Source organism: Lolium perenne, chromosome 5 (assembly GCF_019359855.2).
Source record: "Lolium perenne isolate Kyuss_39 chromosome 5, Kyuss_2.0, whole genome shotgun sequence".
NCBI lineage: Eukaryota > Viridiplantae > Streptophyta > Magnoliopsida > Poales > Poaceae > Lolium > Lolium perenne.
In genome coordinates this window covers 259,380,503-259,452,591 of record NC_067248.2, presented here as the reverse complement: position 1 = coordinate 259,452,591, position 72,089 = coordinate 259,380,503, and the positions used below count along the sequence as shown (strand labels likewise).

Sequence of the window (72,089 nt, the reverse complement as noted above, 5' to 3'; positions counted from 1 at the left end):
ATTTATGCTCAGTGGCACACCCACAAGGCAATGGCCAAGTGGAAAGAATGAATGCTTTGGTACTTTCCGGTATCAAACCTAGACTCATTGATGCAGTGGAAAAGTCACCGGGATGTTGGCTCGACGAGCTACCATCGGTGCTGTGGAGTATAAGAACAACTCCAAACCGGTCTACCGGATACACTCCTTTCTTCATGGTTTATGGAGCAGAAGCGGTCATACCGACTGACATCATTCATGATTCACCAAGGGTACAGCTCTATACTGAGCAAGAGGTCAAAGAGGCCAGAGAAGATGACGTGGACTTGCTAGAAGAAGCAAGAGAGCTGGCTTTGGCAAGAACAGCCATTTACCAGCAAAACCTAAGACGCTATCATAACCGGAAGGTTAACCCGAGAGTTTTCCGGGAAGGAGATCTTGTGCTTCGCCTAGTGCAGCGCACTGAAGGCCGGCATAAGCTTTTGCCACCATGGGAAGGTCCCTTCATTGTAAGCAAGGTGCTTCACAATGATGCGTACTACTTGATCGATGCGCAGGAGTGGAAGAAAGGAAAGGCGGACAGGTCCGGAGAGGAGAGCAAGCGTCCATGGAACGTAGCTCTGTTGCGTCCTTTCTACTCTTGAAGTGGTGGTGTAAGAAGTTCCTTTTTGTACCTTATATGCTATGAATAAAAGATGCCGGAACATTGAATGAATCTCGGGGACTACCCCAATAAGGTTGCATGTAACTTGTTTATTTTTTCAGTTTATCGGTTGCTTATTGAATGTTTTTTCTTTCCGGTTTAGTAGTGTGCTAAATCCTACCGGAGTCTTCGACTCTGCTGCTGTCCGCAAACCGGCTTCATGGCAAGCAAGATAAACCGGTAGGAGATAAGCACATGGACTGCGAAGAGGGAGAGCAGGAAAGAACAATCCGGGAAATTTAACTAACCCCGGTTTAACCGGTTTTTTGCGAAATTTCAAAGTTATTTCTAAGTTCAAGAAAATGCTTGTTTGGTGAAAGAACCTTGTGCTCATACGCCAAAGAACGCCCAGAGAAGGCAGGCAGAGCCAAGGCAAAAGAACCAAGTATGCATCAAATTGGATGCGGAAACAATTGGGAAATCTTTGCAGTGCAGGATAAAAGCAGAACCAAAAGCAAATATGCTAAAGCAAACTTAAGATAATTAGCTACCGGTATAACTTACCGGCATAAAATGTTGTCGGATAAGCAAAAGCGGACTTAAGGTTTTACATCATACACCCCGACATACCGGGGTCAAATTTAACAAAGTCTGTTGTAAAGTAAACAGGAGCAGATAACTTGTTCAGGCCACGGGGGCATCAGGTGGAGCGGCACCGGCCTCAGCGTCTTCAGGGGGAGCAGCGCCGGCCTCGGGAGCTTCCGGTGGCACGTCCTCAGCTGCCTCATCTTCATCTCCCTCGTCTTCTTCTTCCTCATCGCTGAGGTAGTCCTTGACACCAGGAGGGGGAGGGATGAAGGTGCGGACCTCGGCATACTCAGCAAGCCGGTACGCCCGATCCTGCCGCTTCGCGGTGAGCGCCGGATCCGTGTCCGTGGGAGCATCTTCGCGTACGCCTTGAAGGGCATCCAGATTCAGATCAGGGTACCAGGAGCATGCGGAGCGCAGCGCCGTGTCAGCTCCGGCACGAGCCACGGAGCATTGCCACTCGCGAATCCGGTGCCCGGCATCCTTGAGCCGGTTGGCAGTAAGCGTGATGTTCTCCGGCAGCTCCTCCTCAGGCCACAGCACCTTGAAGATTTGGATGGCGGCGTCTGGTAGGTCGGCAAGGAGCCGGTCGACGGAGCGCATGTGTTGAACTCGCGCGGAGAGGGCGACAAGATAGTCGTACCCATCCCAGTGCGCGTCCAGATTGGGAAATTCCCGCGCCACCCGATCCTCCCTCACCTTCTTCACGGCGTAGACCTGGGATTCCGGGAAATGCTCTACAGGAAGAAGGAAAAAGCATAAACACAAGACACCGGAAAAAAGCATGTCGGAAGAACAAGGAACGAAGGTACATTTTCAGAAGGAGAAAGCTTATAAGCGAAAGAAGGGGCAAGGCAGGGACTTACGGAGAGCCAGCGCGTCAATCTTCATAACCAACCGATCGTATTCCCGGTGATCAGTGGTCATGGTGTCAATGAGGTGCTCCGCTGCTTTCCGCGATTTCCTCTCCTCCTCCAGCTCTGCCGTCAGTACGGTGTTGGAGTTCGTGGAATCCTCCACGACCTCCGCCAACCTGGCCTCGGCTGCAGCCCGGGCGTCCTTCAGAGCTTGATCGTGCTGGAGCGCGGCTTGCATAGCCTGTTCCTTCAGCTCCCTCAAGGCGGTCTTCTGGGCGTCCAGTGCCTCGTTGTGCTCCTTGAGAAGCTGCTCTTTCTCGCCTAAGTACCGGAAAGAAAGGTTTTAGCAAGCGACGATAGACGAAATGAAAAAAGGGAACGGGTTAGCCGAAAAAGAAAGGATGGTACCTTGAAGCTTGGTAACCTGGGCCTTCAGGGCCTCGATGGTAGCTTCCGGAACAACTGTTGAACAAAAGGATGCGTAAATATCAAAGAAAGAAACATTCCGGTGAAAAGATGTCGGAGGGAAAAGAAACAAAACAAACCTTGGCTGTGGCTGTGGGCCTCGGCGAGGTCCCGATGCTCCCACAGAAGCTCCTCAAAGAGTTGCTTCCGAGCGTCAGCAGTGCTCTGTTCAAAGGAAGATGGTTGTGAGAAAGAAAGAAACAAGAGATCTTAACCCGAAACTCGGGGACTGGCTATGCCGGTTTCGCGTGTTCCTAGTTGAAGTTTCGCGCTAAGAGCTACGCTCTCAACACGAAACTCGGGGACTGGGAGGATAGACAAGATCCGGAAAGAAAAGAAACCGGCATCAACAAAAATACAAGAGGTTTAGCAAAACTTACCACCACGTTGTTGGTAGCATCGTACCATGCACTGTCAAACTCTTTCACGGCGCGTTTAAGCCGCGTGAAGTGTTCTTCAGTGGATCGAGGCCCAGCAGGGTCTGGTGCCGGAAGGCGGTCCTTGCCCAGGCCGCGGGTAGATGCGGAGATGTCCGCTTCATTCCACTTCTGGGCGTAGGGGAGAAGGTGCCCCAGATCTTTGCCCGCGCGTTTCAGCTCAACGATCCGGCCTAGGAGGCCGGTAGGCTTGTCCTGGACAGCAGCAGCGGCAGGTCCGACGTGTAGCACCACGTCCCGCGAGCCGCCTGAGGCGTCGCCCTCCACAGCCTTGCCACGGGAAGCCCCGGGCTTGAGGAACTTGGTGATCTTGGGGGTCTCTGCCGGCGCCATTCGCTTGGCCACGGAAGGTCCTTGGCTGGGCGGCGGTGTCAGCGTGGCCCCAGGAGGAGAAGATACCGGCGCGGAAGTATCCGGCGCGGTAGGGGAAGAGCTTGACTGCTTCTTCTTTTTCTTCGGGGGAGGAGGAACCAGAGGTTCCGCCTGCCCGGCATCTGTCTGGCCGGCGCCGATGTTGCTGGCGCCGGTGTCTTGGGTTTCTGGAGGGGAGGTGAAGTCCTCCTCCGCGCGGTGATCAGGAGGTGTTGGGGCCGCGCACCCCGAACTTGTAGTGCCTCCCGAAGGGGAGGCAGAGCTGTTGCCGGCACCAGATGGTACCGGACTTGAGTGAGGAGGAGGAGTTGAGGTCCTTGCGGAGCCGGCAGAGCCCTCCGGCTTGGAGCCAAGCTCAAGCGCAGGACTGAAAGAGAGAAAAAGAGAGCGGATTGGAAAAAAGCAACCGGAGAAGGACTTGGTGAAGATGGGGAAAACACAAAAAAAAAGAAAAGAAGAACTTACCCGGAAGAAACCGGCATCCGTTTCTGCTTGTAGCGCTTGGTGCTAACCTGCTTCCCTCCAATGACCTCTTTCCGAGGGCGTTTGGCAGGGGGAGCATGGCTAGGGCCGGCGCCAGCAGCTGGAGGATCACTCTTCTGGCCTTCGGCCATGAGTTTGTCCAGAAACTCATCCCCAACCTCGGCCTGCAAGGGGGGCACATGCTCATGGACCTGTGGGTTGACGCTGGCTGAGGGAATGTCTACAGAATGGCAGTAACAAAAAGAATATAAGAAAACGAATAGAAAAGCTACCTCAAGCAAGGTCAAGTCATCAGACGAACCAGCTGGCTCCGGCGGAGACTTGCCGAGGCGTGAAGCTGGAGTCCGGCCCATCCTCAGATCCAGCCAATGAATGACAGGATCCGGATCGTACTTGTCCAGAGGCCTCTTCCGGCAAGGGCCTCGCCGGTCTGAGTCAATCCGGGGGAAGCGGGCCTTAGCCTGAAAACAAAGGAAAAAACGAGGATTAGTTGCGAGAATAAAAGTTACCGGTATCACGACCCGAGCCGCACAATTTCTTACTTCTTGGGATGGAGGATTTCTGGAGCTGAGAGGGCAAAGGCCCCACTCCCAGTCATCCAGCATGTCCGTTTGGCAGATTTGGCTAGCCTTTAGGACTACATCTTCCTTGCTCAAGGGCAGGCCGGTGATCTTGGTGGGATCACCGGGGCCGTACATCTCACTAATCTTGTAAGCGCGCTGCTGAAGGGGAATCACCCGGCGGCAGATGAAGGCACGGATGATATCGTCGGAGCAGATTTTGGTGTCCTTCATCAACTTCAACATGAAGCGTACCACCCGGTTCGTCTCGCTGTGATCCGTACCAGGGTTGTACCGCCGCTGGTCTTGGCGGGCGGCGCCGGGTTGAACGCCGGCAAGTTGATGAGGTCGGTGGCGCTCTTGTTCTTCACATAGAAGAACGTAGTCTGCCACAAGCGGCAAGACTCGAGGCTGTTAAACTTAAAAAAGGGGCTCCCTTGGCGGGAGCCGATGATACAAGACCCGCATTGAACGGGGGGTTTGGGCTTGGGAATGTCCTTGCCCTGGACCGAGTTGATCCGGAGAGAGAAAAAGCGGGCAAACGTCTCGCGAGCGGGACGGATGCCAATGTAGCCCTCCATGAAGGCCACAAAACAAGAAAGATAAAAAACGGCATTGCCGGGAAGGTGGTGAGGTTGGAGTCGATAGAAGTCAAGGAATTGGCGAAAGAAATCAGAGGCAGGAAGGCCGAAGCCGCGCTCAAAATGAGCAAGGAAAACAACGACCTCACCGGGTTCGAGCACCGGTTCAATCTCGTCACCTGGAAGCCGGCAGATGACTCCTTCCGGAATCCTCCTAGACTGGTAGAGCCAGTCGATCTCAAACTGAGTCACGTCGGAACCCCTCCAGGCTCCGCGTGTCTTATCCTTTCCGGAGGCCCGGCTAGATGTGCCGGCCTCTTGGTCTCGGCTAGATGCCAGATCCATCCGGGCCAGATCTTCGGTTAGCCCGTCGGAGGTGCTACTGCCTTGGTTACTAGAGGTAGCAGCGGGGAGAGACCCTTCACTGGACATATGGATCTAGGCGACACCGGGATCTACCAAAAACAGTTTTCCCCAAAGAGACCCTCGCGCGAAGATCTACGAGTAAGAGGAAAAGCAAAATAAAGAAGGGATAAATACTCTACCGCCCCCAAGATCTAAAATGCAAGAAGAAAAGGGGTAAAGGCGCATCGGGCCTAACCTGAGGCGGCGGAGTCACGGAGGAAGAGGTTCGCCGGAGAAACGGTGAGCCTGCGGCCGGCGACGAAGTCCGTCGACGGCGAGGTGAGGAAGAACTCGAGGAAGCACGAATGCAGCGGACGCGGTGAGGGCGCTGCAGAAGGTTCCCGCACAACAAAGTCCGGCGGAAGTACGGCGTGAGTTCGCCGGGCGACGGAGCTCGAGCGAGCGACGGCGGACGGAGAACGGCAAAGGCGCAGAGGCGAGGAGCACTGTGCGCGAGGAAGTGGAGAATGCGAGAAAAGGAAGAAGGAGCGGCGGTTGTCGTTATAAAGAAGAAGGGAGGTGGGCTGAAAACCGCTGGGCCGCGGTGGTTCGCCTCGCGGCCCGCGGCGGTTCGCATCATGGGCCGCCACGTGGCGGAGAGGTACACGCGAGATAATAGGAGGCCACACGGAGGCACACACGGGATCCAAAACGGCTAGTGGGATCCGCAGCGGTGCATTAAATGGGCGCGCGGGAGTCAAAGTGAAGTGACAACTGACACTGGCGCGTCAGTCACAGTGCGCATGTCTCTGTCGCACGCGGGGCCCAAGATATTCTTGACTTCGCCGAGGAGGCGTTAAATGACTAAGATGCCGGAAGAAAAGATACCGGAGAATGACTTGAAAAGAAAGATAATGAAAATCCGGGCATAGATGCCGGATCCAAGCCCTAAGCCGGATGGATTAAACCGGTATCCAAAGACATGAGAACCTGGCATGGTCTGTTGGATAGAATCCGCCAGGCTATACCAGCTTCGGGGACTAATGTTGGGGGGATGACCCCCGGTATGCCAAAGGCATGCCAAACCGGATGGTTTGAGCCATCAGGATACCGGTTAGATGTTCATGCCGGAGTCTAAGATAGGCGTTTGGCTGAACAGGCTAAGCCGGTATCCTCAGAGGAGGGATACCGGAACCGGATAGAAAAGGTACCGGACCACCGGAAGGAAGAGCTTGTCGGCAAGGCTGGTCAAAGATCCTCTCCAGAGCTAGAAGACAAAGATGAGCTAAGCAAAGTAGCTTTAAACAAAGGGCTGACGATAAAGAAGAGGATGACGAAGAAAGAAGCCGGAGGACGTCATCCTCCCTGATTAAAGAAGACCCCGGTGTCATCTATGATTAAAGTAGCTTTGTAAAGTAGCTTTGTAAAGTAGTTTGTCTAGTCAAAGATGCCATTAGGGTTTCTTGCACTGTAAGCCACCCTCTCCCCTATATAAGGAGAGGAGGCAGCCCTCCTTCACGGGCGCGGAACACAGAGGGAGAGACAAACCTGTAACTTGTGAGAATCAATGAACATGGTGATCTAGAGCGAGTTCTTCCTTGTGTCTTTCTTCTTCAACCTCTGGCCTTGGCCAAGTTCTTGAGGAAACCATCCGGAAGTTCATCCCACCTGATCACAAACCCTCCCCCGAATCCTCTAGCGTCCATTCGGCCCCAATCTAAGCCATCCTATGGCATCTGTCCGTTCACCACGACGACATTTCCCCATACAAAACTAATATCCTTGGTTCTTCTAAAGCACTCAGGGATATTTTTACTGTTGTCCAATGATCATCACATGAATTATTCTGGTATATGCTCCTAACTCTTTAGAGCACAGGACATCTGATTGTGTACATATTATTCGTAATCTAAAATCACTCATGTGTTTTTACTCATTGAGTGTCAGATACGCTCAAGTCTTGTTAAACCTTCACATGAAAAGAACACCTTCTTAATATTTTTATATTGAACTACTTCAATATTCATTCCATGTACTTTGACTTTAAACTTATTATGCGTTTCAAAATATCTTCATAGATCTTGACGCTAAATATGTTTCAGTCCATATCCTTTCATTGAAGTTAATTCTCAATGAAATCTTTTATTCACATCAAGTACATAATTACATCATTTATAATCAATGATATGTCATCCACATATAATATTATAACTATGTCTCAGCGCTCCCACTTAATTTCTTGCAAATGCAAGCATCTTCATCGTTACTGATGAAATCAAAAACTCTTTGACTATTTCATCCGGTGAAGATTCCAACTCCGTGATACTCACTTCATCCAGTGAAGTTTGTATACCTTTTTAGTATTCTACGGACTAGCAAAACTCTCAGTTGTATCTTGTATACACCTTTAATACACACTTCTGTTAAGTAATGTATTTTGCCATCCTACTAGCATATCTCATAAAAGAAATATGTAGCGATTACTAGAATAATCCACATAGACTATAAGCATCGCTACGGAAGATCTAATCTTATCGTAGTCAACTCTTTGAACTTTGTCGTAAACAACTTTTCGACAAGTCGAGCTTCTTCAAGGATATTCCATCCAAGTCCATTAATTTTATAGATCCATTTACTTTCAAAAAGTATTCACCTATCTTGGATTTCATGGTGCATAGCCATTTTAACGGAGTCAGGGCCCATCATAACTTCTTTGTATGTAGTTGATTTATCATTGTTCAAAATCAATCCTTTGTCCACAAATCATTTATTTGATCACAAAGTAAACCATACCTACAAGGTTCAATGGGTACTTTGATCTCCATGACTATAACTCTTTGTAGACATGGGAGCTATGATCTTCGTGGCCGCTTCCGGAACCATTTCCGATGCTGCGCTACTCTGATCATCATGCTCAGGTTCATAAACCTTATCAAGTTCCATTGTCCTCCCACTCAAAATACTTCGCTAGAAACAATTTCTTGGAAATAAGTAAGAAACATCGACAAACACTTTTGTCTTTGTCTCCATAGTGGAAGGAATTCCCAATCAATTCTCTGGGATAACCAACAAAGACATTCATCCAATTTTGGTTGTAAACTTATTTACTTATGCTATGCATACCAAAATTTAAGAAAGGACTATTAGGGTTTATACCCATGCCATAACTCGTATGGTGTCATTTCAACGGATTATGATGATGCTCTATTTAGTGTAAAAGTGGTAGTCTCTAAAGCATAATCCATAAAAATATAATGGCGTCATTTTATTTTATCTCATCATTAATCCAACAAGGTTTGGATACGTCTCTCGGATACTCCATCATCACTATGATATTCCAAGAAACGTGAGTTGTAGAACAATTTCATAACTCTCTTAGATGTTCGCTAAAACTCGTAATTCAAATATTTCCACCATGATCCCATCATAGATATTTGACTTTTCTATTACGATGATTTCCACTTCATGCTGAAATTTATTTGAATCTATTCAAATGTTTCAAACTTCTTCCTTATTGAATAAATATATCCTTATATATACACTCAATTCATTGTTGGAAGTTTTCATGAAGTAGAAGAATCTCCCACACACAACTATGCCCAGTGAACCACATACATCATCATGTATGTTTCCACTAAGTTAGTTGCCCGTTCAACTCTTGGCCTATGAACGGTATTTCAGTCATTTTCTTTAGAAGAGATTTGCAAGTGCCAAACGATTCAAAAATCAAATGACTCCAAAAATCCATTTGCATGGAGTTTCTTCATGCGTTCCTTTCTAACATGACCTAAATGGCGGTTTCACAAATAAGTGGAATTCAAGTCATTTGCCTTATGGCATTTTAGCGTCAGTGTTATGCATGTGTGTTTCACCATTAAGATTTATAATAACTTATCCATCGTACATGGAGTAAGGCCACAATCTTAACAACTCATTGTTTTCATTTGACCAGAGAAAAATAACAATTATTAAGTTCTTTATTACAAATCTGAAGGGCTAGGTAGAATGCCAACGACGAACATAATAACACTTTATTTGTTCCAGACGTGCATTATTACCACATTCCTTATCAGACACTTAGGCCATTGTATTCTTGTATTGCGTTGTGTTGTATGACATCTCATACCAACCAATATGGTATAAATACCCAAGAACTTCATTGTGTGACCAATCAAAGAATACATTCATAACATGTATATCATCTATATACACCTGAGCTAGACTTTCTAGTCTTTTCTTTCTTTCTGCCAAAAACTTTTGTAGTTTCTTTTTTTTGGCTTTCCTCATATTTCAGAAAACACTTCAACATCAATAACTTCTAGGTTTGTTGGTCAATTAACAATAACCTTGAGGTTCTTACTTTGAAGTTGATCATCACATGACAAGCGTTCCGGATTTCACTATTAGTAACCTTTTAATGTGATGAACAATTTCATTCATAATTTTTATCCATCAAATCATGAAAACTTTCCGAGACCATGTCTGTACATGCTAGGCTCGTCAAGTTTAACCTCAGTATTCACATGTGCAAATCTGGCTTGCACCCGTTGTATGCACACGTAGAATCTATAACACCCGATTATCACGTGATGCTTCGAAACGACAAGTCTTAGCAACGGTGCATACTAAGGACCACCACTTCATGGATATGCGAATATCGTTAGTGCCCAACTAGTTGGAGGATCGGGACGCCTAGCATCTTCAACCTTCATACATTCCCATAAAACTTATGAGTTTATGTAGTCTCACTAAATTATATTCTATCATCTTGTAATAAGGTCTTAGATATCACATATATCTCACACCTTGCTTATTTCTGAAAACAAACTTTTCAGCTCCTTACTTTTCAAACGGATTTGAACTTCAAGTTTCACGGAGACAAGATGATTTTAGGTACTAATTGAAACCATTGCTCTAATGTGAGTTTTACCAAAAGTTTGCAATAGGACTTAATCATTACTTGATTCTTTAACAATACGGTACCAGTCCGTAAAGTTACTTGTCAGATTTAACAGTATTTCTATCTCAATTATAAGACTAGCGCATGGTAGATAACGGATGTCAATTCTACAAATTTAATTCAAAATACTATTCAGACTATGTTCATGATAATTAGTTCATGTTTTAATCTAATTACTAATGAACTCCCACTTAATACAACATCCCTCATAGTTGTTTAGTGGCACACGATCCATATCCACTACACCAAAACCGATCATCACGTGAGATGATGTAGCTTCAATGGTGAACATCAACATGTTGATCATATCATTCATATGACTCGTGTTCAACCTTTCGGTTTCCTGTGTTCCGAGGCCATGTCTGTACATGCTAGGCTCGTCAAGCAAACCCAAGTATTTCCGCGTGTGCAACATGGCTTACACCCATTGTATGTGAATGTAGAATCTATCACATCCGATCATCACGAGATGCTTCAAAACGACGAACTGTAGCAATGGTGCATACGAGGGGAGAACACTTTATTATCTTGATATTAATGTGAGGGATCATCTTATAATGCTACCGTCGCGATCTAAGCAAGATAAGATGCATAAAGGATTAACATCACATGCAATTCATAATGTGATATGATATGGCCATTTAGTCTTTGCGCCTTTGATATTCATCTCCAAAGCACGGACATGATCTCCATCATCATCGGCGTAGCGTCAAGGTCCATGGCACCGTCATCATGGTTGTTCACCACATGTAGCAACTATTACAACTACTTTGAAAAAATACTACAACATGAAATATAAAGACAACCATAAGGCTCCTGCCGATTGCCACAATACAATCTCATACATATTCATCATCACATCATGGCCATATCACATCACCAAACCCTGCAAAAACAAGTTAGACGCCTCTAATTTGGTTTGCATATTTTACGTGGTTTAGGGTTTTCGAGTAAGATCCAATCTACCTACGAACATGAACCACAACGGTGATACAAGTGTTATCAATTGAAATTGTAAATTGAATCTTAACTATGGTGAGAGAGACAGACACCCGCAAAGCCACTTATGCAATACAAGTTGCATGTCGAGCGTGGAGCAAGTCTCATGAACGCGGTCATGTAAAGTTAGCCCGGGCCGCTTAATCCCACCATCCCGCAAGATGCAAAGTACACATAACAAGAGACAACAAAAGCATCAATGCCCACAAAACCATTGTGTTCTACTCGTGCAACCAATCTATGCATAGACACGGCTCTGATACCACTGAAGGGATTCGTAGCATAGAAAACAAAAAATTTCCTACCGCAAGAATGAATAACAAGCCAAGATCCAATCAAGAAGATGGTAGCAACGAGAAGATCATGAGACTAACCCTCGAAGATTCCAAAGCCTACGAGATTAGATCTCGTTGTTGGTGTAGTCGATCACTTGCCGCTTTCAAAAGCGCGTAGAAGATCTTGACGGTGCCACAGTCGGGCAGCACCTCCGTACTCGGTCACACGTACGGTGTTGATGACGATGTCCTTCTCCCCGTTCCAGCGGGCAGCGGATGTATTAGATCTCCGTGGAATCCAGCAGCACAACGGCGTGGTGGTTGTGGAGGAGAAATTTCTGCAGGGCTTCGCCAAGCCGGCGCAGATTGAGGAGGGAGGAGAGGGGCGGCTAGGGCTTGGGCGCAGGGTGGTGCTGCGACTTGGGGAGCTAGGGCTGCGACTTGAGGTGCCCTTTGGGTGCCCCTTGGTCCCTTTAAATAGGTGGCCAAGCCCCTTGGGTCGTCCATAAACCTTCCCCCAAGTTTGACTGAGTTCCGATAGGTTTCCTGTTCCGAAAACCTAGTCCTACTCGGACTCTTTTGCCAATTCCGAAATTGCATTAAGGAAAGACTCCTTTTCCCTTAAGGCAACATGGTTGCACCTATTATGGAACCCTCCGGACTTCCTTAGACATCCCGGGTCATCCCGGACACTTCCGGAACCTTCCATAATATTCCGGACTATTCCGGTCCTTCCAAAACCTTCTAGAAGCTCCGGTCAAAACACCGGACTTTTTCCGAACCCCGGAAAATGACTTCCCATATATGAATCTTATTCTCCGGACCATTCCGAACCTCCTCGTGATGTCTCGGATCCCATTCGAGACTCCGAACAACATTAGAGCTCCATTCCATATTCCATATCTACTTAAAACGACATCAAACCTTAAGTGTGTCACCCTACGGTTCGTGAACTATGCGGACATGATCGAGACCCCTCTCCGATCAATAACTAATAGCGGGACTGATACGTCCAATTTGCATCACTATTTTATATCATAATTTGCTGTTATTCATTGATATATTTCATATTGGGACACATTACTTATGTTATTTCATCTATTTTGCATGTTTCATCGTTATTGGAGGATCAAACACCGGAGCCAGGATTCTGCTGGAAAAAGCACCGTCAGAACGCAATATTTCGGAAGATCAACTCTGGAAGGAAATTATACCAAAAATCCTATTTTTCAAGATGACGAAGGAAGCCAGAAGGAGGAGCCAGGAGCAGCCAGGGTGGGCCCACACCCTAGGGCGGCGCGGCCCAGGCCCTGGCCGCGCCGGCCTGTGGTGTGGAGGGCCCACGACCCCTTTCGCCTCCTTTTCTTCGCCAAACCCTTCGTCCCGAAGACCTAAGCCACAGAGGGTACCTCGCGAAGAGTTACAGCCGCCTCTGCGGGGCGGAGAACACCAGAGAGAAAAGAGCTCTCCGGCGGGCAGGAATCCGCCGGGGAAATTCCCTCCGGGAGGGGGAAATCGACGCCATCGTCACCGTCATCGAGCTGGACATCATCGCCATCACCATCATCATCATCTCCACCATCATCACCGCCGTCATCACCGCTGGACACCATCACCGCCATAGCAATTTGGGTTTGATCTTGATTGTTTGATAGGGGAAACTCTCCCGGTATCGATTTCTACTTGTTGTTGATGCTATTGAGTGAAACCATTGAACCAAGTTTATGTTCAGATTGTTATTCATCATCATATCACCTCTGATCATGTTCCGTATGATGTCTCGTGAGTAGTTCGTTTAGTTCTTGAGGACATGGGTGAAGTCTAAATGTTAGTAGTGAACTATGGATGAGTAATATTCAATGGTGTGATATTTAAGTTGTGGTGTTATTCTTCTAGTGGTGTCATGTGAACGTCGACTACATGACACTTCACCATTTATGGGCCTAGGGGAATGCATCTTGTATTCGTTTGCCAATTGCGGGGTTGCCGGAGTGACAGAAACCTAAACCCCCGTTGGTATATCGATGCAGGAGGGATCGCAGGATCTCAGAGTTTAAGGCTGTGGTTAGATTTATTTCTTAATTACTTTCTTGTAGTTGAGGATGCTTGCAAGGGGTATAATCACAAGTATGTATTAGTCCTAGGAAGGGCGGTACATTAGCATAGGTTCACCCACACAACACTTATCACAACAATGAAGATTATTTAGCCGTATGTAGCGAAAGCACTAGACTAAAATCCCGTGTGTCCTCGAGAACGTTTGGTCATTATAAGTAAACAAACCGGCTTGTCCTTTGTGCTAAAAAGGATTGGGCCACTCGCTGCAATTATTACTCTCGCACTTTACATACTCGTACTTTATTCAACTGTTACATCAAACCCCCCTGAATACTTGTCTGTGAGCATTTACAGTGAATCCTTCATCGAAACTGCTTGTCAACACCTTCTGCTCCTCGTTGGGATCGACATTCTTACTTATTGAAGATACTACGATACACCCCCTATACTTGTGGGTCATCAAGACTATTTTCTGGCGCCGTTGCCGGGGAGTGAAGCGCTATTGGTAAGTGGAATTGGTAAGGAAAACCTTTACTGTTGTGCTGATTTTATTTCTGCCTGCTGCTATAAGTCATTATGGAGAGATCTTCTCTTCAATTTTTATTTGGGAAATCTACTACTACTGCAATGGTAGTGGATGAGGCGCCAGGTGAGGAAGTAATACCATATAAAATACCTATGAAAATTATTGAACGTGTTATGGATAACCGCTATGAAGGAGATGGAACTGTCCACCCCGGTGATCATTTACTGTTTTTGCATGAATTATGCGGTTTATTCAAATGTGCAGGTATTGCTATGGATGAAGTGAGGAAGAAACTATTCTCTTTATCGCTGTCTGGTAAAGCGGCGCATTGGTATAAATTACTGGATAATGGGGATTCTCTTGAATGGAATGATATTGTGCCCCGGTTTTATTCTAAGTTCTATCCTCCAAGTGAAATTCATAAGGATCGGAATCGCATATATAATTTTTGGCCTCATGATGGAGAGAGTATTGCCCAAGCTTGGGGGAGATTGAAGTCTTTAATGCTCAAATGCCCCATTCATGAGCTTCCTGGTAATGTTATTATTGATAATTTCTATGCAAGACTTTCTTTTCAAGACAAGACCTTGTTGGATACTTCTTGTTCTGGATCATTTACACGCAACAAAGAAGAGTTTAAAAGGGACCTTCTTGATCGGATCCAAGAAAATACTGAAGGTTGGGAGAACGACAAGGATAGAGAATCAGGTATAATTTATGATTATAAATGCATTGAAACTTTTATGGATACTGATAAATTTCGTAATATGAGTGCTACATATGGTCTTGATTCTCAAGTTGCTGTAAATCTTTATAAAGCTTTTGCCTCTCATTATGAATTGCCAAAGAAGAACTTTGATAAGTATCATGAACCATATAAAGATAAAATTGATTCATCTATTAATAAATGTGTTGTAGTTGAAACTGCTGATCATGTTATTCCTGAAGCTTATATTGAAAAAACTCCTTTCCCTGCTAAAATGAAGGAGTACTCTGTTATAAATAGTGCGGTTCATAAAAGTGAAAAGAAACCTGTAGAACCTGAAGAACAAATAAAAGTTGAACCTGCTGTTGCAATAGTTAAAGATCTTGTGACTGAAAATGTAGAGGATGGTCATATTATTTTCTGTGAAGATGCTTCACATATTGTTTCACATCCTAATAAACCCAAACAAGCTAGTGTTCCTATGCTATCTGTTAAAATTGGTGATCATTGCTATTATGGATTATGTGATATTGGTGCAAGTGTTAGTGCTATTCCGTATGAGCTTTACACGGAGATTATGCACGAAATTGATTCTTGTGAACTTGAAGATATTGATGTGGTTATTCAGCTGGCTAATAGAGAAACTATTTCTCCAATTGGTATTGTTCGAGATGTGGAAGTTTTATGCGGTAAGATTAAATATCCTGCTGACTTTTTGGTACTTGGTTCTCACTGCTAGTGATTATTGTCCTATTATTTTTGGTAGACCTTTTCTAAATACTTGTGGAGCTATTATAGATTGCAAGAAAGAGAAAATTTTGACTAAATTTGCTGGTGAATCTTATGAGTTTAACTTCTCTAAATTTACTAAAACTCCTTATAAAGCTGATTTGCCTAGTAATGATATTAAAATGGAGCAATGTGCATCTATTGTTCTTGTTCCTAATAATCCTTTGCAGCAACATTTGGAGGATAGCGAGAGCGAAATTTTTAGGAAAGAAAGAGATGAGCTTGAGGAAATTTTTCTTCGCCAGCCTATTCTCAAGCATGATTTACCGGTGGAAGATTTGGGTACAACACCGCCACCAAAGGAAGATCCTGTTTTTGATTTAAAGCCTTTACCTGATAATCTTAAATATGCTCATATTGATGATAAGAAAATATATCCTGTTATTATTAGTTCTAAGCTTTCAGAGATTGAGGAAGAAAGGTTATTGGAAATATTGAAGAAGCATCGAGGTGCTATTGGCTACACTCTTGATGATTTGAAAGGGATTTCTCCTTCTATTTGCCAACATGCTATTAATATGGAAGATGATGCAAAACCTGTTGTTGAACATCAGCGTCGTCTAATTCCTAAGATGAAGGAAGTGGTAAGGAATGAGGTACTACGACTCCTTGAAGCTGGTATTATATATCCTATTGCTGATAGTAGATGGGTTAGTCCTGTGCACTGTGTTCCCAAGAAAGGAGGTATGACTGTTGTGCCTAATGATAATGATGAGCTCATTCCTCAAAGAGTAGTTGTAGGGTATAGAATGTGCATTGATTTTCGAAAAGTTAATAAAGTTACTAAAAAAGATCATTACCCTTTACCCTTTATTGATCAAATGCTAGAAAGATTATCTAAAAATACTCATTTTTGCTTTCTTGATGGTTATTCTGGGTTTTCACAAATTGCTGTTAAAGCTAAAGATCAAGAGAAAACCACTTTTACCTGTCCCTATGGAACTTATGCTTATAGACGCATGCCTTTTGGTTTATGTAATGCTCCTGCTACTTTTCAAAGATGCATGTCTGCTATTTTTCATGGTTTTTGTGAAAGTATTGTAGAGGTATTCATGGATGATTTTTCCGTCTATGGGAATTCTTTTGATAGCTGCTTGCGAAACCTTGATAAAGTTTTGCGAGAGATGTGAAGAAACTAACCTTGTTCTTAATTGGGAGAAATGCCACTTTATGGTTAATGAAGGAATTGTATTGGGACATAAAATTTCTGAGAGAGGTATTGAAGTTGATAGAGCTAAAGTTGAAGCAATCGAGAAGATGCCTTATCCGAGGGATGTTAAAGGTATTCGTAGTGTTCTTGGTCATGTTGGGTTTTATAGGAGATTTATTAAAGATTTCTCTAAGATTTCAAAGCCTCTTACTAATCTTCTTCAAAAAGATGTACCATTTGTTTTTGATGATGATTGTAAGGAAGCGTTTGAAACTCTTAAGAAAGCCTTAACAACTGCTCCTATAGTTGAACCCCCTGATTGGAATTTACCCTTTGAAATTATGTGTGATGCTAGTGATTTTGCTGTAGGCGCTGTTCTTGGACAGCGAGTAGATAAAAAACTGAATGTTATTCATTATGCTAGTAAAACTCTTGATGCTGCTCAAAGAAATTATGCTACAACTGAAAAGGAATTATTAGCTGTAGTTTTTGCTTGTGATAAATTTAGATCTTATATTGTTGATTCAAAAGTTACTATTCATACTGATCATGCTGCAATTAGATACCTAATGACAAAGAAAGATGCTAAGCCGAGACTTATTAGATGGGTACTTGTTGCAAGAATTTGATTTACATATTGTAGATAGGAAAGGTGCTGATAATCCTGTTGCTGATAATTTGTCTAGATTGGAAAATATTGCTTATGATCCTGTTCCTGTTAATGATAGTTTTCCAAATGAACAATTGGCTGTAATAAAGGTGAGCTCGCGAGACAGTCCTTGGTATGCTGATTATGCTAACTTTATTGTTTCCAAGTACTTGCCTCCAACCTTTTCAGCTCAGCAAAGGAGGAAATTCTTTTATGATTTGAGGCATTATTTCTGGGATGACCCACACTTATATAAAGAAGGAGTGGATGGTATTATGCGAAGATGTGTTCCCGAATATGAACAACAGGAGATATTGAGTAAGTGTCATGGTAGTGCTTATGGAGGACATCACGCCGGAGAAAGAACCGCGCAAAAGGTTCTACAATCAGGTTTTTATTGGCCAACTCTCTTCAAAGATGCGAGAAAGTTTATTTTATCTTGTGATGAATGCCAAAGGGTTGGTAATATCTCCAGACGCAATGAAATGCCTATGAATTATACTCTTGTTATTGAACCGTTTGATTGTTGGGGATTTGACTTCATGGGACCTTTTCCGTCTTCAGAAGGTAACACTCATATACTTGTTGCTGTTGATTATGTTACTAAATGGGTGGAGGCTATACCTACAAAAAGTGCTGATGGTGAGACCTCTTTAAGAATGCTCTTAGATATTATTTTTCCTAGATTTGGAGTACCTAGATATATTATGACTGATGGAGGTTCTCATTTTATTCATGGAGGTTTTAGAAAAACTCTTGCTATGTATGGTATTAATCATAGAATTGCGTCTGCTTATCATCCTCAAACTAGTGGTCAAGTAGAATTATCAAATAGAGAGATTAAATCTATTTTGGGAAAGACCGTTAATAAAACTAGAAAGAATTGGGCTAGTAAATTGAAGGATGCACTTTGGGCTTATAGAACTGCTTATAAAAATCCCATGGGAATGTCACCTTATAAAATGGTTTATGGGAAAGCTTGTCATTTACCTTTAGAACTAGAGCACAAAGCTTATTGGGCTGTTAGAGAATTAAATAAAGATCCTAAACTTGCCGGTGATAAGAGGTTGTTGCAATTGAGTTCCCTAGATGAATGGAGAAGTGAAGCTTACGAAAATGCTAAACTCTTTAAAGAGAAAGTTAAAAAATGGCATGATAGGAGGATTATCAAAAGAGAATTTAATATTGGGGATAAAGTCCTATTGTATCGGTCTCGTCTCAGATTCTTTGTAGGGAAATTACTCTCGAAATGGGAAGGACCATATGTTGTCGAGGAGGTGTATCGTTCAGGAGCAATCAAAATTAGCTCTCTCCAAGGCAATGCTACGCAAGTGGTGAATGGACAAAGACTCAAGCATTATATCTCAGGTGATTCCTATAATGTTGATGTCGATATTATTCAAGTGGAGACACCGGAAGATTTCATCAAAGGGCAAATTGACAAATCCGCTTTAACTCGACTTTGAATAGGTAACAAAGATCGGTAATGAAAAGTACGCAATTTACCTTCCGAACTATATTTTTGCTGTTTTTGGAAAATATGAGAAATTACGAGTTCGAAACGGAGTGGAAAGGACGCACGAGGGGGTGCCACCATAGGGCGGCGCGGCCTGACCTGGGCCCGCGCCGGCCTATGGTTTGGCCGCCCCGTCGCTCCTTTCCGACTCTGGTTCGATCTGGTATTTTCCTTATTTCGCGAAAATATTTTCTATATAATCTCCCGGACCCCTGGAGGAACGTATATCGTGTTTTCGACGTGTTTTGTTTCGAGCTGTTTCTGCCAGGATCTGTTTTCGGTTTAGAAGCACCATGGTTTCCAAGAACAAGGGCAAGGAGTTTCCGGATGAAGATGATCGAGATCTTGGGTGGAAAGAGGAAGTCAAGGACGTCAAGGAAGAAGATGAAGAAGAGGTGGAGGAAGACTCGCGCGCACACCCGCGTGCTACCATCGCAAGCATCAAGGTGGTGGACAACCCTTTTAGTGCAAACAAGAGCGCAAGAATTCGCACTGGAGGAGCGGTTCCACGTCATTATCTAGCTCCGAAAACATCTCCATCAGGCACTCATCACCCCTTCCACAATCTAATTTTCAATAATCAAATTGAAGGGACTCCCAAGGCGGCATTGCCTAGCCAAAGGATATAGATCGCTCTAACACCGCAGAGAGAAGGAGCCCGAAGCTGAAGAGTGGGTAAATAACTCCAAGAGGTGGGACTCGCCATCGTACGTACTCTTTAACCGCGTCGAGCACAATTCAGAGATGATTCGCAATCTCATATACAGGATTGACGAGCTTCAGGAGCTTATTGAGAAGCTTGTCAGGAATTCATCACCACCATCGCCGAAGGAGTAATTCATCATCGGTATTGGCATCCCCTTGGTTTGTTCCAAGCTTGGGGGAGTGCCGCGGTATCACATTATCACTACCTTTTACTTTTATTGTCAAGTAGTGTCATATCATGAGTAGGGAAGTTATCATATGAGATGGGTTGCGTTTGGAAGTATCTCTCCTTTAGTTGGTTGTCTATGTATCCCTTGGTGTGAGTTATCGTTATGGAATATTAATGAGAAGACTTATCATTTACATATTGCACATCTTATTTTAGTTTGCAATCTTTACTATATGATTCACCTTGTTGTTAGTATTGGTATCACTTTGGGAGCATTGAATAAATCTATTTGGTTTTGGCAAACTTAGCATGGGTCAATAGCAACAACACTTTAAGGTTTAAATAGAAAAGAGAAATACATGTAGATGTTTCATTGTCTTTCTTGTTAGCTCATAGCTTATTATTCTGAAGATTAAAATTGTTTGTGCTTACAAGGAAGATGCATGATTGTTTCTATCACATGTATATTTGTTTGTTTCCCTCGACTCTTATGCTTGCTAATTAACCTTGCTAGCCAAAGACCTGTACTGAGAGGGAATACTTCTCGTGCATCCAAACCTTAACCCAAACCTATGTCATTTGTGTCCACCATACCTACCTACTACATGGTATTTTCTGCCATTCCAAGTAAATACTTCATGTGCTACCTTTAAACAATTCAAAACTTAGTATCTCTTATTTGTGTCAATGTTTTATAGCTCATGAGGAAGTATGTGGTGTTTTATCTTTCAATCTTGTTGGGCAACTTTCACCAATGGACTAGTGGCTTCATCCGCTTATCCAATAATTTTGCAAAAAGAGCTGGCAATGGGATTCCCAGTCCCAAATTAATTAACAAAAATAGACACTCCTCCATGGTATGTGATTGATGGACGGCACCCGAAGGATTCGGTTAGCCATGGCTTGTGTAAGCAAAGGTTGGGGGGAGTGTCATTATCATAATAAAGCTAAAATAAAAAGGCACTCCTTCATGGTATGAGATTGTTGGCGGGCACCCGAGGATTCGGTTAGCCATGGTTTGTGAAAGAAAGGTTGGAAGGAGTGCCACACAAAATGAAAATAATATGGGAGCCGCTCTTAGGAGGTTGTCTGGCAAGGGGGTTAGAGTACCCGCCACCAAATGTTGACAACAACAAACACTTCTCAAAATGTTACTTTTATTCTCTTTATATGATTGCAAAACTGAAAAAGCTCTAGCACATGATTTAATCCCTGCTTCCCTCTGCGAAGGGCCTGTCTTTTACTTTATGTTGAGTCAGTAAACCTATTTCCCTCCATCTCAAGCAAGCATTTGAGTAGTTGTGATCAAACCATAATATTGTGATTTGCTACATCATGTCTTTTATTCTTCCTTGTTTAGTACAAGTTTTATCTGAATGAATATAGCTTTGCAAGTTATCAATGATTATGAGAAGACCATTATGATTGAGTATACAAGTTGTGCCTTATAAAACTTTAAACATGAGAGCGCTGCTCAATGAGATAAATATAATCTGTTAATTGTTCTCTGACCAAGAACGAAGTTTGCCATCACCAATCATGATTTCTCATGCACCTTTACTTGTGATTACCTTATACTTGTTTCAATATGAGTTATAACAGGTTGTTTACTATAATGTCCTGTGTGAATGAATATGATGCTTCTTGTCCGTATTTTATTTATCGACTCTTCGCTCCATAAACATGTGGTCATGTCTATCGAGCTCAGTTTCGCTTGGGGACAAGCGAAGTCTAAGCTTGGGGGGAGTTGATACGTCCAATTTGCATCACTATTTTATATCATAATTTGCTGTTATTCATTGATATATTTCATATTGGGACACATTACTTATGTTATTTCATCTATTTTGCATGTTTCATCGTTATTGGAGGATCAAACACCGGAGCCAGGATTCTCATTGGAAAAAGCACCGTCGTAACGCAATATTTCGGAAGATCAACTCTGGAAGGAAATTATACCAAAAATCCTATTTTTCAAGATGACGAAGGAAGCCCAAGGAGGAGCCAGGAGCAGCCAGGGTGGGCCCACACCCTAGGGCGGCGCGGCCGTGCCCTGGCCGCGCCGGCCTGTGGTGTGGAGGGCCCACGACCCCTTTCGCCTCCTTTCTTCGCCAAACCCTTCGTCCCGAAGACCTAAGCCACGAGGGTACCTCGTGAAGAGTTACAACCGCCTCTGCGGGGCGGAGAACACCAGAGAGAAAAGAGCTCTCCGGCGGGCAGGAATCCGCCGGGGAAATTCCCTCCGGGAGGGGGAAATCGACGCCATCGTCACCGTCATCGAGCTGGACATCATCGCCATCACCATCATCATCATCTCCACCATCATCACCGCCGTCATCACCGCTGGACACCATCACCGCCATAGCAATTTGGGTTTGATCTTGATTGTTTGATAGGGGAAACTCTCCCGGTATCGATTTCTACTTGTTGTTGATGCTATTGAGTGAAACCATTGAACCAAGTTTATGTTCAGATTGTTATTCATCATCATATCACCTCTGATCATGTTCCGTATGATGTCTCGTGAGTAGTTCGTTTAGTTCTTGAGGACATGGGTGAAGTCTAAATGTTAGTAGTGAACTATGGATGAGTAATATTCAATGGTGTGATATTTAAGTTGTGGTGTTATTCTTCTAGTGGTGTCATGTGAACGTCGACTACATGACACTTCACCATTTATGGGCCTAGGGGAATGCATCTTGTATTCGTTTGCCAATTGCGGGGTTGCCGGAGTGACAGAAACCTAAACCCCCGTTGGTATATCGATGCAGGAGGGATCGCAGGATCTCAGAGTTTAAGGCTGTGGTTAGATTTATTTCTTAATTACTTTCTTGTAGTTGCGGATGCTTGCAAGGGGTATAATCACAAGTATATATTAGTCCTAGGAAGGGCGGTACATTAGCATAGGTTCACCCACACAACACTTATCACAACAATGAAGATTATTTAGCCGTATGTAGCGAAAGCACTAGACTAAAATCCCGTGTGTCCTCGAGAACGTTTGGTCATTATAAGTAAACAAACCGGCTTGTCCTTTGTGCTAAAAAGGATTGGGCCACTCGCTGCAATTATTACTCTCGCACTTTACATACTCGTACTTTATTCAACTGTTACATCAAACCCCCCTGAATACTTGTCTGTGAGCATTTACAGTGAATCCTTCATCGAAACTGCTTGTCAACACCTTCTGCTCCTCGTTGGGATCGACATTCTTACTTATTGAAGATACTATGATACACCCCCTATACTTGTGGGTCATCAGGGACCTGGAGATCCATAATAGCTCCCACATATTCAACGATGACTTCGTGATCGAAAGAACCATTCACATAAAATAACAATTCCCTTTGTCTCGCGATATTTTACTTATCCGAAGTTTGATTGTCGGTATCTCCATACCTAGTTCAACTTCGTTACTGATAAGTACTCTTTACTCATACCGTGATATGATATCCCTTGTGAACCAGTCACATGCTTGCAAGCTAATTAGATATCATTCCACCGAGAGGGCCCAGAGTATATCTATCCGTCATCGGGATGGACAAATCCCACTCTTGATCCATATGCCTCAACTCATACTTTCCGAATACTTAATCCCATCTTTATAACCACCAATTTACGCAGTGGCGTTTGATGTAATCAAAGTACCCTTCCGGTATAAGTGATTTACATGATCTCATGGTCAAAGGACTAGGTTACTATGTATCTGAAAGCTTATAGCAAGTTGAACTTGATGACTTGATCTCATGCTATGCTTACTATGGGTGTGTGTCCATCACATCATTCACCTAATGATATGATCTTGTTATTAATAACATCCAATGTTCATGATCAGGAAACCATGATCATCTATTAATCAACAAGCTAGTTAAACGAGAGGCTTACTAGGGACTCTGGTTGTTTACACAACACACATGTATCAATGTTTCCGGTTAATACAATTATAGCATGGGGTGTAAACATTTATCATGAACACTAAGATATAACAATAACTACTTTATTATTGCTTCTCGGGCATATCTCCAACAAGAATGACCACGATTGGCGATGAAGAAATAGATGTAGTTGTCGATGAAGTCGTGGTTATCGTCGCGCCAGGAGCGATCGGGCCCGGGAGCCGAAGAGCGTCCCCTGAGTCGACGCGGAAGTGGACGCTCCCAAACAGCATGTCCATCCCGCCGCGCAGGCCCGAGAAGGCCGGACGCGACACGTCGGTGTGCGGAGTAAACTTGAAGGACCCGAAACGAATCGAGTTCCCTGAGCTTGGCGATGATGGAGCCGACGATGGCGGTGATGCCGGCGGAGTTGTAGCCGACACGATCGGAACATCCGATGAAGTGCCTTGCACCAGCAGGTTTCCCACAGACGGCGCCAGTTGTCGAGGGAGCTCCTCGGAAATGCCCACCATGAGGGGCTTAGGGTTGATGGAATCTTGCAGGCTAGCACGAGACATCGGATACCAATCAAACGGGGAGAGTGATTTACCTTGGTTCGGGGCCCTCGATGAGGTAAAACCCTTACTTCCTGCTTGTCTGATCTTGATTTATCGAGTAAAAATGGGTTACAATGGGGTAGTCAATAGACTACTATGGTTGACTCGCCGGGGGGGTAAGGATTCTAGGGTTTGTGCTCTAAGTTGCGGTGGTTCTACGTATTGTTGCTCTATCATTCGGCATGCCCTCTCCTGGCATTTATATAGCAGGCCAGGTCCCGAGAGTCCTATCCGAACACGACTAGGTTACATTGAGACTTAATCTAATCTTTCCTTTATCGACGCATTCTTGCCTTGTTCGTCAAGAATCCATCTGTTGGTAGGCTTCCTTTGTTGCAACCGATGTACGGGCCCACCTTGGTCTTGGACAATCTTCATGGGCCCCTAGTTAGGCCAAAGGATGTAGACTAATGTCGAGTACCCAAAGGGTAATGCCCACACCACCTGCGACAAACAAAATAGAACATATCTAAAAAACCTAAAAGAAACGATGCATACCTGCCGGTGTCGGCGTGTGGAGGAGGCCAGTAGGGGCGGCGGCTTGCCGAGGCGGTAGCAGCGCGGCCGAGCCGCGGCATGCAGTAGCACGGTCGGCTGGCAGCAGCAGCAGTGCGACAGCTAGCTCGGGCCGCCGCCTTGCAGCATGGCGGCGGTGTGCAGGGGCTGCCGCACGATAGCTAGCTCGCAGCCGGAGCAGGAGCAGCAGCACCGGGCAGGGGTGGCGGCGTGGGTTTCCTCACGGCACGGCGGGCGTGGGTAGGGTGGCAGGTGCGGGCGCGGGCAGGGGAAGGGGATGGTGGGCGTGGGTGCGGGCAGGGGCAGGGGCGGCGGGCGCGGACAGGGGCTGGGGCGGTGGGCGTGGGCACGAGCAAGGGCGCGAGGTGGGCGGTGGCGGAGCGGGCGCGAAGTGGGGATGGCGGTGGTCGACAGCAATGCAAGGTGGGGGCGGCGCCGCGGGCGCGAGGTGGGGGTGGCGGTGGGCGACAGTGATGCAAGGTGGGGGCGCTGGCGAGGGCACAGGCACGAGATGTGGGGGACACCTGCGGCCGTGGTGGGTGGGATTTTTCGTGTTTTTTCCTTGTAGGATAACGTTGCATACAAAACAAAAATTTTCCTACCGCGAACATGCAATCCAAGCCAAGATGCAATCTAGAAGACGGTAGCAACGAGAGGGTATCAAGTCTCACCCTTGAAGAGATTCCAAAGCCTACAAGAGGAGGCTCTTGTTGCTGCGGTAGACGTTCACTTGCCGCTTGCAAAAGCGCGTAGAAGATCTTGATCACGATCGGTTCCGGCGCCACGAACGGGCAGCACCTCCGTACTCGGTCACACGTTCGGTTGTTGATGAAGACGACGTCCACCTCCTGTTCCAGCGGGCAGCGGAAGTAGTAGCTCCTCTTGAATCCGACAGCACGACGGCGTGGTGTCGGTGGCGGTGGAGAAGTCCGGCGGAGCTTCGCTAAGCTATGCGGGAGATATGGAGGACAGGGGGGCGGCTAGGGTTTGGGAGGGGGTGGCCGGCAACTTCAAAGGGGGCGGCCAGCTTGTGGTCTTGGGGTGGCCGGCCCCCTCCCTTGGCCCCTCATTATATAGGTGGATCCCCAAGTGTTGGTGTCCAAGTCTTCGAATAAGACCCGAACCAAAAACCTTCCATAAGAGGGGGAAACCTAGCCAAGCTAGGACTCCCACCAAAGGTGGGAGTTCCACCTCCCATATGGGGGGGTGGCCGGCCCCCTAAGGGGGAGTCCACTTGGGACTCCTCCCCCACTAGGGTTGGCCGGCCATGGAGGTGGAGTCCCATGTGGACTCCACCTTCCTTGGTGGTTTCTTCCGGACTTTTCTAGAACCTTCTAGAACCTTCCATAGAACCTTCCGCGACATTTTAATTCACATAAAATGACATCCTATATATGAATCTTATTCTCCGGACCATTCCGAAACTCCTCGTGATGTCCGGGATCTCATCCGGGACTCCGAACAAATATTCGAACTCCATTCCATATTCAAGTACTACCATTTCAACATCCAACTTTAAGTGTGTCACCCTACGGTTCGTGAACTATGCGGACATGGTTGAGTACTCACTCCGACCAATAACCAATAGCGGGATCTGGAGATCCATAATGGCTCCCACATATTCAACGATGACTTTAGTGATCGAATGAACCATTCACATACAATACCAATTCCCTTTGTCTCGCGATATTTTACTTGTCCGAGATTTGATCTTCGGTATCAGTCTATACCTTGTTAAACCTCGTCTCCTGACAAGTACTCTTTACTCGTACCGTGGTATGTGGTCTCTTATGAACTCATTCATATGCTTGCAAGACATTAGACGACATTCCACCGAGAGGGCCCAGAGTATATCTATCCGTCATCGGGATGGACAAATCCCACTGTTGATCCATATGCCTCAACTCAAACTTTCCGGATACTTAATCCCACCTTTATAACCACCCATTTACGCAGTGGTGTTTGGTGTAATCAAAGTACCTTTCCGGTATAAGTGATTTACATGATCTCATGGTCATAAGGACTAGGTAACTATGTATCAAAAGCTTATAGCAAATAACTTAATGACGAGATCTTATGCTACACTTAATTGGGTGTGTCCATTACATCATTCATACAATGACATAACCTTGTTATTAATAACATCCAATGTTCATGATTATGAAACTAATCATCCATTAATCAACAAGCTAGTTTAAGAGGCATACTAGGGACGTCTTGTTTGTCTACATATCACACATGTACTAATGTTTCGGTTAATACAATTCTAGCATGATATATAAACATTTATCATAAACATAAAGATATAAATAATAACCGCTTTATTATTGCCTCTAGGGCATATCTTCTTCAGTCTCCCACTTGCACTAGAGTCAATAATCTAGATTACATTGTAATATACCTAACACCCATGGCATTCTGGTGTTGGTCATGCTTTGCCCTAGGGAGAGCTTTACTCAACGGATCTGCTACATTCAGATCAGTGTGTACTTTCCAAATCTTTACTTCTCCATCTTCGATGTACTCGCGAATCGAGTGGTAACGCAGCTTGATATGCTTCAGCCTCTTGTGTGACCTTGGCTCTTGTGCATTGGCGATGGCACCCATGTTATCACAGTAAATGATTAATGGGTCCAATGCACTAGGAACCACACCGAGCTCTACAATGAACCTCTTCATCCATACCGCTTCTGATGAAGCCTCTGAAGCCGCTATGTACTCTGATTCTGTTGAAGACTTCGCCACCGTGCACTGCTTCGAGCTTGCCCAGCTTACTGCAGCACCATTCAATATAAACACGTACCCAGATTGTGACTTAGAGTCATCAGGATCAGTGTTCCAACTTGCATCGGTGTAACCGTTTACAACGAGCTCTTGGTCACCTCCATAACAAAGAAACATATCCTTAGTTCTTTTCAAGTACTTCAGATATTCTTGACCGCTGTCCAGTTGTTCCATTCCTGGATCACTTTGATATCTGCTAGTCAAACTAACAAAGATGTGCTATATCCGGTCTAGTACATAGCATGGCATACATGATAGATCCCATCGCCGAGGCATAGGGGATATTACTCATCCTTTCTCTTTCTTCTGCCGTAGCCGGTCCTTGAGTCTTACTCAATACCTTGCCTGGTAACATAGGTAAGAACCCTTTCTTACTTTCGTCCATTCTAAACTTCTTTAGAATCTTGTCCAGATATGTACTCTGTGATAGCCCTATTAGGCGTCTTGATCTATCTCTATAAATCTTGATGCCTAATATATACGATGCTTCACCAAGGTCTTTCATTGAAAAACTATTATTCAAATAACCTTTAACACTGCTTAATAGTTCTATATCATTTCCGATCAATAATATGTCATCTACATATAATATCAGGAATGCTACAGAGCTCCCACTCACTTTCTTGTAAATACAGGCCTCTCCATGACACTGTATAAACCCGAAGTCTTTGATCACCTTATCAAAGCGTCGGTTCCAACTTCTTGATGCTTGCTTCAATCCATAGATTGAACGCTGAAGTTTGCATACTTTGTCAGCATTTTTAGGATCAACAAAACCTTTGGGTTGTACCATATACAACTCTTCCTCAATGTCTCCATTAAGGAACGCCGTTTTGACATCCATCGCCAAATCTCATAATCGAAAAATGCAGCTATTGCTAACAAAATCCTCACAGATTTTAGCTTCGCTACAGTGAGAAAGTCTCATCGTAGTCAACTCCTTGAATTTGTCGGAAACCCTTTGCGACAAGTCGAGCTTTATAGACAGAATATTACCATCAGCATCTGTTTTTCTCTTGAAGATCCATTTATTTTCGACAGCCTTTCGGCTATCGTGTAAGTCTACCAAAGTCCATACTTTGTTATCATACATGGATCCCATTTCGGATTTCATGGCTTCTTGCCATTTGTTGGAATCTGGGCTCATCATCGCTTCTTCATACGTCGCAGGGTCCTCATCATTGTTATCCACAATCATGACATTTAGACAAGGATCATACCAATCAGGAGTGGTACGTTCCCTTGTCGATCTGCGAGGTTCAGTAGTTTCCTCGTTCGAAGTTTCATGATCATTATCATTAGCTTCCTCTGTTGCCGGTGTAGGCGGTACAGGTACAACTTCCTAGATCGCGCTACTCTGATCAACGAGTATAGATTCATCAATCTCATCGAGTTCTACTTTTCTTCCAAATACTTCTTTAGTGAGAAATTCTTTCTCAAGAAAGGTTCCGTTCTTAGCAACAAAGATTTTGCCTTCGGATCTGTGATAGAAAGTGTACCCTATAGTTTCCTTAGGGTATCCTATGAAGACGCATTTCTCCGCTTTGGGTTCTAGCTTGTCCGGTTGTAACTTCTTTACATAGGCTTCGCAACCCCAAACTTTCAGGAACGACAGCTTAGGTTTCTTATTAAACCATAATTCATACGGTGTCGTTTCTACGGATTTTGATGGTGCTCTATTTAAAGTGAATGCGGCTGTCTCTAATGCATAACTCCAAAATGATAACGGCAAATCAGTAAGAGACATCATAGAACGAACCATATCTAAGAGAGTTCGATTACGACGTTCGGACACACCGTTACGTTGAGGTGTTCCCGGCGGTGTCAATTGTGAAAGTATTCCGCATTTCTTTAAATGCATGCCAAACTCATAACTCAGATATTCACCTCCACGATCAGATCGTAGAAATTTAATCTTCTTGTTACGTTGATTTTCTACTTCACTTTGAAATTCCTTAAACTTCTCGAAAGTTTCGGATTTATGTTTCATGAAATAGATATACCCATATCTACTCAGATCATCTGTGAAGGTTAGAACATAACGATAACCACGCGCTAAGCTACGCTCATTGGTCCACATACATCGGTATGTATGATTTCCAATAAGTCGTAGCTCGTTCCATCATACGAGAAAATGGAGTCTTTGTCATTTTTCCCATTAGACATGCTTCGCATCTATCAAGTGACTCAAAGTCAAGTGATTCAAGTAATCCATCGATGGAGTTTCTTCATACGTTTCACTCCAATATGACCAAGACGACAGTGCCACATATAAGTAGAATTATCATTCAATTTAATTCGCTTAGCATCAATGTTATGTATATGCGTATCACTACTATCGAGATCTAACAGAAATAAGCCATTCTTTTGTGGTGCTCGACCATAAAAGATATTATTCATAAAAATAGAACAACCATTATTCTCAGACTTGAATGAATAACCGTCTTGCATTAAACAAGATCCAGATATAATGTTCATGCTCAACGCAGGTACATAATAGCAATTATTTAGGCTTAAAACTAATCCCGAAGGTAGATGTAGAGGAAGTGTGCCGACTGCGATCACATTGACCTTGGATCCGTTTCCAACGTGCATCGTCACTTCATCTTTCAGCAGTTGTCGTTTATTCTTTAGTTCCTGTTTCGAGTTACAAATATGAGCAACCGAACCAGTATCAAATACCCAGGTACTAGAACGAGAACCAGTGAAATGAACATCTATAACATGTATATCAGATATACCTTCTTTCTTCTTCTTGACAAGGCCGCTCTTCAGATCAGCCAGATACTTGGAGCAATTACGCTTCCAGTGTCCCTTCTCCTTGCAGTAATAGCACTCAGCATCAGGCTTAGGGCCATTCTTAGGTTTCATAGGAGGCGTGGCAGCTTTCTTGCCACCCTTCTTGAATTTTCCCTTAGACTTGCCCTGTTTCTTGAAACTGGTGGTCTTGTTGACCATCAACACTTGGTGCTCTTTCTTGATCTCAATCTCAGCAGCTTTTAGCATGCCAAAGAGTTCAGGTAACTCCTTGTTCATGTTCTGCATATTGTAGTTCATCACAAAGTTCTTGTAACTTGGTGGCAGTGATTGAAGGACACGATTAATCCCCAGTCTGTTAGGAATCACTATTCCCAAGTCACTGAGTTTCTTCGCATGCCCGGTCATGGCGAGCATGTGCTCACTAACGGAGCTGCCTTCTTGTGACGCCCCAAAACCGGTACCATGAGGATCCCAGCGAATCCGCCGAAATCCGCACGATATCGATTTTAGGAGACGCACCACCAAGCGCCTCGTACACGCCGAAGCATGCACGCGATGCGGGTGGAATCAATCACGAGCGGTAACATTACAACAGGATTACAATAGAGCCCACAAGAGACATATATATTACAACAACGACTCCAACGAGTCAAGATACAAATAGGTGCATACAAAGATCCAAATCCTACAGAAGATCAAATACATCCGAGTACGGACAAGATACAAATTGGACTAAGAGTCCTGAAGATAAACGATGGCGTCCATAACCCTGCCCAGGCCAAGCCGGAAGGGTAACCTTGCTAGCGTCGTCTTCATCGAACATATCTTCATACCTGCCCGGTTATATCCCGTAGAAGCAGCAATAAGTACGGGTTCGTACTTAACAAGACTTCAAGACGTATAAGCATTCGTCAACCAGTCATCCTTTGTACTTGAGGCACGCAGGGGACTTAGAGGACGCAAGAGGAACGTCATAGGCAATATGGTGGGGTTAAGCGGCAGCGCGCATGCACTAAAAACCTATAGAGACACTCTACAACAGTTGTCTATCAGAGTAGGTGAGAGAGCGCATAAACTAACAGTTCTATACTCTGCAAACATAACACAGCCGATGCATTCCCCCCTCGCAAGGAAGTACTTACAAAGGCACTCACACGGTTGACAAGTTTTAACCATTTATTATTAGAGTTGTGCTAACTTACTACGCAAGTTATTATGATTGAAACAACAGGTGTAAGTTGTCTATGGTCGAGTCATACAGCTCCAAGTCGTCCATAACCGCGGACACGGCTTATCGATAAGATGTACACCCTGCAGGGGTTGCCCAAATGTACCCACACGCACGATCAACCCACTTGCGACGGGTGGATATCACGACTCGCACTCTCCTTCACGACAACAATGTCCAGGAAGCCACCTAACTAAGTTAAACCCGTATCGAAGTCCGGCCGTATCTCCGAAGCGGACTTAGCTATGTGTGTCAACGTGCTAGGTGGTTTAAACACACACTGGGGCGATAAACCACTTCGCAGAGGCTCCACGACCTATACGTGCATACCAGAAACAAGGGATACAAGGCACCCAGGGGCTTCCCAAAGTAAATAAGTAACAGGCTGGCATGCACGCAAACGACAAATGGTAAAACATGCAAACTAGTTGTGGCCACTGGACAAAGATGTAGATTCCGGCAGTGGTCGAGGGGAGACCCAGAAGCATACCCACGTGTGGTTAGAGCGCTCAGTCTCGGAACAGATAACAGGAACTCGGGTCCTAAGCGTTAAAGAAACACAAGTGAGCCGCCATAAAATGAGCAACTGACCCACCGATGCCTCCGCTAACAACTATTAACAAGTAACCATGATACCCTCAACAGATATATCCGTAAACCATGTGTCATGATCCCCAACAGATAACCCGATAAGATAGCGATAACGGTAACACGATATAAACAGCACTAGCATGCACTATGACTCGCAAGGCAGACCCGATAACCAAACAACAGCTGTAGGAGGTTGGTGGTTGGTGGTGGCAATATGGCTGCTTGAGGTAACAAGTGGAAGGGACACGTGACAAGAACGCAACTCAAGGATAGCATGAGGGAGAAGGCAAAATAAAATAGGTGAGCGACTTCTGCAGGGGCAGAAGTATAGGGGAAAATGCTTGCCTGTTAAAGCTTGCCGAGGAACATCCGGAGAACTTGTCGTATCTCACCACACCACTTCGCAATCCTATCCGGGAAGAAGCAGATGCTGGAACACACACAACGTATGCAAGTCTTACAACTACGGATAAAGAAGATCCAGCATGATCAAGATGGTATGCATGACATGGCAATTATGATGCGATGCAACTTATCCAGTTTAAGCGGGATCGGAACCCGGACAAACAAATTATTAGGTTCGAGTTGCATTTCTACCGGCAAAGTTAAATGGTTGTTAGCATGGCAAGACATGGCAGGGGTGAGCTACTTCAATATTAAACGGAGCGGGGAAAACCATAATCGGCGTCCGAAATACTCCGCATATATGTTAGGTGCTATGCACGAACTATCACGTCTTGACATGATGCAAGATGCAAACAGGCATATAGATGGCATATTCATGTTCAGCACATTTTTCTAATCAATTTTCATATAGAATATATTTTATTTCGAGTTAGCATTTAAAAGATATGAATTTTGCAAGATATATACAATTCATGCCATTTTCAGAAAAACAGGGAAAAGAGGGAAGCAAATTGTACCGACGAGAGAGCTAGCCCAAGGGGCTGACAAGCGGGCCAGGGAGATGCTGACAGGGCGCACTGATGTGGCGACGCTGATGCGGGTTTTCTCACCGAAGAGGAGCAAGCTGGAGACAATGACAAATGGGACCGACGGTCCGCATGTCAGCAAGAGGATCAAAACAAGGGAAAAAGAATGGCTGGTGCATATAGCGAATTGATCTCAGGATCTCACGTTTGTTTAAACAAGCACAGATACCATATACGCTGCTGATTGGATCGTATCAAAGATGGAGACGTGCTGCACTTGATGGCTTCCAAGCCTGAGAGGCTTGGCCATGCACGAAGGCATCGCAGATGCAGGGACGCGGCGTTACGCTCGCCGGCGAGCAGCTCCAAACGGAGGTAGCAGCAGAGTGTGATGGCCGCGTTAGCTGACTGATGATAAACAGAGTGAAAGTTCAGACGTTGATATCGTGCAGGTATAGCAAACGAGCGATCGATGGAAAACAGCACCAAAGCCGGACCTTCGGTGCAGCGGACGGAGACGAGAACGCCTGGAATGTCGACCTTCGTTGGCGGAGGAGATCTGTCCAGGGAGCGACGTTGCGGAAACCGCGCGTCAGGGAAACGGAGGCAGAGGCGAGCGCTGTAGCGGAGAAGGCCACGGCCGCGGGAGACGGCCGGCGACGTGGACGCGCTCGAGAAGAAGAAGCGCGGGTGCCAGGTTCCCGCTGGGGCGGACTCACGGACGCGCGACAGAGAGGAGCGGCGGAGTTTGGTCGCGTTGGCCCTGGGACAAGGAAGACGTCCGGCTCGTGGAGAAGATCATGGTGGCGACGAGCCGTACCAGAAGGCTGCCGTCGGGGCGAGCTGGAGTTGAACAACGAAGGGAACGCGAGGTGCAGGGCCTTGGTGGTCGAGGATCATGTGGAGTTGGCGTCGACGACGACGGCAACGCACGGAGAACTTGACGAGCGGCCGGCCGACGCGACGGAGACGATGACGACGACGGCTCGAGCGGAAGTTGAAGCAGGACATGGGACGACGCTGGCTGCGGAGGACGACGGCGTGGTGTAGAGACGCGCATGAAGCAGAGGTCGACGGAGACTTGCCTTGACGTCGGGAGGCCGGGGGAGGACGGAGACGAGCGGGCGGGAGCACGTAGAGACGGGGTACTCTTCTAGCTAGAGGGACAAGCAGGTGGCGGCGCTGTGCGGAAAAAGTAGGACTAGGGTTTGGAAAGGAGTTCTTATATGGAGGAGGAGCAAGGGATAGCCGTCCCATCAAGAGGACAGCGACGTGCGAGCGCACCGATGTGCTGCCGTACGACAGGAAGAAAGAGAAGAGCATCTCCGTGCCAGCAAAGATGTAAAAGGCCACCATGTTGTTTTTGGGCTCAAAGGAAAACGTGAGCAGATGCCTGGTTTGGGCTTGAAGCCAGGGATAGTTAGAAGGGGAGGCAACATGCCCTTTTTCTTCATTTTCTGGATTTGCAAAGAAAGAACAAAAAGAAAAGGAAGATGAGAAAGGAGATGGAAGAAATAAAATATATTAGATAGGAAAGTCCAGGAATAGATTTTAGAACATTGTTTTGATTGAAAGCAATTTTACAAGGTTTCCAAAAATATAATTTTAATTTGGTTTTATTTAATTAAGAATAAGGGTGGGAGGTTTTATATATAAACCATAAGAGAGGGGAAAACATAAATAAATAGTTTTTATTTGAAATAATTTTTATTCAATAAAATCTTATGGATGATATGATGCATGATGTCATGATGATGCATAAAATAAAAAGAACAAACAATTCTATTAGGGGTGCTACCCTGGGCCGTTACAATCGACACCACTAACAAGGAATCTCGCCCCGAGATTCCACGTCAACCTAAGGGGGAGTTGGTTAAACTATCGAGTCTTCTTGTACCATGTTGACAATCACCCGACCACGGCGTGGAACCTTCTTCTGGCGAAGTGTTGATCTTCTCGACACCACTAACAAGATTTCGTTGTTCCGCTGTCGATGATGCGCTTCCGTTGAAACCTCCGAAGATCGGACCTATTAGGATAAAGGCAAAGATCGTCCAACCCGCGTCGGAACCTAAGACTCAGAGAACTCGGATAAGAGAGAAGACTCAAAACTCGCATAGATAAGAGGAGAAAGAATGGAGGTAAGGAGAAAAATCAGAGCTAATCAGAACTATCCAACGAGTTTTAGAAAATAGTTTGGACTCTCTAAACTCAACGACCGTTGGCAAGGTTATCCTACAGGCTGGACTAGTGGGGTACCGTCAACCTGATGCTCTGATACCAACTTGTGACGCCCCAAAACCGGTACCATGAGGATCCCAGCGAATCCGCCGAAATCCGCACGATATCGATTTTAGGAGACGCACCACCAAGCGCCTCGTACACGCCGAAGCATGCACGCGATGCGGGTGGAATCAATCACGAGCGGTAACATTACAACAGGATTACAATAGAGCCCACAAGAGACATATATATTACAACAACGACTCCAACGAGTCAAGATACAAATAGGTACATACAAAGATCCAAATCCTACAGAAGATCAAATACATCCGAGTACGGACAAGATACAAATTGGACTAAGAGTCCTGAAGATAAACGATGGCGTCCATAACCCTGCCCAGGCCAAGCCGGAAGGGTAACCTTGCTAGCGTCGTCTTCATCGAACATATCTTCATACCTGCCCGGTTATATCCCGTAGAAGCAGCAATAAGTACGGGTTCGTACTTAACAAGACTTCAAGACGTATAAGCATTCGTCAACCAGTCATCCTTTGTACTTGAGGCACGCAGGGGACTTAGAGGACGCAAGAGGAACGTCATAGGCAATATGGTGGGGTTAAGCGGCAGCGCGCATGCACTAAAAACCTATAGAGACACTCTACAACAGTTGTCTATCAGAGTAGGTGAGAGAGCGCATAAACTAACAGTTCTATACTCTGCAAACATAACACAGCCGATGCATTCCCCCCTCGCAAGGAAGTACTTACAAAGGCACTCACACGGTTGACAAGTTTTAACCATTTATTATTAGAGTTGTGCTAACTTACTACGCAAGTTATTATGATTGAAACAACAGGTGTAAGTTGTCTATGGTCGAGTCATACAGCTCCAAGTCATCCATAACCGCGGACACGGCTTATCGATAAGATGTACACCCTGCAGGGGTTGCCCAAATGTACCCACACGCACGATCAACCCACTTGCGACAGGTGGATATCACGACTCGCACTCTCCTTCACGACAACAATGTCCAGGAAGCCACCTAACTAAGTTAAACCCGTATCGAAGTCCGGCCGTATCTCCGAAGCGGACTTAGCTATGTGTGTCAACGTGCTAGGTGGTTTAAACACACACTGGGGCGATAAACCACTTCGCAGAGGCTCCACGACCTATACGTGCATACCAGAAACAAGGGATACAAGGCACCCAGGGGCTTCCCAAAGTAAATAAGTAACAGGCTGGCATGCACGCAAACGACAAATGGTAAAACATGCAAACTAGTTGTGGCCACTGGACAAAGATGTAGATTCCGGCAGTGGTCGAGGGGAGACCCAGAAGCATACCCACGTGTGGTTAGAGCGCTCAGTCTCGGAACAGATAACAGGAACTCGGGTCCTAAGCGTTAAAGAAACACAAGTGAGCCGCCATAAAATGAGCAACTGACCCACCGATGCCTCCGCTAACAACTATTAACAAGTAACCATGATACCCTCAACAGATATATCCGTAAACCATGTGTCATGATCCCCAACAGATAACCCGATAAGATAGCGATAACGGTAACACGATATAAACAGCACTAGCATGCACTATGACTCGCAAGGCAGACCCGATAACCAAACAACAGCTGTAGGAGGTTGGTGGTTGGTGGTGGCAATATGGCTGCTTGAGGTAACAAGTGGAAGGGACACGTGACAAGAACGCAACTCAAGGATAGCATGAGGGAGAAGGCAAAATAAAATAGGTGAGCGACTTCTGCAGGGGCAGAAGTATAGGGGAAAATGCTTGCCTGTTAAAGCTTGCCGAGGAACATCCGGAGAACTTGTCGTATCTCACCACACCACTTCGCAATCCTATCCGGGAAGAAGCAGATGCTGGAACACACACAACGTATGCAAGTCTTACAACTACGGATAAAGAAGATCCAGCATGATCAAGATGGTATGCATGACATGGCAATTATGATGCGATGCAACTTATCCAGTTTAAGCGGGATCGGAACCCGGACAAACAAATTATTAGGTTCGAGTTGCATTTCTACCGGCAAAGTTAAATGGTTGTTAGCATGGCAAGACATGGCAGGGGTGAGCTACTTCAATATTAAACGGAGCGGGGAAAACCATAATCGGCGTCCGAAATACTCCGCATATATGTTAGGTGCTATGCACGAACTATCACGTCTTGACATGATGCAAGATGCAAACAGGCATATAGATGGCATATTCATGTTCAGCACATTTTTCTGATCAATTTTCATATAGAATATATTTTATTTCGAGTTAGCATTTAAAAGATATGAATTTTGCAAGATATATACAATTCATGCCATTTTCAGAAAAACAGGGAAAAGAGGGAAGCAAATTGTACCGACGAGAGAGCTAGCCCAAGGGGCTGACAAGCGGGCCAGGGAGATGCTGACAGGGCGCACTGATGTGGCGACGCTGATGCGGGTTTTCTCACCGAAGAGGAGCAAGCTGGAGACAATGACAAATGGGACCGACGGTCCGCATGTCAGCAAGAGGATCAAAACAAGGGAAAAAGAATGGCTGGTGCATATAGCGAATTGATCTCAGGATCTCACGTTTGTTTAAACAAGCACAGATACCATATACGCTGCTGATTGGATCGTATCAAAGATGGAGACGTGCTGCACTTGATGGCTTCCAAGCCTGGGAGGCTTGGCCATGCACGAAGGCATCGCAGATGCAGGGACGCGGCGTTACGCTCGCCGGCGAGCAGCTCCAAACGGAGGTAGCAGCAGAGTGTGATGGCGACGTTAGCTGACTGATGATAAACAGAGTGAAAGTTCAGACGTTGATATCGTGCAGGTATAGCAAACGAGCGATCGATGGAAAACAGCACCAAAGCCGGACCTTCGGTGCAGCGGACGGAGACGAGAACGCCTGGAACGTCGACCTTCGTTGGCGGAGGAGATCTGTCCAGGGAGCGACGTTGCGGAAACCGCGCGTCAGGGAAACGGAGGCAGAGGCGAGCGCTGTAGCGGAGAAGGCCACGGCCGCGGGAGACGGCCGGCGACGTGGACGCGCTCGAGAAGAAGAAGCGCGGGTGCCAGGTTCCCGCTGGGGCGGACTCACGGACGCGCGACAGAGAGGAGCGGCGGAGTTTGGTCGCGTTGGCCCTGGGACAAGGAAGACGTCCGGCTCGTGGAGAAGATCATGGTGGCGACGAGCCGTACCAGAAGGCTGCCGTCGGGGCGAGCTGGAGTTGAACAACGAAGGGAACGCGAGGTGCAGGGCCTTGGTGGTCGAGGATCATGTGGAGTTGGCGTCGACGACGACGGCAACGCACGGAGAACTTGACGAGCGGCCGGCCGACGCGACGGAGACGATGACGACGACGGCTCGAGCGGAAGTTGAAGCAGGACATGGGACGACGCTGGCTGCGGAGGACGACGGCGTGGTGTAGAGACGCGCATGAAGCAGAGGTCGACGGAGACTTGCCTTGACGTCGGGAGGCCGGGGGAGGACGGAGACGAGCGGGCGGGAGCACGTAGAGACGGGGTACTCTTCTAGCTAGAGGGACAAGCAGGTGGCGGCGCTGTGCGGAAAAAGTAGGACTAGGGTTTGGAAAGGAGTTCTTATATGGAGGAGGAGCAAGGGATAGCCGTCCCATCAAGAGGACAGCGACGTGCGAGCGCACCGATGTGCTGCCGTACGACAGGAAGAAAGAGAAGAGCATCTCCGTGCCAGCAAAGATGTAAAAGGCCACCATGTTGTTTTTGGGCTCAAAGGAAAACGTGAGCAGATGCCTGGTTTGGGCTTGAAGCCAGGGATAGTTAGAAGGGGAGGCAACATGCCCTTTTTCTTCATTTTCTGGATTTGCAAAGAAAGAACAAAAAGAAAAGGAAGATGAGAAAGGAGATGGAAGAAATAAAATATATTAGATAGGAAAGTCCAGGAATAGATTTTAGAACATTGTTTTGATTGAAAGCAATTTTACAAGGTTTCCAAAAATATAATTTTAATTTGGTTTTATTTAATTAAGAATAAGGGTGGGAGGTTTTATATATAAACCATAAGAGAGGGGAAAACATAAATAAATAGTTTTTATTTGAAATAATTTTTATTCAATAAAATCTTATGGATGATATGATGCATGATGTCATGATGATGCATAAAATAAAAAGAACAAACAATTCTATTAGGGGTGCTACCCTGGGCCGTTACACTTCTTCCATCATGCAGCTGAAGAAATGTTTCGATGCTTCATAGTATTCCACGGCCGCATGAGTCTCGAATATAGCTTTCAGCTCATTCATCAACTCATGAGGATCGTGGTGCTCAAAACGTTTTTGAAGATCGGATTCCAGACTGCACAGGATGGCACACTGAACTTGAGAGTACCGAGTTTTCCGAGTCGCGTAAACAGCTTTTACTTCATCGGTTTCAGTTTCTGCAGGAGGGTCACCTAGCGGTGCATCAAGCACATATTGCAGATTTCCGCCAGAGAGGAAGATCCTCACATGACGGAACCAGTCGGTGAAGTTGCTACCGTTGCTCTTAAGTTTCTCTTTCTCTAGGAACTGATTAAAATTGATTGGGGACGCCGTCTCTACAACATATATTTGCAATAGTTTAGACTAAGTTTATGACAAATTGAGTTCAAATTTTAATTCAACATAATTAAAAATCTAAGTGAACTCCCACTCAAAACAATATCCCTCGCATTGTCTTAGTGATCACACGAACCAAATCCACCGCACCTAAACCCGATCATCACGAGAAAAGGTGTGATTTCAATGGCGAACACTCAAAGTGTTCATCATATCAACCATATGATTCATGCTCTACCTTTCGGTATCACGTGTTCCGAGACCATGTCTGTACATGCTAGGCTCGTCAAGACCACCTTAGTATCCGCATGTGCAAAACTGTCTTGCACCCGTTGTATGTACTTATTGAATCTATCACACCCGATCATCACGAGATGCTTCGAAACGACAAGACTTGGTAACGGTGCTACTAAGGATGAACACTTTATTATCTTGAGATTTTAGTGAGGGATCATCTTATAATGCTACCGTCGCGATCTAAGCAAAAAAAGATGCATAAAAGGATTAACATCACATGCAGTTCATATGTGATATGATATGGCCCTTTTGTCTTTGCGCCTTTGATCTTCATCTCCAAAGCACGGACATGATCTCCATCATCTTCGGGCATGATCTCCATCATCGTCGGCGTAGCGTCAAGGTCAATGGCGCCGTCTTCATGATTGTCCTCCATGTAGCAACTATTACAACTACTTTGAAATACTACTCAACATGAAATTTAAAGACAACCATAAGGCTCCCCGCCGGTTGCCACAATACAATAATGATCATCTCATACATATTCATCATCACATTATGGCCATATCACATCACCAAACCCTGCAAAAACAAGTTAGACGTCTCTAATTTGGTTTGCATATTTTACGTGGTTTAGGGTTTTCGAGAGAGATCTAATCTACCTACGAACATGAACCACAACGTTGATACTAATGTTTTCAATAGAAGAGTAAATTGAATCTTCACTATAGTAGGAGAGACAGACACCCGCAAAGCCTCTTATGCAATACAAGTTGCATGTCGAACGAGGAACAAGTCTCATGAATGCGGTCATGTAAATTTAGTCCGAGCCGCTTCATCCCACTATGCCACAAAGATGCAAAGTACTCAAACTAAAGATAACAAGAGCATCAACGCCCACAAACCATTGTGTTCTACTCGTGCAACCATCTATGCATAGACACGGCTCTGATACCACTGTAGGATAACGTTGCATAGAAAACAAAAAATTTCCTACCGCGAACACGCAATCCAAGCCAAGATGCAATCTAGAAGACGGTAGCAACGAGAGGGTATCGAGTCTCACCCTTGAAGAGATTCCAAAGCCTACAAGAGGAGGCTCTTGTTGCTGCGGTAGACGTTCACTTGCCGCTTGCAAAAGCGCGTAGAAGATCTTGATCACGATCGGTTCCGGCGCCACGAACGGGCAGCACCTCCGTACTCGGTCACACGTTCGGTTGTTGATGAAGACGACGTCCACCTCCCGTTCCAGCGGGCAGCGGAAGTAGTAGCTCCTCTTGAATCCGACAGCACGACGGCGTGGTGTCGGTGGCGGTGGAGAAGTCCGGCGGAGCTTCGCTAAGCTACGCGGGAGATATGGAGGAGAGGGGGGTGGCTAGGGTTTGGGAGGGGGTGGCCGGCCACTTCAAAGGGGGCGGCCAGCTTGTGGTCTTAGGGTGGCCGGCCCCCTCCCTTGGCCCCTCATTATATAGGTGGATCCCCAAGTGTTGGTGTCCAAGTCTTCGAATAAGACCCGAACCAAAAACCTTCCATAAGAGGGGGAAACCTAGCCAAGCTAGGACTCCCACCAAAGGTGGGAGTTCCACCTCCCATATGGGGGGGTGGCCGGCCCCCTAAGGGGGAGTCCACTTGGGACTCCTCCCCCACTAGGGTTGGCCGGCCATGGAGGTGGAGTCCCATGTGGACTCCACCTTCCTTGGTGGTTTCTTCCGGACTTTTCTAGAACCTTCTAGAACCTTCCATAGAACCTTCCGCGACATTTTAATTCACATAAAATGACATCCTATATATGAATCTTATTCTCCGGACCATTCCGAAACTCCTCGTGATGTCCGGGATCTCATCCGGGACTCCGAACAAATATTCGAACTCCATTCCATATTCAAGTACTACCATTTCAACATCCAACTTTAAGTGTGTCACCCTACGGTTCGTGAACTATGCGGACATGGTTGAGTACTCACTCCGACCAATAACCAATAGCGGGATCTGGAGATCCATAATGGCTCCCACATATTCAACGATGACTTTAGTGATCGAATGAACCATTCGCATACAATACCAATTCCCTTTGTCTCGCGATATTTTACTTGTCCGAGATTTGATCTTCGGTATCACTCTATACCTTGTTAAACCTCGTCTCCTGACAAGTACTCTTTACTCGTACCGTGGTATGTGGTCTCTTATGAACTCATTCATATGCTTGCAAGACATTAGACGACATTCCACCGAGAGGGCCCAGAGTATATCTATCCGTCATCGGGATGGACAAATCCCACTGTTGATCCATATGCCTCAACTCATACTTTCCGGATACTTAATCCCACCTTTATAACCACCCATTTACGCAGTGGTGTTTGGTGTAATCAAAGTACCTTTCCGGTATAAGTGATTTACATGATCTCATGGTCATAAGGACTAGGTAACTATGTATCGAAAGCTTATAGCAAATAACTTAATGACGAGATCTTATGCTACGCTTAATTGGGTGTGTCCATTACATCATTCATACAATGACATAACCTTGTTATTAATAACATCCAATGTTCATGATTATGAAACTAATCATCCATTAATCAACAAGCTAGTTTAAGAGGCATACTAGGGACTTCTTGTTTGTCTACATATCACACATGTACTAATGTTTCGGTTAATACAATTCTAGCATGATATATAAACATTTATCATAAACATAAAGATATAAATAATAACCACTTTATTATTGCCTCTAGGGCATATCTTCTTCATTCCTCTCCAAAATTCTCCCTGGCCGGTCAAAACCCTAAGTCCCAAGCCCTTTGCCTTGTGCCTAACCATTGCACATGGCAAAGGCCTCGTTGCCGTGTTCCTCTGCCAAATGCACACACCAAAGGCACCTTTGTCGAGTTCCTTAGCCAAGTGCACATGCCAAAGGTATTTTTTTCAAAAAAAAATTGGTTTTCCTTCCTTTTTTATTGAAATGAACGAAAACGGCAACCAGGTTAGGAACGCGCGCGAAACCGAGGTTACCTTTACACATAAAATAATGTGTCCCGGTTCTGAAAATAATTTTTCCAAAAATTCTAGCTCGACAGAAAGTGGACGTTTATTTAAATCCGGACCATTTCTAGCGGAATCGGCAAGACACCACACGGAGCCGCATGTGATGGGATTCGTAGCATAGAAAACAAAAAATTTCCTACCGCAAGAACGAATAACAAGCCAAGATCCAATCAAGAAGATGGTAGCAACGAGAAGATCATGAGACTAACCCTCGAAGATTCCAAAGCCTACGAGATTAGATCTCGTTGTTGATGTAGTCGATCACTTGCCGCTTGCAAAAGCGCGTAGAAGATCTTGACGGTGCCACAGTCGGGCAGCACCTCCGTACTCGGTCACACGTTCGGTGTTGATGAAGACGTCCTCCTCCCTGTTCCAGCGGGCAGCGGAAGTAGTAGATCCTCCTCGGAATCCCGGTAGCACGACGGCGTGGTGGCGGTGGTGGTGGAGATCTCCGGCAGGGCTTCGCCTAAGCACTGCGGGAGAAGTATGAGGAGGGGGGCGGCTAGGGTTTGGGGAGAGGGGGGTAGCTGGGGCGCCGGCCTCTGGTGGCTTGGGTGGTGCGGCCAAGGGTGTGGCCGGCCCCCTCCCTCTCTCCCTCAATATATAGGTGGATCCCCAAGGGTTAGCCCTAGAATCCGAATAAGAGTCCAACTCCCAAACCTTCCATAGGGCCAAACCTAGGGGGAGTGGGACTCCCCCCTTTCCTTTGGTGGGGTGGCCGGCCACCTTAGGTGGAGTCCACCTGGGACTCCTCCTCCCTTTGGCTGGCCGGCCAAGGTGGGTGGAGTCCATTCGGGACTCCACCTTCCATGGTGATTTCTTCCGGACTCTTCTAGAACCTTCTAGAACCTTCCAGAAAAACACCGGATCATTTCCAAACTTGGAAAGTGACTTCCTATATATGAATCTTATTCTCCGGACCATTCCGGACCTCCTCGTGATGTCCTGGATCCCGTCCGAGACTCCGAACAAAATTCGAACTCCATTCCATATTCCATATCTACTTAAAACGATATCAAACCTTAAGTGTGTCACCCTACGGTTCGTGAACTATGTAGACATGGTCGAGACTTCTCTCCGACCAATAACCAATAGTGGGATCTGGAGATCCATAATGGCTCCCACATATTCAACGATAACTTAGTGATCGATTGAACCATTTACATACGATACCGATTCCCTTTGTCACGCGATATTTTACTTGTCCGAGGTTTGATCATCGGTATCTCCATACCTTGTTCAACCTCGTCTCCGACAAGTACTCTTTACTCGTACCGTGGCATGTCATCTCTTGTGACCAAGTCACATGCTTGCAAGCTAATCAGACGACATTCCACCGAGAGGGCCCAGAGTATATCTATCCGTCATCGGGATGGACAATATCCCACTCTTGATCCATATACCTCAACTCATACTTTCCAAATACTTAATCCCACCTTTATAACCACCCATTTACGCAGTGGTGTTTGATGTAATCAAAGTACCCTTCCGGTATAAGTGATTTACATGATCTCATGGTCGAAGGACTAGGTAACTATGTATCGAAAGCTTATAGCAAATTGAACTTAATGACGTGATCTTATGCTACGCTTAATTGGGTGTGTCCATTATATCATTCATCTAATGACATAACCTTGTTATTAATAACATCCAATGTTCATGATCATGAAACTATGATCATCTAGTAATCAACAAGCTAGTTATACAAGAGGCTTACTAGGGACTCCTTGTTGTTCACATAACACACATGTATCAATGTTTCGGTTAATACAATTATAGCATGGTATGTAAACATTTATCATAAACACAAAGATATTATAATAACCACTTTATTATTGCCTCTTGGGCATATCTCCAACAGCATGTCTACCCAGAAAGCTAATGTGCACGACACGCATGTGATCAGCGGTGTATACGTGTTCCTCTATCAACGTGCAGAGGTCCCGCTGAATTTTTGAATGTGCCCTCTGTAGCTTCTTCACAAAAATAGCCCACTTCGATACTCGGGAAATGGAAACGGGTTTGTCGTGGCACCGAAAGGGACACACTTCATACAGCGTTGCTTCCCCTCCCAAGGCACACGCACGTGCCCGATATGGGCTCGTTCCGACAAACTATGCGTGTCCGGAGGGCAATACTTAGCTCTTTTGCCCTAAAAGCCTTATAACTCCGGACGTGATAGCTCATTTCGTGAAGGTTCTCCGTGTTCCTCTCTTTGCCGTGTTTTTTTTTGGACCTTTGCCGTGCTCTTTTTTTGCCATGTTCTTTTTCCAATTTTTGCTGTGTTTTTTATCTTTGCCGTGTTCTTTTAGGTGGAACACGACAAAGCTTATAATTGCCCGAGGTGTAGGGCACGCGGTAAAGCTAGGGCAACACGACAATTGCCGTTTTTACCGTAGTGCAAGTACGGTGATTGGGTACAATTTAATTTGGTTTCAGCTAGATGTGAAAATAGCATGTTTTGTTAGGCCCATTAAATCCTAGGCACGAGAGGTGGAAATGGCCTTACCCTCAAAGCATGATCGACCGCTGCCGAAGATACCCTACGAAGACGGCGCCCTACCCTCGAACTCGATGTAGATCCTGCAACAATAACAATTTTTTGAACAAATTAACAAACATGCGACAAGCAAAATAGAACAAATCTAAAAACCTAAAAGAAACGATGCATACCTGCCGGTGTCGGCGTGTGGAGGAGGCCAGCAGGGCAGCGTCGTGCCGAGGCGGTAGCAGCGCGGCCGAGCCGCAACATGCAGCAGCAGGGTCGGCCGGCAGCAGCAGCAGTGCGGCAGCTAGATCGGGCCGCCGTGGTGCAGCATGGCGGCGGCGTGCCGGGGCGGCCGCACGACAGCTAGGTCACAGTCGAAGCAGCAGCACCGCGGAGCAGTAGCAGCAGCAGCGCAGCAGCATCACCGGGCAAGGGCGACGAGCGCGGGCGCGGGATGCCTCACTGCGCGGCGGGCGCGGGCAGGGGCGGCTGGTGCGGGCACAAGGTCGGGCGCGAGGTGGGGGGCGGCGGCGCGGGCGCGACGTGGGGGTGGCGGTGGTTGACGGCGACACAAGGTGGGGGCAGCGGCGGCGAGGGTACGGGCACGAGAGTTGGGGGAAGAATGCCGCCGGGGTGGGTGGGATTTTTTTCCCCTCCAAAATTCTCCCTGGCCGGTCAAAACCCTAAGTCCCATGCCCTTTGCCGTGTTCTTCTGCGAAGTGCACACGGCAAAGGTATTTTTTCAATTTTTTTTTTGGTTTTCCTTCCTTCTTTATTAAAATGAACGGAAAACGGCAACCGGGTTAGGAACGCGTGAAACCGAGGTTACCTTTACAGATAAAATAATGTGTCCGTTCTAAAAATGATTTTTCCAAAAATTCTAGGGCGATAGAAAATGGACGCTTAGTTCAAATCCGAACCGTTTCCAGCGTAATCGGCAGGACAACGCACGGAGCCACAGGTCTACCCAGAAAGCTAAAGCTAACGCGTGCAGCACGCATGTGATCCATGGTGTATATGTGTTCCTCTATCAACGTGCATAGGTCCCGCTGAACTTTTTGAATACACCCTCTGTAGCTTCTTCAAAATAATAGCTCTTCAAAATAATAGCTCGCTTCGACGGGAAACAGGTTTTTCGTGGCACCGAAAGGGAAACACTTCATACGGTGTTGCTTCCCGTCCCAAGCGTTCTGACAAACTATGCGTGTTCGGAGGGCAATACCTAGCTCTTTTGCCCTAAAAGCCATATAACTTTGAACGTGATAGCTCATTTCGTGAAGGGTTTTTCAGAAGAACAAACCGTATCCCACATCCGTCTTTTGTTCTTGCTACTAGGTCACATAACTTTCCTTCCCGCGAGCTTTCGCTCCAAAAGTTCCATGGAAATCTCAAATAATTTCGCTTCCAAAAACTCCCAATTAACTCCTAAAAATACGTTTGACTACATTTTTTGGTGTATACCGAAAAATATGGGTGAATTGTGTATTAATTAGCCAAAGTAACTCCTAAAACCCCTCCCAACAGATCCCTCTTTCGACGATTTTCTCCCTTTCTATTTCCTTGTGTTAATACGTCTGACTATCTTTCGATATCTCTCATTTACTATGGCATGCAAAGGCAGAAAAAACTGAGTAGGCAGCCGATTCAAGAGATCAATCTCTATATACCGGTATGGAAGGAGTAGCGATTCCCTTCATCCTCATACTCAAATAAATAGTACGTTATCAACGCCATTTATTAAGAAATATTTTCCTTTATGCTACGTATTAAATTGTCTATAAAATGCTAGAGCCCCGAGCTGTATAAATCAGTACCGAGACCCTTCTTCCTCCATTCAACACAATTCAGACGCTTCGTCCGCATTCAACACAATTCCCTTCATTGTGATCCAAACATGGGGGCCAAGGTGTTGGCGATAGCCTTTGTCTTGCTCCTTCTAACCTTCGGTGAGTCATCTTGTGATATCTTTAACTTCTAAATTTCGTACTACAACTAAACTCATAATTCCATTTGATATAAGCAACGCACATTAGAGCAGAATAGAGATATGTTTAGAAGTGAATGTATTGTTGCAACTAGTCGGTGGACTTGTTCTGTAAAGTAGTGGTGGACTGGTGGTATCTCCATCTCCATTTTCCCCTTTTCTCCTTTTATTACGGGAATGGATCGCGCTTTCCGTCGAATGTCCGACGATAGCAATATAGTAGCCGGCTGAGTATTCCTAGCCTATTCTAGTTCGATCCATCATCTTCCTTGTAGCTAAGAATAATACATGGGTTATGGAATCTCTTCTGTAATTGCTGGTGGAGGCCTCGGCATTCCACTATGTAGTGTTTTCTTTAGTTAATATAGAGCAAAGAGAATAGTTTACAAAACAAGAACCAGCTCATTGTTTGTTGTTCCCTGCAGAAAAAAATGCTTTCACAATGGCTGCTGACCCAGGAACAAGGAATGACAGGGCTGAACCGCCACCATCTCGTAAGTAATCATGCAACCTTACCATAGTAAAAGTATATTAAGTTGAGAATTAATTAATTATTATACAACTTATTGTATCTAATTTCCTACAGAAGAAAATGGTTTTGATGCAAGTTCTTACGCGGAACATTGGGGCAGAAATCCTTCAGCTTCCGGTCAGTACTTGTGCCATCATACTAAGTTGACAATATGTTACGTCTGAAAAAGATCTTTGTTTGTTACTACCTACAGAATATAACAAGCTATAATAAATCTACAAAGTAACATCATCATGTCAATTTTATTCATCCAATGTTTTATAACTATGCAGCTTTTTTGTTAAGTTGAGAATTGATTAATTATTATTGAACTCATTGTATCTAATTTCCTACAGAAAAAAATGGTTTTGATGCAAGTTCTTATGCGGAACATTGGGGTAGAAATCCTTCAGCTTCCGGTCAGTACTTGTGCCATCATACTAAGTTGAGAATATGTTATGTCTGAATAAGATCTTTGTTTGTTATTTTCTACATAATATAACAAGCTATAATAAATCAACAAAATAACATTATCATGTTGATTTTATTCAACCGATGTTTTATAACTATGCAGCTTCTCTTGTTAAGTTGAGAATTGATTAATTATTATTCAACTCACTTTATCTAATTTCCTACAGAAGAAAATGGTTTTGATGCAAGTTCTTATGCGCTACATTGGGGCAAAAATCCAAATCCTTCACCTTCGGGTCAGTACTTGTGCCATCATACTAAGTTTAGAATTAGAATATGTTATGTCTGAATAAGATCTTTGTTTGCTATTATTTACAGAATATAACAAGCTATAATAAATCTACAAAATAACATTATAATGTCAATTTTATCCAACCGATGTTGTATAACTATGCAATTTCTCTTGTTAAGTTGAGAATTGATTAATTATTATTCAACTCATTGTATCTAATTTCCTACAGAAGAAAATGGTTTTGATGCAAGTTCTTATGCGCTACATTGGAAAAAAAATCAAATCCTTCATCTTCAGGTCAGTACTTGTGCCATCAAACTAAGTTGAGAATGTGTAATTCTGAATAAGACCTTTGTTTGCTATTATCTACATAATATAACAAGCTATAATAAATCTACAAAATAACATTATCATGTTGATTTTATTTAACCAATGTTTTATAACTATGCATCTTCTTTTGTTAAGTTAAGAATTGATCATTCATTATTCAGCTCATTGTATCTAATTTCCTACAGAAAATGGTTTTGATGCAAGTTCTTATGCGCAACATTGGTTCGAAAATCCAAATCGTTCACCTTCTGGTTAGTACTTGTGCCATCATACTAATTTGAGAGTATATTATGTCTGAATAAGATCTTTGTTTATTATTATCTACAGAATATAACAAGCTATAATGAATCTAGAAAACAACTATCATATCGATTTTATTCAACCGAAGTTTTTTTAACTATGCAGCTTCTCTTGTTAAGATTAGAATCGATTAATTATTATTCACATTATTGTATCTAATTTCCTACAGAAGAAAATGGTTTTGATGCAAGTTCTTATGCTGAACATTGGGGCAGAAATCCTTCAGCTTCCGGTCAGTACTTGTGTCATCATACTAAGTTGAGAATGTGTTATGTCTAAATAAGATCTTTGTCTGTAATATAGAAGCTATAATAAATCTATAAAATAACATTATCATGTCGATTTTATTCAACCGATGTTTTATAACTATGCAGTTTCTCTTGTTAAATTGTGAATTGATTAATTATTATTCAACTCTTTGTATTTAATTATCTACAGAAGAAAATGGTTTTGATGCAAGTTCTTATGCGGAACATTGGGGTAGAAATCCTTCAGCTTCCGGCCAGTACTTGTGCCATCATATTAAGTTGAGAATATGTTATGTCTAAATAAGATCATTGTTTGTTTCTACCTTATCATGACTATTTTATTCAATCGATGTTTTATAACTATGCAGCTTCTCTTGTTAAGTCGAGAATTGATTAATTATTATTCAACTCATTATATCTAATTTCGTACAGAAGAAAATGGTTTTGATGCAAGTTCTTATGCGGAACATTGGGGTAGAAATCCTTCAGCTTCCGATTAGTACTTGTGCCATCATATTAAATTAAGAATATGCTATGTCTAAATAAGATCTTTGTTTGTTAGTAACTACAGAACATAACAAGCTAGAATAAATGTACAAAATAACATTATCATGTCGATTTTTGTTCAACCGATGTTTTATAACTATGCAGCTTCTCTTGTTAAGTTGAATATTGATTAATTATTATTCAACTCATTGTATCTAATTTCCTACAGAAGAAAATGGTTTTGATGCAAGTTCTTATGCGGAACATTGGGGCAGAAATCCTTCAGCTTCCGGTTAGTACTTGTGACATCATATTAATTTGAGAATATCTTATGCCTAAATAAGATCTTTGTTTGTTATTACCTAAAGAATATAACAAGCTATAATAAATCTACAAAATAACACTATCATGTCGATTTTGTTCAACCGATGTTTTATAATTATGCAGGTTCTCTTGTTCCTGGAGCGCAAACAAGACACTGGCACATAAAAGTTAAAACTGGCATGTTGTTCTTGAAGAAGATTTTGCATGTTGGCACCATACTACCAGAAGGCACCATGTTTGCACGAGCTGATATGCCAAAGCCTGATAGTTCAGTCTCTACCCCATTGGAGCCAAAGTATTTTGCAACAATTGTATCGCGCTTCAAGATACCTTACAACTCCTTGAAGGCAAAGCAGGTAGCCGAGACCCTTCGTTCATGCGTCAAGCCTATTGACAGGGAGGAGCCTCACGTGTGCACCTCATCTCGCAAAGCAATGTCAAGGTTTGCCACTACGTCTTTAGGATCAAACCTCACACAAGCAGCCTTCACAAGGATTCATGGGCATGAAAGCCCCACAACTAGGTACGTTGTGGCACAGATCGCCCAACTCAGCAATCATACGGTGGCGTGCCACCCTATGGATTTTCCATATGAGGTGTTTTATTGCCATCGGCCAAAAGAAGTGCAGGCTTTGAGGGTGCAACTCAATGATATGAAAAATGGCATGACACGCGTTACAGCTACCGTCATGTGCCACATGAACACATCCAACTGGGACAAGGAGTACTTTGAATTGCTGGGCGGAGAGCGCGGTGAACCAGTTTGCCATTATATGCCTCAGAATTACATCATGTTCTATTAGTTAAATAAATTGTTGGCACTAGATTCTGGTAGTTTCTTGGCTGCTACAAACCGGCAATTGTGGCCATGTATGCGAAATAACTATTTTCGAATAAGAATTACCTTTATGTACTGCAAGGGTTTGAGTTGTAAGAAAATCATCGTATGTCTTCTCTATGAAATATATCACAGATGTATCAGGATCAGCAGTTCAGCACGGCCATGGTAGTGCCAAATTTCCTTTCTCTACTGGAATAAAGGTGTGCCTTGTTTGTTAGAGATTGTAGAATAATGAATTCCACTTCTCTCTTCAGTGGAGAGTATTAGAGCAGCAACTATCGATCCGGTGGGAGAAAACCTGATGTAGGCTCATAGAAAGGGGGGAGTTGGTAACCAAGGATTACACAACTTGGCGTCGAGTAAGCACCACAGCTCCGAGCCGGAGTGCATATCAGTAGTTTCGCACACACGGACACATTGATAGGTCTGACATAACACACAAGTTTGATAAACAAAATAGAAGCAGGAAGCGCACATGAACTGTAGTGATTCCCCGCCGCCGGCCATTCGCCAATCCTCCGTGTTCTGAACTTCAAGTTTTTTTTTTTTTTTTTGCTTATTCTTCAAACTTCCTCAACCTGCCATTGAGAACTAATTTCGAGTTAGTGAAAAACAATAATAACTACTATATTAAAAGGCAACAAACATCTTTTTTGTGGTAATTTTGGAGCCTTTTTCGAATTCACCTCGTGGTGACACGTCTACTGTTTTGTGGTTGATTTCTACTGGGTTTTTCCTTGTGTACAGCTTGGGTCCGTCTGAGAATTCATGTGGGGTGCTTCTGATCAGTCCTTTTTCTTCCGCTTCGGTCGCATAATCAATTGGTGTGTGGTTGTAGCTGGGTACCGCTTTGGGGAGTTCTGTTAGTGCGCTGGTCGTGTGGGCTCCAGTACACATTGACACGAGATGTCATCTTCCCTCCTCCTCCGCCACAAGGACAGCTGACCCGTGTCTGTCCCCTCCACCGAGCTTATTGAAGAAGCCAGTGCCAAATTCGCTCTATACCAAGGAGGCGGAATAGATGAGATCGCTGTAGTTCGCGCGCGGCATGGAGAGGCTTACTTGAGACGGGAAGGAGACGTGGAAGACAGAGATTCCAAGCGAGGGCAGGAGCTCAAGGCGGTGAGTCTCGAGGTCATCGGGGCTACCGGGCGAGCGGCTGGCGGTGGAGAGAAGGGGAGGCCACATCAGAGGGGAAACCCTAGGCGGCGCGGCGGCCGAGAGTTTGAGATCATCATCCATGGCGTTTGTATCCCCATCCTGCCCGGGTCTCTTCCCCTGCCCTGATCACCTCTGATGCGGCGGTTGACTAGCTGCGGGAAACGTTGGCGCAGCGGCTGCAGCAGGTGGCCGGCGATGTCCAGGGCCGATGCTCAGAAGAGGTCGGACAGGCCGTCGCCATGGAACACCGCGAAGGCAAGCCGTATCAGCCGTGCTTTGGCCCCGAGCGCCCGTTGAAGCTGGTGTCCACCGGCAACAAACGAAGCTTTTTCTCTGTTGCCGGCAAGATCAGAAACTTCCCTTCTCAATCAGGTTTATCCGCGATGCATGATATCCTCGTGTTACTTCATAATATTTTAGTTTTCCTTGCTGTGTAAAATTGAATCTGGGACCATGCGGGTAAAATTTGTACTACTACTTACGATCAATTATGTTTTTGATTTTCTGTTTTTCTATAGTCTGGGAGTCCTCTTGACAATCTGAAATTTTCTAAAGCCGTCCTAATCTTTTGCAATCTCACATGATAAGCGGCTGTTGACTGGTAGCTGGAAACAGCACGGTATCTAGGTCCAATACACCGGGGAGCCCTCGCCGATCTTTTCGACGCTGCTAAGGCGGTGGCTGCGGCAGTTGGTTGCATGGTAGGTGTCTGGCGCTGTCCCGGTTCAGGGCGCAGGGAGAGGTCGGACATGTGGTTGTCCATTCAGGCGGGCGCTCGGTGATGAACCGTTGTGGGACATGGGAGAAACAGTGGTCTATCCAAGGTTCTGTCGAGGCGCCATCCTCAACTCTATCCTATTCGGCAACGCCGACGATTATATCACCATGACCATCTGCTATGATGGCATGCCGTGGAGATACCGTGCGAGCAATGGCCCATGAAAACAGGGGATGTGGCGGTGCTTTTCTTGGTCGCCGACCCTCCATGGCGACTAGAGAGGTGACAACGACACCGATTGGATGATTGGATCAGGCTAGCTACCCTGCCATGCCCTTTCTCATCAGTGATCCGGGTGAGTAGCCTCTCCCTTGAGATGCATATCACTGCAATAGTTAAATCATATATCTTTGTTTTTTGTTGGGCAAACACGTCACCTTCTAACTTTGATGAAATTGTCACACTTTACATTACCTTTCTTTGTGGTAACACTACAGATATATAAGCAAATTTCGAGCTGAAATCAATTATGCTACAATATAGTTAGTTTGTTGTTTTTGTATTGTGCCAAGTTTCTTTTCAAATCACTGGAAATTATGTATTGTTGAATAAGTCTTCCTGCCAGGAAGCTGCTGAAGAAGGAGAAAAAGGAAGCATCCACTCTTTTCAGAGAAGTTCACTGTTCACCTGGAGTGCCTTATGGTGTTCATCATCAGTGAACAAGCAACAAGGAGTTTGTTGCCATCGAGTGTGTCAAAGAGTATCCCTGATATTGTCTTAGCTGCCTTGGATTTTTCCAAGGTAAAATTCATATTCCTTTTGTGTAGATTGGATACTCATTCCCGTGTTTTTAGAAGCGTGTTTGTTAAGTGGTATGCTTAAATGGGTTTGTAGCGTACCAAGTTAATCCAAAATTTGCATGAATATGTTTATGGTTTGTTTAGCATGTGCAGGGTTGGCAAACAATAGTCCTTGCTCTAATTTTCTTGGTCCAGTTAAATTTCGAATGAGGCTATATAAACTCAATGGGTTGTGTAGGTTGATTGGGATTGTTGAGAAATCACACATAACTTTTAACATTTTCATTTGTGCACAGCTAGCTGTAAGTGGTCTTTCCCTCTGGCGGATAGTCACTATCGCACCCAACTGAAACTGCACCTGGGAGAAACACACCAACATGTTCATCCACTCCCAGTACTAGGGGAAATATTTGGTGTTCTTTTGCATGGATATATTCTTTCATAATATTTGGCGTGGAGAATACATAGGTCTTCAGTTGATTTGGTTTAATATTTGGCCAAAACTGATCCAGTGTGATCTTGTTATACTAAATTCTTCGGTCACGAGTTTATCAACTGATGTCTCTACATCTCATTGGAAGGTCTATGGTTTTTTGCTTTCCAGTTGTGTTTTTTTTTTTTTTCATTTTGGCAAACGAAAATAGTTTACTGCGATGCTTAGATTGTATATAAATCAGCCAATGTAGTTCATCCATTGTTTTACTCTTCCCCTACTAAAAATATTACTAGAAACAAGAGTTCATAGTACATATGTTCTTAATTAGCAAATTGGTAAAATAGGAGTGATATAGATCCATTGGTATTTACTTTCTCCTGCTCTCCCTGAAAGTATCAACAAGCAATGTGTAGTTTTACATCGTCACCTGTTAGAACATAAACACACACATTGGACCATTGTCTTGCTTGATTGAGGCAATATTGGCCATTTTTCTGATTCATCTTACTTCTAGAGATCTTTCAGTTGTTTTAGTATGTTAAATGCTTTATTTCAAATGTCTTTACATTTTTGACAACTTCTTGGTTTGTTTATTTCTAAATCGGTAAGGTAAATGGCCGTGTTGTTTATTGAGTATTTTGTTTCATCTCCTTGGTCTAGCCGTATTGTGTAGCTGATCAGATTTTCGCAATGCTAGGTTGTTTAGAGGCTTTTTGTACTGCAACTGAAGAGGGTGTGTCTTTAGGTCTACCACATTTTAACTTCCGTTTTGTTTTGTAGGCATTGGATAAAGATTCGTTCACCCACTGTATAGCATCGAAAATAACAAGTTAATTTATTTCATGTGCATCTGCGAACTAACATGTAAGATTATTTGGTGAACTGAAAGTATTTCATTTTTCATGTTCAGTTTATTTGCTTACATATACAAATGAAACGGTAAAAACAACTATCTTAGAATATTACAGATCCAGTAGTATTGTTAGTACTACTTAAGTGCTTGAAGCATCAAATTTTGGAGCATCAATCACTTGTGTTTGACATCTGGATGGGGACTAGACAGTCAGTTCAGCACAAAGTTTTTTGTTAGCATATACGCCTACTGGCAGCGACTTATGGCATACCTACAATTTGTATATAACAATTATAGTATGCATCCATCTTTATGTAATTTAATATCTTCCAATTGACAGTCAGTCTAGGTATCCATAATGATGGAAAAATGCTTCCGATGTTGCAGATTTAGCTCGAGTATGAACTTGTGCAAGTCAGGCACCGATTTATCTCTACATGGTTCAGTGTTCCTGTTACCATATAAACATAATAAATTTTAGCAAATCTGTGTATACGACATCCACTGTTTCTTGAGGACATGTAGCACAAAGTTGCTGGACTGAAAAAAAATGTGCAAGCTTATCCATAGAATTAGCATACCCATTTTATATGTGGTTCCTAGTGTTAATGAGGTCAATAGTACTCCTTTTGGTATGTGATGAGCAGGCAAAAACTGTGCATTAGTTATTTCATTGGCTGAAATGTAAATTGCTATATTTTCATAGTATCTACTGTCATTGGTTTAGCATGACATCTGATTGGCTACATCTAACTGGTGGCAAAATCCACATGGCAGGATTGGAGATCATTTTGACTACTAGAGAATTAGGATGGTAGATCGTTTCCGGCAAGACTCACTCTGACATGAGCTCTTATGTTTTCAGGGTCTTCAATCTGGGCATCATAACTATTATGTTTGAGAAATCAATACTTCAGGGATTATGCGTGGCGGCGGTGGTGAAGGTATAATCACTACCTCCTCCGTTGCTGCAAATATTGGAGGGTTTTCAAACGAGGTATGTGATCAATAAATTGGAATGGTAATTTTTAAAATTCTAACATGGTGCCTGTTTCTCTAACCATCTGCCTATAGATTTTATTAACTACTCCCTCTTTTAGGTTTTAATCAATGCATGGACATAGGAAAAACGAACTAGCAGTGGTTCAAATTAAAGTCACTTAAATGGGAGTGGAGGGAGTATTATAGATCTTGCAATGGAAATATTCTTTGTAGAGCTATTTGAGTATTCCAGAGAAAACAATTTGTAGCCCTGACCATTTTCTTCATAGATGTTCACGCCATATCTTACTAAAAGGATCCTTGTTGTGATTGAAGCTGGGATTCGTCTTGTATGTACCTGCTGTCGCTTCGTTTACTCCTCTCATCTTCTGATACTACACTATTGTTCCGATCTCTGTAACCTAATTGCGCTCATGCAGGTACACCAGAAGGAGATGAAGGCCGAGAAAGGATCTCCAGTGACATCACCACCTACAAAGAAGGCGGAGATACAGAGCCCAATTGAAGCTCCGCCTGCCTTTCCACCATTGTAGAGCTCCACTGCGAAACGACCATCTTCACACAACGAGCGCAAAAGGCAATAAAAGAAAGGTCGACATGAATCCAAAGGGAGTAGGTCAGGAACAGCAAAGCAAGGCCAGCACCTGCTGGCTGGATTTTTGCCTGAGGCCAGGTTTCACTGTCCAAACGTAGTCACCGACAACCCTTATGGCACTCAAGATTCCAAAGGCGTTGTGTCAGTACATCGTTGGTGATTTTCCACAGAAAGTCATGCTCCGCAACACCGTTGGAGACATATGGAGTGTTAGATTGGTGGAATGGAGGAACCGCATCTTCATTGAGCATGTATGGGATGCATTCACGGAGGACAACAGCGTTGTGTAAGGTGATACTTTGTTATTTACTTACACCTGACGCAAAATGCATTCGTGGAGGACAACAGCGTTGTGGAAGGTGATACTCTGTTCTTTACTTACACCTGACGCAGACAACGGGATAGTTACCTATATGCTAAGGTCTGGCCACATGTTCACCTAAATGTTCAATTACTTGGTCCTTCTGATGCTGCTATTGAATTAACAGCTATTACTGTTTTTTCTTTTGCAAGATCCATATATATGATCTTTTAAATGAGGTCGAAATATTGTCAGTTCAAAACAAGATGATGTTAGCCTGTATGAAAACTAGGTGCTGATTTGCCTCTCCCTCACTCTCATTTGCACTGATTCTTATGTTCAGTTACTTAGTCCTTCTGATGCTGCCATTGAATTAATAGCTATTCGTGTTTTTCCTTTTGTGAGAGCCATATATATGCTCTTTTAAATTAGGTGGAAATATTGCCCGTGCAAAACAAGATGATGTTAGCCTGTATGAAAACTAGGCGGTGATTTGCCTCTCCCTCACTCTCATTTGCACTGATTCTTATGTATCCCATATAGATATGCTCCTTTAGCTCTGATCTCTGTTCCATGGTAACATATACTTGGCACCATGTTATAGGATGCATGCTCCTTCCATCTTGAGCACTTGACTGATTTGTTCAATGCAACCTGCTATTTTTTAGACCTGTCTTTTCAATTATAGCATGCAAAAATTACCCATATCAGACACCTACATCTAAAGAAAAGCTCTTAGAAGCAGCTTGGCAGTTAGTTTCGAGTTATAATATCTAAATGATGGAATGACATTGTTTTTCCCGCTAGCAGTATTGCATCACATTGCCATTTACAAAGTAGATGTAGATTCTGATTTTCGAAGTGGTTGAGGCTTTGTATTGTTTTCCATGGAGCAAATTAGATGTTCTGCCAATCACTACCTAACATCATTGTCCTGGATGTTTTTGTATGTTGTTTATCTCCCGAATCCTATCACACCTCCATGTCGCCACCCTAATTTAAAATGCAAACATCGGGCGCAGCGTGCCGCCGCGCCTGCCATTGCTAGTAGAATGAACAGGTCGAAGCACATGGAAATCACCATTGAACTGAACAGTGCACAGTACAAATGTAGGATCGAATCAGGAACTTACGTTGTAACCTTGCAGCGTTCAGTGTTGAATCATTCCAGTGGCTTGCCGTGTTTGCAGCGGCCGGCCGTCGTTGTTACTCCGGTACCGATTTAAGCCGGACGGCGGCGACACCCACAGCTAGGGTCACAGGGGAACTGGTTCCTTGTGTCTCAGATAGAGATTTCGGGAGGCAAAAGATCAAGCAAACAGGGAAGGAGAGAGATTTGCGCGAGAATGGGAGAGGGAAAGGATTGCCAGCGCGAGATTTCTGGGGACGGGATATGGCACGGGGCACTGTTTGCTTGACTTGGGAGAAGGCTAGTTTCTGCGGGTGGAGGGGGAACGGTGAATTTAGGTGTGCTTCGGCGGTGCTCGGCCAGTTCGGTGGACCGACGGCTATGAACGAAGTAGACCGACGCAAATCCGACCCTAAAAGCGACCGGCTGCCGTGCGGATACGAAAATGGTCCCTTTTTACCACACGTCCATTTACATCTGAGGTGTCTAGCGACCCGATGTATTTTTTTTATCTAATTGTTTTTTCTATTTTTCATTTAAACATAGATAAAAATATTACACAAACTACTGCATAGTTTGAAATATGGTTAAAACATTGCAAAATGAGGAAACCTAACTAATATAGGTTTAGCCCTCGCCTTTTTTGATGCGAAGAAAGAACACTCTCAGACATCCAGTCACCAAAATAGAAAATCCAGCTGGCGGTTGATGTGTTCGGTCTTATTCGTATCTGCAGAAGAGCATCCAAAAATCTATACTAGTGGCTTCAATTGGCTGTGGCCATCTTCGCTGTAAAGAAAGAACACTCTGTCAGCGCTAGCTGTCGCTGCCCTCGCCGGACTCGTCGGTGTGGTAGTGCCTGCGGCAGGATGTCTTGTCAAACACCTTGACAATCATCTCGTCGTCGCCTTCGTAGAGGAAGGTGAGCAGGCAGCCGGCCACGAGGTTGTGGGAGCGGGCGAACTTGTCCCACCCGGTGTGTAGGTACATCATGCCCTACCTCGACAAGCCACCGGCAAAATCCGCATCTGGCCTCCCACAACTGCAACTCGGTTGGCTTGGCGCCGTCGACGAATTCGGTGAACTCATCCGGGAGGCGCTTGATGCCAAGGGGGTCCTTGTCAATGCAAAGGATGAACTTGAAGCACCTCGCCTCCTCCGAAGACGACGAAGGCGCAGGCGACGACGAACGTGGGGGTGTTTCTGCTCCAGCACGACATCCCCGGCCGTGGCAGCCGCACCCGCGACCTCGACCGCCTCGCCGGTCACCTAGACCCTCCATGGATTCCCTCACGGGGGTTGTGAGAGAGGAGGTGGGGGCGGCGCTACGGTGGAGGTTGTGCGGCGGCTAGGGTTGTGAGGGATGAGGAAGACCAGAGCGCGCCTCTCTTTTTATACGCTGGAGGCAGGCAAGGGGCGCGGCATGCTTGGGAATGGTATTAATTTCATTGCCAGCGGTGGACGGCAGCCTCTCGGCAGGCGAGGCATCGCCACGTTATGGCGCAGACTACCGAAGCGATGCTGCCTCGCCATTACTAGTGCACCGCTGAGAAGACACATCGAGCTATGTCACTGCCAGGAGGGCCTGATACGTCTCCAACGTATCTATAATTTCTGATGTTCCATGCTAGTTTTATGACAATACCTACATGTTTTGCTCACACTTTATAATGATTTTATGCATTTTCTGGAACTAACCTATTAACAAGATGCCGAAGTGCCAGTTCCTGTTTTCTGCTGTTTTTGGTTCCAGAAAGGCTGTTCGGGCAATATTCTCGGAATTCGACAAAACAAAAGCCAAATATCTTATTTCACCGAGACGGACCAGAACACCGAAGTGGAGCCGGAGAGGAGGCCCAGGGCCTCCACACCATAGGCTCGCGCGGCCTAGAGGGGGGGCGCGCCAGCCTATGGTGTGGGCCCCCCAGGCACCCCCTCGCGCCGCCTCTTCGCCTATATAATCTCTCGTGATCTAAAAACCCGACATCAATTGACGAAACTCCAGAAAGACTCCAGGGACGCCGCCGCCATCGCGAAACTCCGTTTCGGGGGACAGAAGTCTCTGTTCCAGCACCCTGCCGGGACGGGGAATTGCCCCCGGAGTCACCTCCATCGACACCACCGCCATCTTCATCGCCATTGCTGTCTCTTATGATGAGGAGGGAGTAGTTCTCCCCCGAGGCTGAGGGCTCTACCGGTAGCTATGTGGTTCATCTCTCTCTTCCATGGTGTGATCTTTATGTGATCATGAGCTTTGTATCACTATTAATCTATGTGCTACTCTAGTGATGTTATTAAAGTAGTCTATTCCTCCTCCATGATGTAATGTTGACAGTGTGTGCATCATGTAGTACTTGGTGTAGGTTATGATTGTAATCTCTTGTAGATTATGAAGTTAACTATTACTATGATAGTATTGATGCGATCTATTCCCCCTTTCATAGCTATTGTTGACAGTGTGTATGCTATGTTAGTACTCGGTCTAAATTGCAACGGTCTATTATGCACTCTAGAGGTTACTTTAATATGAACTCCGGATGTTGTGGAGCTTGTTTACTCCGGCTTGAGGTGTGCTTTTATAGCCCTACACAATGAATGGTGTTTGTTATCCAACAAGAGAGTGTTTGAAGTAGCACAAGTGAAGAGAAGTTATTTATTTATGTGATCATTGTTGAGAGTGTCCACTAGTGAAAGTATGATCCCTAGGCCTTGTTTCTAAGCATTGAAACACCGTTTCCAACAAGTTCTGCTACATATTTACTTGCTGCCATATTTATTTCAGATTGTTATTACCACTCATATTCATCCATATCACTTGCATTTTACTATCTCTTCGCCGAACTAGTGCACCTATACATCTGACAAGTGTATTAGGTGTGTTGGGGACACAAGAGACTTCTTGTATCTTAATTGCAGGGTTGCTTGAGAGGGATATCTTTGACCTCTACCTCCCTGAGTTCGATAAACTTTGGGTGATTCACTTAAGGGAAACTTGCTGCTGTTCTACAAACCTCTGCTCTTGGAGGCCCAACACTGTCTACAGGAATAGAAGCGTGCGTAGACATCAAGCTATTTTCTGGCGCCGTTGCCGGGGAGGTAAGGTAAAAGGTATTCACATCCTCCGACTACTAAGCTATTTCCTAGCACTGTTGCCGGTGTGTGAGTGCTCGAAGCTATTTCCTTTAGATCCTGCAATTGCATCTTTTTGTTTCTTGTTTTTATTTTTCACTAGTTAGGCTTAATGGAAAACAACAAAAAAATTAGAGATCTTTATGAACTTTATATTGAATTAGGACATGATGTGTTTAAAGAGAGAATTAAAAAACCCATGGAACTTTGTTTGCAAAATAGTTGTAGCAATGTTATTAGCATGAACTCTTTGAACACTATTATTGCTAATGCTATGGAAGAATTTAAGCTTGGGGAAGCTGGTTGTGATATTTTTAGTCCCCCAAGTTTTGAGGAGAAAATTTTCTTTGATGATACTTTGCCTCCCATTTATGATGATTATAATGATAGTGGTATTTTGGTGCCACCTACTATGGAGGATAAAGTTTATTATGATTATACCATGCCTGCAATTTATGATGATTACAATGATGGTTGTGATAGTTTTACTCCCACTATTACTAATAAAATTGATTATGCTTATGTGGAGAGTAATGATACTTTTATGCATGTGAATAAGAATGCTTTATGTGATAGTTATATTGTTGAGTTTGTTCATGATGCTATTGGAAATTATTATGAGAGAGGAAAATATGGTTGTAGAAATTTTCATGGTACTAAAACACCTCTCTACATGCTGAAAATTTTGAAGTTACTCGTGTTTTATCTTCCTATGCTTGTCACTTTGTTCTTCATGAATCTATTTGTGTACAAGATTCCTTTTCATAGGAAGTGGGTTAGACTTAAAAGTGTTTCTTATTTGCTTTTGATGCTCTCTTTTTGCTTCAACTCTTATTTCTTGCGAGAGCATCATTAAAATTACTGAGCCCATCTTAATGGCTATAAAGAAAGCACTTCTTGGGAGATAACCCATGTTTTTATTTTGCTACTGTTTTGTTGTGTCTTGGAAGTTGTTACTACTGAAGCAACCTCTCATTATCTTTATTTTATTGCATTGTTGTGCCAAGTAAAGTCTTTGATAGAGAGTTGATACTAGATTTGGATTTCTGCGCAGAAACAGATTTTTAGCTGTCACGAATTTGAGCTGTTCTCTCAGTAGGAGAATCTAAAAATTCTGTAAAAATTCATGAGTAATCCTCAGATATGTACGCAACTTTCATTCAATTTGAGCTTCTTCATCTGAGCATGTTAAGTGCCTCGAAAAAAATTCGTCTTTACGGACTGTTCCGTTTTGACAGATTCTGCTTTTTATTTCGCATTGCCTCTTTTACTGTGTTTGAGTGGGTTTCTTTGCTCCATTAAATTTCAGTGACCTTGGGTAATGTCCAGAAGTGTTGGGAATAATTGTGTCCTTGCTGAACATGTGAATTTTTGATTACGCACTAACCATCTAATGAGATTGTTTTGAGTTTGGTGTGAAGGAAGTTTTCAAGGATCAAGAGAGGAGGATGATATAATATGATCAAGAAGAGTGAAGAGCCTAAGCTTGGGGATGCCCCCGTGGGTCACCCAAGCATATTTCAAGAAGACTCAAGCATCTAAGCTTGGGGATGCCCAAGGCATCCCCTTCTTCATCAACAACTTATCAGGTCACCTCTAGTGAAACTATATTTTTATTCGGTCACATCTTATGTGCTTTACTTGGATCGTCTGTGTGTTTCTATTTTCGTTTTGTTATCTTAGTTCTCTGAATAAATTGGATCCTATCATGCTTGTGTGGGAGAGAGACACGCTCCGCTTTTTCATTTGAACACTTGTGTTCTTCATTTTACTTTTAATGTTCATGGCAAAAGTTGAAAGCTGCTGCATTTATTGCTATTTGGTTGGAAACAGAAAATGCTTCATGTGGTAATTGGTATATTGTCTTGAATAATTTGATACTTGGCAATTGTTTTGAGCTCTCAAGTAGATCATGTTTAAGCTCTTGCATCATGTAGTTTGAACCTATTAGTGGAGAATTACTGTAGAGCTTGTTGAAATTTGGTTTGCATGATTGGTCTCTCTAAAGTCTAGATATTTTCTGGTAAAGGTGTTTGAACAACAAGGAAGACAGTGTAGAGTCTTATAATGCTTGCAATATGTTCTTATGTAAGTTTTGCTGTACCGGTTCATGCTTGTGTTTGCTTCAAACAATCTTTCTAGCCAAATCCTTGTACTGAGAGGGAATGCTTCTCGTGCATCCAAAACCTTGAGCCAAAACTTATGCCATTTGTGTCCACCATAACTACCTACTATGTGGTATTTTTCTACCATTCCAAAGTAAATTGCTTGCGTGCTACCTTTAAAAAAATTCATTCCTTGTCTTTGCAATACATAGCTCATGGGAAAGTAGCCTAAAAACTATTGTGGTAATGAATATATCGCTTATGTATCTTATTTCTTATAAGTTGCTTGTTGAGCGGTAACCATGTTTCTGGGGACGCCATCAACTGTTCCTTTGTTGAATATCATGTGAGTTGCTATGCATGTTCGTCTTGTCTGAAGTAAGGGTGATTTGCCATGAGTTGAATGGTTTGAGTATGCATATTGCTAGAGAAGAACATTGGGCCGCTAACCAAAGCCATGTGTCATGGTGGAAGTTTCAGCTTGGACACTAATCCTCAATCTCTTATGAGAATATTATCTGCTGTTGAATGCTTATGCATTAAAGAGGAGTCCATTATCTGTTTTCTATGTTGTCCCCGTATGGATGTCCTCAAGTTGAGATCTATCAAAAACGAGAAATCAAATGCGATCTATCTCCTTGGACCTTTGTACAGGTGACATAGAGGTACCCCTTTGTGACACTTGGTTGAAACATATGTAATGCAATGAGAATCCATGGAAATCCAAGCTAATTAGGACAAGGTGCGAGCACTATTAGTATTCGATGCATGAGGCTTGCAACTTATAGGATGTCTTATGCATAACACATATGAATTATTACTACCGTTGACAAAATTGTTTCTATGTTTTCAAAATAAAAGCTCTAGCACAAAAATAGTAATCCATGCTTCCCTCTGCGAAGGGCCTTTCTTTTACTTTATGTTGAGTCAGTTTACCTACTTCTTTCCATCTTAGAAGCAAACACTTGTGTCAACTGTGTGCATTGATTCCTACATACTTGCTTATTTGCACTCATCATATTACTTTGTGTTGACAATTATCCATGAGATATACATGTTGAAGTTGAAAGCAACTGCTGAAACTTATATCTTCCTTTGTGTTGCTTCAAACCTTCTATCAAGAATTTATTGCTTTATAAGTTAACTCTTATGCAAGACTTATTGATGCTTGTCTTGAAAGTACTATTCATGAAAAGTCTTTGCTATATGATTCAGTTGTTTAGTCATTATCTTTACCATTGCTTTGAATCACTTCATTCATCTCATATGCTTTACAATAGTATTGATCAAGATTATGATAGTAGCATGTCACTTCAGAAATTATCCTTGTTATCGTTTACCTACTCGAGGGCGAGTAGGAACTAAGCTTGGGGATGCTTGATACGTCTCCAACGTATCTATAATTTCTGATGTTCCATGCTAGTTTTATGACAATACCTACATGTTTTGCTCACACTTTATAATGATTTTATGCATTTTCTGGAACTAACCTATTAACAAGATGCTGAAGTGCCAGTTCCTGTTTTCTGCTTTTTTGGTTCCAGAAAGGCTGTTCGGGCAATATTCTCGGAATTCGACGAAACAAAAGCCAAATATCTTATTTCACCGAGACGGACCAGAACACCGAAGGGGAGCCGGAGAGGAGGCCCAGGGCCTCCACACCATAGGCTCGTGTGGCCTAGAGGGGGGGTGCGCCAGCCTATGGTGTGGGCCCCCCAGGCACCCCCTCGCGCCGCCTCTTCGCCTATATAATCTCTCGTGACCTAAAAACCCGACATCAATCGACGAAACTCCAGAAAGACTCCAGGGACGCCGCCGCCATCGCGAAACTCCGTTTCGGGGGACAGAAGTCTCTGTTCCGGAACCCTGCCGGGATGGGGAATTGCCCCCGGAGTCACCTCCATCGACACCACCGCCATCTTCATCGCCATTGCTGTCTCCTATGATTGGGAGGGAGTAGTTCTCCCCCGAGGCTGAGGGCTCTACCGGTAGCTATGTGGTTCATCTCTCTCTCCCATGGTGTGATCTTTATGTGATCATGAGCTTTGTATCACTATTAATCTATGTGCTACTCTAGTGATGTTATTAAAGTAGTCTATTCCTCCTCCATGATGTAATGTTGACAGTGTGTGCATCATGTAGTACTTGGTGTAGGTTATGATTGTAATCTCTTGTAGATTATGAAGTTAACTATTACTATGATAGTATTGATGCGATCTATTCCCCCTTTCATAGCTATTGTTGACAGTGTGTATGCTATGTTAGTACTCGGTCTAAATTGCAACGGTCTATTATGCACTATAGAGGTTACTTTAATATGAACTCCGGATGTTGTGGAGCTTGTTTACTCCGGCTTGAGGTGTGCTTTTATAGCCCTACACAATGAATGGTGTTTGTTATCCAACAAGAGAGTGTTTGAAGTAGCACAAGTGAAGAGAAGTTATTTATTTATGTGATCATTGTTGAGAGTGTCCACTAGTGAAAGTATGATCCCTAGGCCTTGTTTCTAAGCATTGAAACACCGTTTCCAACAAGTTCTGCTACATGTTTACTTGCTGCCATATTTATTTCAGATTGTTATTACCACTCATATTCATCCATATCACTTGCATTTTACTATCTCTTCGCCGAACTAGTGCACCTATACATCTGACAAGTGTATTAGGTGTGTTGGGGACACAAGAGACTCCTTGTATCTTAATTGCAGGGTTGCTTGAGAGGGATATCTTTGACCTCTACCTCCCTGAGTTCGATAAACCTTGGGTGATTCACTTAAGGGAAACTTGCTGCTGTTCTACAAACCTCTGCTCTTGGAGGCCCAACACTGTCTACAGGAATAGAAGCGTGCGTAGACATCAGGGCCCGTGGGAGAAGCGAGCGGTCACACAACAGGATCGCGGAGCGTGCGCCAAACGCATCTGAGACCTATATTTAGGACACGCTTGCGTCTCGACGGACAAGCCGGTCACTATGCATTGGGCCGCTGGCCTGGGTACAAACGCATATTTTGACCACGCGGGGGCGCAGACGATCGCTGCTCGTCCATTTGTGTTGGGCTGTTGGAGATGCCATCACCGATATTAATTGGGTTATCAGGAAACACTAAGAATAACTCAACTCGTCCTCCCCAAATGGGGTCCAGTGTTACCAATTTTTGGCCTATATGGGGGGCACCAGCGCAAAGAGGAAAATGGGGGCCAGCCGGCTCCCAGTCCTCGCCCTAATACAAATAACTATAAAATTTAAATAACATATTACTATTACATATGCAAATAAAAATTGGTCATACTCCTGCTAGCCGTATAGTACATGTCTTCGTAGTCGTCGTAGTCACCGGGGTTGTCATCGTCATTGTCACCGCCGCCACTCGCCGGGCGCAGCTGGAATTTATGCGGTGGTTGTATCCGCAACGGTTGTTGTTTCGCACGCTGCGGGGACCGGCGGCTGCAGCGGCTACAGCCTTGGCCTTCGTTGCCACGGCACACACGGTAGGCCTTCTCCTCCTTCTCTCACCAGCACCGCCCGTAGTCCACCAGCGCTAGCGGCAGGCTGCGCACTGGCCCGGGTACTCCTTCGGGTCGTCTGGGCTCCTAAAGTCGTTGGCGGCCATGGTGTATTATAGTGGCACCTTCCACTCGAGCGTTGGTTTCACGTGCCGAAGATGATCGGCCGGGGGAGAGGGTTCCCCGATGGCAATGCCTCCGTGCCCGTTGCCGCCCTTCTTCGGAGGCTGGAAGTGAGGGTATCATAGGCGGGGTAGTCGCCTCCAAAGGACGTTGTTCATCACACCCTCGATGGTTTGGCCACCCCACCATAGCCGGTGGCCGGCCTCGTTGTTGTCCACGGAAGGCAGGCCCATCCCCCTCATACCTGGCGAGCTCCATCTCCCGACGATTGAGGAAGAAGGCCTTCCAACTAGAGGCGTTGTCGGGATCCCAGCGGGGATCCATGCGCTGATCAGGGGTGAGCTCGACGTAGTAGTGGTGGGTGATGGCCGCACGGTGAGCTACACCTTGGGGGCTGGGTGAGACCTGCACACCTCCAGCGCTCAGCCTCCAGCTGGGGGGGGCACAGGTAACACGGCGGGCAGGGGTAGTTGGAGGCGCTCAGCGCCTCCGTGTCAGCGTAGGTCAAGGCAAGATCGCTGGGCGCCATGGGAGAGAAATTTGCAGAAGTGGAATAGAGATGTGCAGTGGCAATGGCGGCCGGTGGTTACATATAACGGTGGAAAGGGTGGGAAGATGTAGGCGGGAAGTGTTGGAAAAAGCAGGACCGCAGTAGCGCACATTCTCACTGCCGCGTGACCGTCATCTAACCTAGGAGTGGAATCGAGCCAGCTCGAGGCTCGGCTCAGTAAGGCTCGAAGAAAATCGAGCCGAGCCTGGCTCGGCTTGCTGCTGATTAGGAACTGAAAAGTAGACTCGAGGCTTGGCTCGGAGGGCTCGAGGCTCGGTTGGAATGGCTCGCGAGCCGTCAACGAAATACACGTCTATTCCAACTTGGCTCTTCTCATCCCCGTGTGCGACTCCCCAACCCCCAATTGAGTCTTCCTCTCCACTCCTCTCTACTCGACAACCTTGAGGATTGACTGCTCGCTGGGGTTAGCCGGCGCCGCCGCCACCCACGCCGGCCTCCAACACCAATTCCGGCCACCACTGCCCAGATCTCGGCCTCCCATGGACTGCCCATACGCCTAGGACGTGCGCGCTGCTGCACTGGTTCGGGGAGATTCTCCATGAAGCAAGGTCCAATATAAATCTCTGAAAAATTACGGGAGAACTTCCCATTGTATGTTAATGGACTCCCAACAAGAAACTGCAAACAGACAGAACGTGCAAAGAAATCCGGATTCTATCCAAGTAAGGTAGATTTAGGTTTTTTGGACGGAATTTAGAGTCTTTTTCTTGTACAGACGTGTACAGAGTTGTCCAAAACTTGTACAGAAAGTCCAGCCGTCCCATATGTATGTGAGAGGTGGCGGCCAATTGAAATTAAACAAACAGTCATCAAACATCAATACATCTACTTTTATCTCCTCAAACCCTTGTTACTCCTAGTGTTCTTCGGTGATTTCGCGTAGATTTTGCTTGAGATCGTTAACCGATCGTTAACTCAAATTCGTCCAATTTCATCCCATTTTCGTCGGAACCTCCGATGGGGTCCCTCTCAAGGAACTGGGGCTTCGGCTCTCAAAGGTGATAGTCGGATTGTCTTGCATATCGCGCTTCCGGCCAGCTTCCTTCGACGTGAGTTGCGGCGTATGGTCCTGGGCATCGAAGGTGTGGGAGGATGTTCCAGTGTAAGGCGGATCCTTTAAGGTCTTGCATCAAGGCAACATATTTTCAGACCTAGCCAGAAATTCGGTGGTCTTGCATCTAGGCAGAAACTTTTCAACCTAACATACTTTTTGGCGATTCCACTGGGGATACTTGGTCTTATATCGGACAACAATGACCGGTCTAGGTATACCAAAACCTGCAGACACTACCCAAAAAAAGCTTATCAGTGACGGGCGTGTTTTCTGCTCTGCTGACGATAGTGGTGGGCATCACGAGTATAAAGCCACTGGTAATGTGTACCAGTGACGGGCATTTGATACGCCGAGGGTACGATGCAGCGGTGACGACAAAATTGATTTTCAACCATCTCTGGTAGTTGCTTCATCTGTCGAGCAGGTGTCAACACCCGGATTTTTAAGTCCAGATGCCTATTATGCCATTCCTCGCAATCCCAGGAATATTGTTTTTGCGAGACATAATAGATTGATATCACAACACATCATTCATTACAACACATAATCGTCTTACAAATAAAGGATCACATGATCCAGTCTCATTACAATAATAGAAGTTCTAATGATCCATTACATAACACATAGCGGAAGCGAAAGTAGCGTAGTAGTAGTCCATCTATTCCACAGGCAACTGTTGACGTCAGGAGTGATCCTAGTTGTCGTAGACGTCCTGCTGTCCTTCTTCTGGGTTCTGGTACTCCTCTTCATAGTCTGGCCATTTGAATAGCCAGGGACACAGCCATGAGTACTTTAAAGTACTCGCAAACTAATACTAAGGCAAGAACTATCAATTATAGTAAGGGGGTTCTAAGCTCTAGTTTCATTTGCATAAAGCCAGTTTTATTTCGTAAACACTTTAATAATCAAAAACCTTCATTTGCTCAACTAACTCAAGTGGGAACATTAGTGTCATTCCCACAACTCAGTTGTGATTCAAAGTCAAAGTCACCTTTCAATTCAAAATCCCAAGTCACCATTCGTATTTTTGAAAAAGTTCTGATGACGGAACAGTATGGCCTTTCCAACTGTCCATAACCGAGGACGCGGCTATTCGAATAGGTTTAACTCTGCAGAGGTTGTACACTTGTGCCACAACAATTGCAATAGTTCGTCAGGGGTAACTGGCCCTGATTTATCGTACGCAGTACGCGAACTACCAATCCTAACCTTTCATTTACATACTCTAGTATAGGCACCTCTCCCCATGAGCTTGGCCTCCCAGTGAAGACACGCGGTCAGCCTGGGAACTGCACAGGGCTTGGGCCGGACATTCACCTCATTTCACGTCATTTCACATCACTTCACCAGTACGGAGGCAGCCTCGGCATAACCCCTATGACGCTTGTTTAGAGGGAACCCATACTAAAATACATAAGTTTCCAGCTAAGCCTTACCCAGATTCAGGTATTGTGGGGGTACTTGTAAAATTGGAATGGTATCGCATCCGAACCCAACCATCAGTGTTTTAGTAAAATTCACCAAGTCATTCACCAGTCATATTCACCTTCAAAATCTTTCAATAGAATGACTCATCATTCCAAGGTTTTCAAAGTCATTTCAATTCACAAGTTCCCAACTAGAGTAGTCACTTTTAATATTGAGCACTAGCCACTAGTTATGAGGGGTGCTAAGTATCTTGGAGCTTGCTAGGCTAAGTGTGATTCTCTTGTACTACTCTATAATTCAACCAAGTGAATCATAAATCAAAAAGTAACTTTGATAAATAAAAACAAGTAAAGCTTGTAAAGTAAAAACTTGGGATAGGTTCATAAAGTAAAATGTAATGGTGCCTTGCTCTTGTAGAGCTTTGCACAAGGGAACCTTGCAAGAGTGTTAGCTTGCCTTGATTGGTGATGTGATCAAAGTTTTCTTGCTCTTCCTCTTGGTAGAAGACCTCTTCCTCTTGATAGTCTCCGGTACTAGCGTCTATAAACGAATACGAGGATACAATCACCAAACAACACTTAAGTATTCTTAATTAGCCTTAATGGCTCACACAATTGATCTAGCATCATTACTTAGCATTTATCCAACAATTATACTAGGGTTTCTTTATTTAACATTAGGAAAATAATTTCCTCTCATTGAAAATTGGAAGTAGGGTTTATCTTTGGTTTGGAGAACTAATTTCCTCTCATTGAATTCTTCTTAAGATTTAATTTCTCTTATGAATAATATATGACCTAGGTTGACCAAAGTCAACCTCTTCATACTTATCATTTGAGGAAAATGATTTAAATGAGGTTCCATACCTCATGCAATTTAATACTAACATGGTAGTGATTTAATGCCACCAAATAACTCAATATGAGATTATATAGACCATGGTCACTACCTCATGTTGAATTACTTGAGAACTAGATTTAAATGTGAGGAATACCTCTCATATGTTTTAACGCATAGTTGTAACTAATTTAGTAAAAACTAAAATTGAGGTGATTTAATATTCTCAAATAACCAGGGAGGATCCCATGTTGACCAAGGTCAACACTTCACACTTAGTATTTGAGAAAAGGGATTTAAATGAGATTCATCTTCTCATGTGATTTAAATAACCATTGCAATTTAAATACTATTTTGATTTAAATTCTACAAGTGAGCAAGTATGAGCCTAAACATTTAAAGGTCAACACATTACTTCATATCACTTGTGAGAATGATTTAAATGAGGTGCTACACCTCATAGATTTAAAATTCTAAAATTTGGATATAGTTTAAATGGGCTAGTATTGACTACATAGCCAATATTTTGATTCTAGCCCATGATCATGTACAGAACATATATCATATTTGTACATAGTAAATTAAGGTTTGTTAAATGTGAATTATTTCAATTGGATTCACTGCAAAATTCAAATTGGTTGATTTTTAAGATTTATTTGAATACAGAAAAGTATCTGTTTTGTTATTTTTGCTATTCAAAAACTACACAACATATGAGGTTGAATCCAGTGGGGTTGGTTAGGGCAAAACATAAGCTTTCTGAATATATAAAATTTACTAAATTTGGTTCAGTAGAATTTGAACTATTCAAAATATAGGACAGACCAGTATTGATAAATGGCTGAAACAAATTAATTCAAATAGGGGAAATGGGCTTAGGCGGGAAAGCAAATGGGCCGCGAGGTTTAAAATTGTGAAACTGGCCCAGCCCAGTAACGGT

The 72,089-nt window shown here is 44.4% G+C and overlaps 1 protein-coding gene and 2 long non-coding RNA genes across 11 annotated transcripts; 2 read left to right on the top strand and 1 right to left on the bottom strand.

Moving 5' to 3' along the window:
- Positions 1 to 30,801: 30,801 nt before the first annotated feature.
- LOC127304385 (uncharacterized) lies at positions 30,802 to 33,502 on the bottom strand. The gene is made up of 4 exons (XR_011745806.1): positions 33,321 to 33,502; positions 33,107 to 33,213; positions 32,529 to 32,613; positions 30,802 to 31,197 (listed from the first exon to the last, which is right to left on the bottom strand). It is a non-coding gene; the product is annotated as an uncharacterized lncRNA (long non-coding RNA).
- Positions 33,503 to 47,532: 14,030 nt separating this feature from the next.
- Positions 47,533 to 51,499, top strand: LOC127302857 (BURP domain-containing protein 4). The gene is made up of 8 exons (XM_071821179.1): positions 47,533 to 47,623; positions 48,087 to 48,155; positions 48,248 to 48,310; positions 48,529 to 48,591; positions 48,811 to 48,879; positions 49,105 to 49,172; positions 50,459 to 50,531; positions 50,687 to 51,499. The coding sequence occupies exons 1-8, from the start codon at positions 47,572 to 47,574 to the stop codon at positions 51,364 to 51,366; spliced, it is 1,137 nt and encodes a 378-aa protein (XP_071677280.1). The 5' UTR covers positions 47,533 to 47,571; the 3' UTR covers positions 51,367 to 51,499.
- A 775-nt stretch (positions 51,500 to 52,274) lies between these two features.
- On the top strand, positions 52,275 to 57,584 carry LOC127302858 (uncharacterized). 9 transcript variants are annotated; one of them, XR_007853140.2, is made up of 7 exons: positions 52,285 to 52,937; positions 53,154 to 53,638; positions 53,909 to 54,084; positions 55,300 to 55,383; positions 56,238 to 56,369; positions 56,473 to 56,703; positions 56,794 to 57,584. It is a non-coding gene; the product is annotated as an uncharacterized lncRNA (long non-coding RNA). The 9 variants fall into 9 exon arrangements; XR_007853141.2 differs by having other exon boundaries at positions 52,286 to 52,937; positions 53,181 to 53,638; XR_007853137.2 differs by having other exon boundaries at positions 52,286 to 52,937; positions 53,171 to 53,638.
- The last annotated feature ends 14,505 nt before the right edge of the window (positions 57,585 to 72,089 follow it).

What these genes read in the sequence shown, in the direction of transcription:
- LOC127302857 (XM_071821179.1), top strand. Translation starts at nt 47,572, where the DNA reads ATGGGGGCCAAGGTGTTGGCGATAGCCTTTGTCTTGCTCCTTCTAACC. An exon ending in CAGAAATCCTTCAGCTTCCG is followed by an intron (nt 48,311 to 48,528) that starts GTCAGTACTTGT and finishes AATTTCCTACAG; the next exon opens with AAAAAAATGGTTTTGATGCA. An exon ending in TCCAAATCCTTCACCTTCGG is followed by an intron (nt 48,880 to 49,104) that starts GTCAGTACTTGT and finishes AATTTCCTACAG; the next exon opens with AAGAAAATGGTTTTGATGCA.